The sequence below is a fragment of the Larus michahellis genome, chromosome 1 (genome assembly GCF_964199755.1).
Source record: "Larus michahellis chromosome 1, bLarMic1.1, whole genome shotgun sequence".
In the NCBI taxonomy this organism is placed as follows: Eukaryota; Metazoa; Chordata; class Aves; order Charadriiformes; family Laridae; genus Larus; species Larus michahellis.
The window spans coordinates 60,379,521-60,451,166 of record NC_133896.1 but is presented as its reverse complement, the minus strand read 5'-3'; the positions used below and the strand labels follow the sequence as shown (position 1 = coordinate 60,451,166).

General features: G+C 42.4%; 2 protein-coding genes across 8 annotated transcripts in view; one reads left to right on the top strand and one right to left on the bottom strand.

The window, feature by feature from the left end:
- The window catches only part of APPL2 (adaptor protein, phosphotyrosine interacting with PH domain and leucine zipper 2), a 37,168-nt gene extending 15,133 nt beyond the window's left edge, over positions 1–22,035 (bottom strand). Inside the window, exons 1-8 of the mRNA XM_074581122.1 lie at positions 21,764–22,035; positions 16,659–16,757; positions 6,427–6,486; positions 5,866–5,937; positions 3,855–3,942; positions 1,762–1,803; positions 1,584–1,642; positions 481–627 (exon numbers count right to left, since the gene is read on the bottom strand). Of these exons, the coding sequence (XP_074437223.1) occupies positions 481–627; positions 1,584–1,642; positions 1,762–1,803; positions 3,855–3,942; positions 5,866–5,937; positions 6,427–6,486; positions 16,659–16,757; positions 21,764–21,817 (621 nt within the window). The 5' untranslated portion in view covers positions 21,818–22,035. The remainder of the gene's footprint in view (positions 1–480; positions 628–1,583; positions 1,643–1,761; positions 1,804–3,854; positions 3,943–5,865; positions 5,938–6,426; positions 6,487–16,658; positions 16,758–21,763) is intronic.
- Positions 22,036–38,363: 16,328 nt separating this feature from the next.
- On the top strand, positions 38,364–64,808 carry C1H12orf75 (chromosome 1 C12orf75 homolog). Of its 7 annotated transcripts, XR_012586282.1 has the most exons (8): positions 38,377–38,536; positions 45,838–45,862; positions 52,110–52,145; positions 53,299–53,378; positions 54,169–54,209; positions 55,641–56,047; positions 57,762–57,831; positions 59,435–64,808. XR_012586282.1 is itself a non-coding variant. In XM_074581091.1 (7 exons), the coding sequence occupies exons 2-6, from the start codon at positions 43,734–43,736 to the stop codon at positions 54,171–54,173; spliced, it is 177 nt and encodes a 58-aa protein (XP_074437192.1). In that variant the 5' UTR covers positions 38,364–38,536; positions 43,660–43,733; the 3' UTR covers positions 54,174–54,209; positions 55,641–56,740. The 7 variants fall into 7 exon arrangements, 4 of the variants coding, with proteins under 4 accessions (XP_074437192.1, XP_074437177.1, XP_074437170.1 ...); XM_074581091.1 differs by lacking the exons at positions 57,762–57,831; positions 59,435–64,808 and adding an exon at positions 43,660–43,764 and having other exon boundaries at positions 38,364–38,536; positions 55,641–56,740; XR_012586275.1 differs by lacking the exons at positions 54,169–54,209; positions 57,762–57,831; positions 59,435–64,808 and adding exons at positions 43,660–43,764; positions 54,262–54,547 and having other exon boundaries at positions 38,483–38,536; positions 55,641–56,740.
- The last annotated feature ends 6,838 nt before the right edge of the window (positions 64,809–71,646 follow it).

Here is a 71,646-nt window from a genome sequence, read left to right as displayed (position 1 = left end):
AAATTGCTGGCAGAATAAAGATTAGAAAGAGGATTTGCCAGCCTTATGCTCAATCCACTCTACTGTTCTGTCCTTCCAGTTCTCCAGTGTATGCTCTGTTCCCTATCGTGTACACTCCTCATCAGTATGCTGAACATTATGTGCCAGGAAGGGAACTGCTACATAGAAGAGTTTGTGCAGACAGAGTAAACAGTGGAAGTAAATGCTGCCACATTGATATCTTATCCATGAAAAATTAACCCCAAGCTGATTCTGTATGTAAGTGTATTGGATTATTTTTTTTCATTGATGTTTTTCCTGACTATCTAAACATTCAATTATCTGCCACAAACAAAATCAGTTGTTAGAATCAGGCAAAATGAATAAAAGTTTTTTCGCCCCTCTGTTATCATTTGTTAGTTCTCAAAAAAAACCAGAGCCACGATGTTTTACTTTTCTCAGGGACATGTCTAAGTGATATAGACACTTCACTGTCCATACCTGTCCTCGTGTATATCCTAGCATAGGTTCCATCATTGCCACTCTCTTCCTGTACTGCAGAGCATTCAGGGCACAGTAATATTGCAGAGATGAAAGGTGCTGCTTTCTTCTTGCATTTGCCACTTCTTTTGCCACTTCTGCCTTAAGCTGAATAAGAATTGATAAAAAGGTTGACAAAGTGTTACTGTGCATATGGATACATTTACTGCTTATTTTCCAGTTATCTTGAAACAACTCTCATTACAGAGCTTCTCCACGTTAAAATGAAGGATGAGAAACTAAGAAAGCCAATTCAAAACCCAAAGCAAGTACTTCAACAAGCCCTTCTCTGGCAAGATACTTAAGCATTGGGGAGCCCCTGTGACTATAAACTACATAACTACCACAACTAAAATTCTGGTCCTGATTTCAGTGCAAGAAATTTATTTGCATCCAAGATCACAACACAAGCCTGCAGGTGCAGAATTCAGATATGAATAATTCACAATAGGCTATATCAAGTTCTGTTCTGTACTACATTTCCTTTAAAGGACCATCCTGTAGAACTGATGTACTCTTAGGATAGGGCCAATCACGTTTTTTGGCACACGGGGATATATTTTGGAATACTGGGCAAAGAAGAAGAAATGTAAAACAATCCCACCAACACAGTTGCATGTACTATAAGTGGAATGACAATCCATACAGAGAAATTCAGCTGGAAGGTAGACGCCAAAAAATGGAATGCTTTATAAACAGCAGACACGAGGCTTCACGACAGTTCACAATGAACTGTACCCAGTGATACAGCATCACCACATCAGCTGTACAACAGTAGGCCTATACAAATCTATCTACAGCCATTTGGACTGCTTCTGTCTGAGGAGCTCCCCTGGATCTGAAGGGCTCTAGTTCAGCACAATACTTGATCACTTGTCTAACTTGGAGAAAACAGGTATAACTTTGCTGAACTGATGTTTAAAACCTTTGTGTCTGCTTGGAAACGAAATCACAAGTACTCTTGAGCTACTGTGAATTTAACTGATGAACTCTTCAAAGTTCTATCTGCATCATTGTTCACTTACGAACAGCTGATGAAAACTTTTCCCTTTCACGTTTGTTACCTTTTCATTTTCTTTCCTTTTCGGTAACCTGCTATACTTTGCCATGGACACGTCATGTTCTGTAGACAAGGAATATTATTTTTTTAGAAATGTGATGTGTGTGCGCGCAGATTAAAAAATGTCTTCTGTGATATAACAGGTGCACACCATTAGAAACAAACAAAACAGGGAAACATACCATTGCTAGCAAGGCCAAAAAGATCCTTCAGTGTGCTTACTTCTGAAAAAGAGAATTCAAATATTCAGAGTAAAAACAGCTGTCAACACTTCGTTCAACTGAGACCATTTATGGCACATTCAATGCCTAAGTCACTCCAATACTTTCAAAGCAGAGATGCATAAGTTGTGCCTGTCTTGAAAATGATGAACCAGATGAGAAATGAACAGGCAGACGGCACATTACGTCAAGTGAGTTTACTTGACTGAGCAAGTTATCACTGTGAAAAAGATTCCTTATCTGCCAGTGTCATTTACCCAAAGAGGCACCATTTCAGTACACTTATTATGACAAAAGGCCCACCACTACCATAAATGATCGGCAGTTCTGAATAACTTCCTGAAAATGCTTATCTGATATGGAGAAATCTAAGTCCCAGAAACATACGAACTAAGCCCCCTTCCTGTACCTGAATCTTCATCAACGTTCCTCTGTGAAAAGAAACACATCTGAGTGCTGGCTATGATGCTCACATAACAAACACTGGCCATGAGTTTCTGATGTGGGTAGAAGGAAGAGAAGGAAGAGAAAGTAAACAGGCGACTCAACTTTCACAAGTGTTTGGCACAAGCTACTCTCAGTGTCCATACCAACGTATGCTGCAACTGGCAAAACCCTTCTCAAAAAGCGACAGAGAAAGCACATTCACAAGAACAGACATTATGCAACTGTGAAAAAACAAAGGGAAATTGTACGATGTCATCATGGTCTCTGATTATTTGTAACAACCTACATATTAATCAGCTTCATGCCACCTTTTTCTCCCCAGACCACTACTTCGTGACTCTAATGCAGAAAGACAGAAATTCTTCCCAGGTGTGACTAACTTGTACCCAGAGGTTTCTACAGTATTCAATACATACACATAACAAGATTAGAAGTAAAAACAAGAACACAGTTAATCTTCCTTGCTTAATCCTATGGTGAAATTTCAATATGGCCAGGCCTCTACTAAAAATGCTGCTGTACAGACTGTGTTAGAGAAAAATGGAATTTGTGATGGATAGAACAAAAAAAGATTCTGACAACCAGAGAAGCTGAAGAAACTTTTGGGTTTTGTCATGAAGCAGTTGAGGCTTTGGTTGCAAGCTTCACTTGTATTTTGGGGGGATTTTTTATGTCTTCTTTTATGAACCAGGAGGCAGAATCACTGTATCAGTGAAGGCACATTAAAGAGGTGGGAAAGTGTTTATAGAACCAAGATCTTACCATCCAAATACTGCTTTATATTTGACATTATATTATAAACAAGACAACCATTGATGCCTTCACAATTTCAAATGAGATGTTATGATATAAGGAACCTTAACTAGTCACTATTTTACTGTAGTTGTATTGTCTCCCATTAAAATGATGTCTTTAGAAAGTACATAAGCACAACTGAGCTTAGTGAGTTGAGAAGTGGGCTTTTAAAAAAAAAAAAAAAAAGCAAGCACTGCAGTAAAATCTCATGTTTCTTTTGCATGAGTAGGTTAGAGTGTCCTTGACCTTGAATATGAACTTCTTTCTTTTGAAATTACACCAAATATTTGCATTATTGCTCTGCTGTTTAAGTAATGAATTTCCAAGTTTGTGCAATCAGGTTACTTGCATCTACCCTTGGATGGCAAGGATTTAAAGCAGACCGAATCGTTAAAAGAGAGAGAATATACTATACTCTGAAGTTAAAAAAGCATGTGCTTTTCAAACAAGCCCAAACTTCTGAAGTGGGATAAATACTGCTTGCAAGCCATTTTCCTTCTTTAGGCCACTATAACATCAATGATTTCAGTAAAATTACACTAATGTAAAAGCAGGGTGACCCAACAAAGAAGAAAGCTGTGTATTAACTTGTACCATATGCTGTATGAAATGTTATGTGGTGAACTTGCACTATTTAAATCTGAGTAAAAGCATGCACCTGTCAATGAAATTCTGTAGTAGAAAAAATAACACAAAAAACTTTTCTGTGAATCAGCAAAGAAGAAACTATTACATGACATTATGTCTCTGTTTATTATGAAATAAGCAAAAGGAACACATGAGGAAAATTAAAACATAAAAATACAATTTACCTGTGAGATCCTTTTCCCGAAATTGTATTATTGGTAGAACCATTGTATCTGCAAGCTGTTTCGCCAGTTCAGAATGAAGAATATTGAGCTGAAACAGAGAGGAGAGGAATGCCCTAAGACACAATGTAAATAAATTAAAAATAAAAATAACAGCACTTTACAGTTGTACAAGAAGCAGACCTGTCATCTGTGCCCAGCAGACAAAAAAAGCATATAATGTACTTCAGTGTACTTCACTGCTTACAACACATTTCTCAAGATACTTGAGACACATGGGGATTTCCCCCTAAATGCTTAATTCCTGCCCGCTGTTTTCCAAGGATCCAAGAACTTTACAGTTCCCACACACCGTATTAGGGCAGTTCATTTGACCATTAATGCTAATGCTTAACACAACAGGATTTAATCTGTAATTAGCCTTTATTAACCAGTTTTTGTTAGTCTCTACACCACAGGGTTACAGTCCCACCGCCATGACTAGAATCTCTTTCCATTCATAAGGGTTACCCGGGACACAATCACAACAGGGGGCAAACACAATGAAAGGTCCCATTCAAATATTTTACCTTCAGAGCAGTTTCCCATTCCTGTTTTTGTAAGCGTTTCTCTAAAATCCGGCACATCAAGACATATTTCAATGCACTTGTGTGATGCTGTTTAGGATGAAGGCAAGGCTCTCATGTCAGCAGTGGCATGCTAGGAATATTAGATGGGTTCAGGTAGCACAACTATCAATCACACTGCTGGAGTGCCTGATACTACAGACTAGGAGGGCACCACACGCTGACGTGATATACTGCCTACTTGCCCACTGGGCCCTGGAGGCCTCTAGCCAGAGTTATGCAGGTGAGGATGAAGTCAAGATTTCCCACTAGACAATACAAAACTAAACCAGGACAACTCATTGCCTGTAGAACACAGAGCTGAGAAACAGGTACAGGGGGTAGCTAACACACGGAAAAGGAGGCTGAGGAATGGAGTAAGTTCTTGTGAGTGGAAAATGTGACAGAGAGAACTGAACAGAGCTCTTAGCTTTCTGCTCCCAAATGGGATGGTTTTGTTGTACCCAGGAAGGAGAAAGTTCTTGTTTTGATTTATTCGTAATTCACATAGACAAGTACAAGACTTGTGAGAATAAATGCTCCTTTCAAGTATCCCCTTAGAGCAGCTGTGCAGCAGGAGATGCGGAAGGGAAAAGTTAACCTTTGGGATTCCTCTCACTATATTGTTAGAATTATCCACGGGCTCTAAAAATTTTAACTTATTTTTTGCCCCACAACCCTCCTATCTCCTCTCCTCTCCTCTCCAAAAAAGTAGACCTCACTATAGCCATTTGCCTTCTTAATGGAAGTTGAAAGTAGACTAACAGGAAGAACTACACTTTTCTGATGGCACAGCCCTGCTGACAAGAGAAAGAGTGATGCGACAAATGATATTTAAGCAATAAGGACCTAGATACTAAGATTATATAGAAACATTATATGGGCAGGTCTAACAAAAGCCTACAGAGAGTAGAAGCGTTCAGCACACGCAGCTGTAGTACCTAACCTGCCTTCAGCAGGCATTTCTGCAGCCACCTCCCAACGCCTCTGGATTCTGCGTGACCCCACAGCAACTAAACTGCAACCTTACTAATTCACAGCTGCCCTGCATCCATCCCTGGCAGGTTTTGGCTCAAATTGCAGCGCTTAGAGCTTAAAAATGTAAATGTCATTTTTTAACTTAATTCCATTTAAGATGGCCCCAGCCTAGATGAAATGTCCTGTTTCAGTCTCTTTTCTAATTCCCCTATTTAGGAAGTTCAGCTTTGCTCTGAGGACAGCATGTGGGACAAAGTTACAGAAACAGCTCTGACAATTACAAAAGGGTGATATTATACTTCCCCCCAGTTAAATGACTAAAAACCCCAGGCACAATCAGTGGAAAGGCTGAGAATCAAAAGGACAGTGACCAAAAGAAAAACCACCAGTATTCTATATTGTAAAAATAGACTATTGTAAATTCAAATTACCTCATCCACAACTTTTGAAAAGTAATGAAGGGTGGATATCACTTCTTCATCTCCTTTACCTAAGGCAAAATGCTGAAAATAGAAACACACATTTGGTCCGTAAATCAATAAAGGTAAGTATAAAATACAGCATGTGTTTTACTACAAATGTAATGAATACTCCTAGAAAATGCAATAAACAATAAAACTAAATGGAAAAACAATAAATCACTAACACATACTCTTTTACCTTGCTCCCCCTGTTTTAAATGAATGGATTTTGAGCAACATATAATTAATGCTCATTTTAAAGTCACAGTCATACAATAGGAACAAACTGGTTTGCATCTTCATAAATTTATTACCTCACATTTTGCCCCCCCCCCTTTTTTTTCTTTTTAAGATTCTCAGAAGTGACCTAACTCCGTTGAACACTATGGGGAATTTTACAACAGCCTTCACATGATACCAAATGAAGCCAATGCCCTAAGCACTTCTGGAAACCACACTATTTAGACAGACTTCTTCCCAAATGCTGAGGCTGAAAAAAAAATAAAAATCAAAGGCATATGTTGAACATACCTGCTTTTCATAGGCAAGGAGCTGCTTCGAAAGCTGTTGTGTGGCAAGACACATTTCATTCTACAAACAAAAGTGACATGTTAATAGAAATAATGAAAGGTCTTTAACTCTACTGTTTCTAGTACTTTGTTACCAGCTTCTTGACTGAATCTGCAACTACTTAACTGAAACATTCAGTTGTATGTAAATAACCAGTCCCAAAATACCTGCATAGAGAGGCAGAAAGAAAGCACATTTCAGACTTAACCAACACACATTTTGCTTAACTACTTCGAATACAGGTAGGATTTGGGGTTTAGCTTTGAGTTTGGCGACCCTCCCCAAATAACAAAACTGGAACAACCTCAAACACGTAAGCTGTCATACCAGCATAAGAATGTTTCATACTGGTTAATCATCTTTCCTCATATTCTACAGCAATAGAGAGAACCAGTAGATGTGTCTTTATATAACGCATTCACGCTCAGGGAATGTGGTGAGATAATTACAGCGCTTTAAGTTGATACAGGAGCACATAATCCTGTATTCTCATGGCTAAACTGGCCAATGAAAGTACACACATCCTTAAGACATGCTTACTCAAAGCAAGACTTGTAAGGACGTTGTATAATTTTGCTTGACAGCTGAAAAAAAAAACCACAACAGACAACCGTTTGGATATGTCAGTCTTTACTCAGTGTATTCCTAACAATAGTATATCAACTCCTCTGTTCCTGATGTGTTAACAATGACTTAAAACTGGAATAAAAGAAAAAGCGGAAGCGGGGAACTAGGATCTGCATTAACCCCTGTCAAATCCTTCTCTTCCTCAGTAATGCATAAAACCAAATCACTTCTCATTTAATTTCATTTTAAACCTTAACATAATCTATGCCTCTCTCCAAATACATAACACCATAGGGAGTTTGTAAAACTCAGAGGAATCTCTGAACTGCTTTAATAGCACCCTTTATGCTGGGGCTGGTACAGAAAACCATTAGAACTGGGCCAGAGTTTGTGTGCTTTCTTGTTCTCCCTTGTCGTCCTGAGCACACAGAGCACGGCACAGCTAACTATCTGGGCCAGAGATTCTGAAACACTCTTTACTTTGGCCTGATGCCATCTCCGACACACTGCATTACAGCCCGGTGCTTCTGCACCACTTTGGCATGCCAGGAAAGAGGGCTAATATGGACAGCAAGGCCCTAACACTTAGCCAGTCTTAAGTACGCCCGAGTGCTCAGAAAGAACAAAGAGACATAGCCACAGCCAAGGTGACAGCAGCTGAATGTGAACACGTGGCAGAAAAAGATGGGTGGACAGCTTAAAACACTGGTGGGTGGAGATGGGAGAGCAGAGGTCTTCCAAGGTGCAAACGACGGCTCAGCATTAAGTTAATCTGGGTCCGAACTCACATCATGTGCACTCTATGACTATTCTCACCTCACAGTGATGGATTACTCTTGTTTCTTGTCTCAGACAAACTAGCAATGAGAATTACGCTTTCATACAATAATAATGCCAAGGACTCACCTAAGACTTGCAGGTCGGTTATTGAGACTGCATAGTTTTTAACATGAAAAAGCCTTACACAAACACTTGGCATTTAAGTATTTCCCAAGCCAGTGGATGAAAAGGATGTTGTGCTTTACAATAAATTAATAAACCTTGTTAAGGGCTCAGGCAAGGATAGGAATGAGCCTCAACCATCTTCCCCCAGGCTGTAAGAACAACTGAGAGACTTTGCCACCTTCAAATTGGGAGCTAGCAATCAATGACAGGAAGGATGAGACTCCTGCGCAGACTGATGACGCTAGAAGGGTTGGTTGGTTGGTTTGTATGCACGTGGGCCGAGTCAGAAGATGAATTTTAAGACTGCAAAAAGAAGCAGGCATTCTCAGACCCAGGATCTTTTTCATAAACATAACCTCAAAGATAGAGCTGAGTAAGAACTGCAAGAAGACTAAGTCCTCACACAGCAACTGTGATGCCATCTGTCACTGGTACAGTTGGGTCAGGGTAAGAGAAATCTTTTGAAATAAACTGACTGTTAGAAACTTGCCTCTTTTTTTTTTTTTCCTTTTTGTTTCAGTTCACTTATTCCTGCAAAGTCTGCAGCTGTGTGGTCTGTTCTGAATTTGGAAAATAAATGCTTCTGGCTTAAACTTGCTAACACCAAAAGAAGCTTCAGAATAATGGGCTGACACCAAAGGCACCCTATTCCTTTGTGTTAGCCATCCTCAAAGCTTCCACCAGTTTGTTTTTTAAAGACTACCAGATCCCCAATTTCCTCACCCAATATCCAATGAGTAACAAAGAGCATCATTACTCATCTATGCAGGACAGTTTGAGGACGGGCAATGCAAAGAGGTGTGTGGAAGAAGCATCTTCCAGTGATCATCACCGCTCAAGAGCCGCCCCTAGTATGTGACAGGATAATGGGGGAACACATAAACTCTGAGGGTCTCAAAGGGGGTGTAAGTTAACATCATATCACGTATATGAACAGGTGACAACAGTCACATATAGACCCCAAGCAGACATTCATGGCACGCTACTCCAGGTACAGAAGAGATTGATGGAAATGCCTGACATAAAATTTACTTTGTGATTTTGGGCTGATTTTGGGACAACAGTTCCATGCATCACTGATGTCCCATTGATGCCAGCAAGTCACATTTTTCATTTATAGGCTCGGTTCTTCGTGTCAGAACACCACAAACAAACTTGTAACTCGCTCCCTGAACACATGGACGCGTTAATCCTGAGTCCTTCATCCTCCCTCCCAACCTCTGACAGACTTTGTTCCCATTAGAGGTACAAAATCATTCATTATATCACTGGGAAAAAAAGGCCAATGACCAAACACCCCCCCTCCCCAAACAGCTGTAAACAAATCAAATTAAGCCAGCAAACTGAAACACAGTCACATTACATAAGGAACAGGAAGCAGCCAAAGTGCTCTGCTGACCTAGTGGTAATACTGCATTGCTAAACACGCTAATCTGGGAAAGTTTGGTTTAATCCTCCTCCCATTTCTTCCTAATCAGCCTTCTTCCCCCCGTTCTCCCGGTACTAATCACTCTCAAGACTTAAAAGTTATTTGCATTACTTCAATTGACATATCCACTAAATCCAGGCAAATTATTTTAACAGGTTTTAATCTGTTTCCAAGACATTTTCCCATGGAATACAGCAACATGCACTTCTTTCACCCTGAAGTGACTAAAATTCAGTATACTACAGCAAAAGAAAAGCTACTACAGGGTCACTGCCTGCCCACATCTCTTCCACATTACTCAGACACTTCAGAATTCATCAAGCATTTCTGGAGTGGGAGAGCTATTGATGAGATGATGAATCAGGCAGAAACACAATAAAATCCCGAACAGAAATCAAAGTATTCTAAATGAAGGCAAAATTACCCAGTACTAGGCCTTGCATTTCATTCATTTTCATTAGATTATTTTACTTAGCAGGTAAAACATCATTGCAGCATTAATGTAAAAAAGTATACTCGAGGGAAAGAAGAAAGGCCTGTAGGCAAATAGGTACCAAGCAATCAGTTATGACTACAGATGTGCTCACTTTTGTTCTGTTTTGGTTTTTTTTTAATCTTGGTTGGCATGCTAGGGCATGCTAGCCCTAGGAAAAGATTTTTATAAAGTTCACGAACACCAGTTCACATAGATAATGTAATGGAAGTGGTGTCTTGCATCAAGCATTAATCTACCAGAAATGACAAAACAACAGATTAAACCCCATTGTTTAATTCTCAAGTTATTTCAGTACCTCATTTTGCCTTCAAATAAGTCAGCAAGAAAATATCCAACTGTTATTTCTGATCCAGTGCCAAAGCAAAGGCATGTGATTTTTCTGGGTTGCTTCCACCTTCTTTATTATCACCTTTATTGACCAAGCTGTTCATATCATCAGAAGAGAGTATGATTTTTCTGTAACCCACTTGTAATAAAATCTCCATGCCGTTAACTATTTACCACTAGTGATGCAGTCCATCCCCTTTTATTTAGGATCTCTTTTTGTATTTTTCCAAAAATAAACTGTGAAGGCTAATAAACTGAAGTCATAAGATACCTCTATAGACAGTCGTCTAACAGACTCCAATTTGAGGGCATGTAAAGGATTAAGTTGAGCTATAAATTAACTTCTAAACACAGAGAGCTATTCCAGCACGTCCAATTCCAATCCCAATATAATGAAGCCTTCTGCAAAGCTACTTTCCTACTTCAGCTAAAGCTGGCATTTTTAAAAATCTGCAAGCAACCAGCACTCAGAACTACCAAAGGCTTCTTCATGTAAACAAGCAAGATACTGGTAAAGGTATTGATTCACGCACCCTGTACGTGCAGAATGACACGTAATAAAATTTGGCTTACATCTGGGAAAGCTTAATGCCTCATAAAGGAGAAAAAAAACCAAACAGGTAAGCGGTTGAAGGAGGAGGTCTATGAGCAGTTGCAGCCTTCTCATCTTTACATAACGAGGGAACACATTTACCTTCAAAACCAGACGCAGCACAGAAAGAACTGGGTCTTGATACGACAGTTTTATGCTGCTCTGTCTACATCTGCATGTCATCTTCGTACAAAATAGAGTTCTCCAGCAATCTAGTAAATGTTACAGGCTTAGGTTTGCATATTAAATAGCTCGGAAACCTGAAGCCAAGGGTGAGAGAAGCTAAGCCTCACCAGGGTGCTCAGGCTGCCCAGCACTTTACAAGATGAGGCTAACATATGGCTTGCCCTGCTGCTGATTCACAGCACGGCATTCAGTCCTCACAAACACAAATGGTTCAGCAAAGGATCATCTAATAGCTTCAAGAAATGGAAGACACTAGTCAAAACTCTGCTGTAAAACAGCAAAAGCAGGCACAGTAGGATGGCTAGTTCAATAGGGAAAGAATCTCTTCAGTTTCTTGCAAAACAATTACTATCAGCAGGGCATCCATACATTTCTGCCTCCTTGTAGTACTCAAATGTCCAGATGCTGCTTAGTGCAATGTTAACTTGCTTCTGGGCATGGTGACAGCTCCAACTTCACAGGCAGTATTAAAAACAACACCCATGACTTTGTAAATACATTAGTTCTCATGTGATAATGCTCTGTTTACCTCTGTTAGCAACATATGGTGAATTTGCCTCAGGAAGTGCATAGATATATGATGCAAACTTACAATGAATATGGAACAATAATATATAGGGTATTTCACAGAAGTCACTGTTGACAACTGTAATTTATTGCAATTGCTTGTCCTATCTATTGATAGGACATCCAATGTCCAATGTCCGCTATCCAATCCTATCCTATCCTATTGAAGCGACCATATGTGGAACTGAAAGTTTACAAAACACTAACTTAAACTTCATTATTTCAAAAGGTTTTGGGGAAAAAAGCCTTATCATCTGAAAAGGCAATGCAATTGTTCCCTCAAACATGAAAAGAAAGCAATTAAAAGAAAAACCGTTATCAGTGCTTACTTGTTAGTTTAGTAAGAAATAGTTTAAGAATTCTGAACACTTGGGGTTATCTATGCAACATAATAAATATGAAAATCTATGCATACCCTAGAGAGCTTCATACCTATCTACTGAGTTATGGCCTAGTGAAGTCAATACACAGGGAGATGAAACAAGCAGCACTGTTGAAAAATGTAGACACAAGCTGTCATGAATCTGGGGAGAGAAATAACACTGGTATAAAGCACTACCTAAACAGGCCCGGACAGATATGAGCTGTCCCAATACCTATGAATGTGGTACATATAACCCAAGACTATTCCATAATTGTCAAGAGTTTCCTTGAGAGTCTGGACATAAAAAGGCAGTGAGCCCCAGGGTCGCTGCTGCTTAGCCCATGTGGCTCTGGAATCACAGGACAACTGCTCAGAGACACTGATGCTAAACAGAATTACACTTCACAATTCCCATGCTGTTCTCTCTCTGGATATACTGATAAAGGCAACATGGGTTTCTTTTTATTCCTCTTCTGCCATCCCTGCTCTTAGTATCTAGACAGATTTGTCAGGAATAATGTGATGAAACCTCTTTCCAATGAAACCTCTTTCCAATGCATCTTACTTTCCCCTAACCTGCTTGACTGTTTGTCCCTTCTAATAGCGAGTAGAGACATAACAGTCTCCTGAGTTTCTAAATAGCTTGTTGTTTCAAGTGAAGATCCCAGCTAAGGCATTTCTATAGTATGATGAAGAACTGGAGATGATAGTAAAGCTCTGAAAATAATTTACTATGGCAGTGAGAAGTCAGGAATATAAACTGGGCACACTTTGCTCATACACCATTGCAAGAGCCTCAGCACGCAACTGAAGTAAATGAAGTTTTCTAACTTCTAATGCTTGCTGCATTACATATTGCTCAGGTAATAAAATGTCCAGAATGATGAACACAAAATTCACAGAAATCAGACAGCAGTAATGCCAGATGCATCACCAGAGCTTGCTTGCAAAGAGGAAGAACTATGAGAACAAATTCTGTAAGGAAAATTTCCTCTATAAGACCACTAACATGATAACTACTTCAGGGTATCACAGCACAGATGGGAGAACTACAGTAGGAAGTACAATATGTACTCACCGGGATGTGGTTTATTCAATGAAGAAATATAAAAATGCTTCACTATATTTACCCACGTGGGCTTGCCAGATCAACCAAACCTCACTCCTCAAGCACAGCTCACACATTTGGTTCCTGTGACTTCTCCTTGATCACGGCATCACACACTGCAACTGCCTTGTAGCATCACCACCTCTTTTTCACTGAAGAAATCCACGTGCGAAATAGTCACCACCCCATTACATCTGGTGTGGGTGCCCAAAGAGGTGAGAGCACTGTCCTGATGCTGCACAGCAACCAGGGGCTTGTCGCGCATTAAGGCCTTGCACCCAAAGGCAATCTGCTAGCGGTACATCACCCAGCTGCAGCCTAGTGTCACAGGCCCTTCTGCACCAAGTGGCTCCAGGTGCCTAAGACACGTATCCACTGCAACACCCTGCAACGCCTCCACCCTGCGACAGGATGCTGCAGACCCATCCTTCCACTCTTGGGACAAAAGCAGTTTCAGGTCATTTCAAAGGTCTGTCTGCATTCTTTACTGGGTGCATTCATTGGGATGGGCTTCATCCCAACAACCACCCTACTGTCATTAGGAAAGTTAAAGGCATGCAAGAAGTTCTGCTTGAATACGTGGAAGTCTGAAAAGTCAGGTACCCAGCACCTAGCCAAAATCTGTATCTTAATAGAAAAAAAAACAAACGAGTGTCAAAAGGATTCCTACTTTTCTAAGTTTAAAAAAAAAAAAAAACCCTGGGCAAATATTTCTACTTTTTTCACATTCTTTTCAAATGCACTGATGCAAGTGTTTAAAGCAGCTTGAGCTGTCAATTTACAAACTTACTGCTGCTCTGCACACAAAGCAGTGTTTTGGGACAAATATATGCATATATCCACATGGATAATTAACAGCTTGCAGTTGGTACTAATTGCTACTCCCCTGAGACTTTGCACTGCATCCATTCAGAACCACCAACTATTGTTATTTGATCACAAGCTACAGTGGTTTGAATTATGTGAAAATCTGAGTTTTCATCACAAGAAACAACAAATTTGTAGTAAACTTCTCCAGAAAATTTTGAAAATATGGTTGACACACATCTGGGAAATTTTAAAGTTCAGAACGTAGTTAGGAAGAAAGCAAGATTTACATTTTTAAAACTGTCCTAACTCTTTTGAGGGGGCATAAAACCTGATTTTTCAATACTGTGGACTGGTACAACCCACTGCTGTTTTGTCTGACTGCCATGGCTGTGATTCCAGACATTTTTATGGCTGTGCAAACAGAACTTGTGTCATTGCTTCAAAGTAGGTCAGTAACTGTAATTCCCATTTTACAGGTAAGGAAATCAGAGCAGGGGATGGCAATGACTTTGCAAAGACAAAATTTAAGTCAGGAAAATAAAATTCAGAACCTGGCTTCTCACTACTCTCCATTTTACACTCTACTAAATCCCATTCCCTCTCAAAATGAAAAGGGTTGGTAGCACTTCCTAGTATGCTGCCAGTGAGGTCCAGACAATGCATCTAATGACACATCAGCACAAGTTGATTTTTCTCTCAAGTTAGGCAGCAAAGAAATATTACACACAGATTTTTCTTAACTGTTCATTCATGTTTAGCAGGCAATTCAGCATTACACTTCTCTTTCTGTGGCAACTGCAATCATAAAGTTTTGCAATAAGGGGTATGCCCCTCAGAAATTGAGGGTGAGTTCAGTCAGAACGCATGTCTCTGAAATATTCAGGAGCGGTTCCTTAAAAGGATATATTGACATTTGCAAAGCTTAGTAAAACTAGTCACAGAAATCAATGTTAGCCTATAAAACACTAACGATGTCTTGGGAACTAACCACCATATAGGGCTGAATTAATTATTTCCATTAATTTTTATTTAAAAAACAAAATTTTGCCCCAATTTTAGTGTGTTCTTTCAGGCATCATGCAAAAACATGAAGAATTTTTAAAGCGCACATAGAATAAAAACCACAAAAAGTTTCAGTTTTCTTTTCCACTTACATAATGACTATGATCTACTTATGCTTTCTTGTTACTGCAATGTCATTTTTTTGCCACTACTAGACCCCGAAAACACAAACCCAACTAAATCAACTAAAGCAGGAAGCGTGAAGGAAGAAAGTGGCCAAGAGGTGCTGGGAAAATGAAGTAGATTCAGGAGTACTGCAAAGTACAGATGGGTAAATGCGCTGAGACAGTGAGAAGAAAGAGGAAATGTCATAATTGTGGGGCAACAGAAACGGAGAAGGCTAAAAACTGAGATGGAAAGGAAGAGGCAAACAAAAGCAGACAAAGCATTTTTTCATGAATCACAGGCCAGAGTAACTGCTTCCTAAAATGGCATCAGCCAGGCAAAGTGACACGTAGTCCACAAGCTGAACATTTAATAATCAAGCCATATTTATCCTCTGCCTTCTTTCACCTATTTCAATCCTACCTGCTCTTTGGTCTCAGATTTCTACCATCCGACGTGCCCACGCTCTTGCTACTCTTAAAAGCTCAGTGACTCCACCAAAACGCCCATCACTGACTTTCAGTGCTGGTTTCGTGTCACCTCTCCAGCCTGTGGCTATGTGCTATATTGTTTTCCAAGTACGTGAGCTGTGCTGTAAGGCTCTGATCGCTCTGGATTTGCACAGGATCCAAGACAAGTCTCCAAAGCTGGATCTTCCAGGTGTAGGTAGCTACATCCTAGGCAGATGGCTCTTTCCTCCAAGTCATACTATCAGTCACCCAAAAAGAGCAATCCCATCAAAGAGACATACACTTGCAGTAGTTTTATAGTTGAACTGATTCCTGATAACATAAGAATCAGGCACTCAGTCTTACAGTAAATTCAGAATACCCTCATTCTCCTCATCGCTCTGTGTCCTCTGATTTACTGGTCTGAGAACAGAAAAGCTGTTGTTTCTTAGGAACTTAGATATCTAACCTACACAAATACTTGCCAATGTTCCATGAGATACTGTGTATGTCTTTAAAGACCTAGATACAGTATTTTGAAATATCTAGTTTTATGCACATGGGAATCCCAGCTTCACTGAAAATCCCTCAGATTTATAATAATATTTTCCAAAGCACTGGATATGATTTACCTTACAAATTTTTCTTCCAAAGGGATTTAGTCATCTAGATCACGTAAGTGCTTCAGAAAGTGTTATTTTTTTTCTGCTCCTGCTCCCATATTTTTCACACTAACCACTTTAGGTACTCAACTTCAGTATGACTCAAAGTGTACATTCTCTCTAATCAATGGACACAGATAGTTCCTTCCAAATGGTGAGTCACAGCATCTAAGTTAGATGCCTAAAGTCAGCATGAATACCTATCTGTGTATTGTGTCTATGTTTAGGCAAGCAATTTTGTCAAGGCTGGCCTTCCAATGTACCACAAAGTAAGGACATACCACAATTTTTCTTTTATTTATTGTTTGGAGACAGACAAAGCAGGTAAGTTTTTTTTCATGCATATGACTCTTCTCAACATCAAAGATGGGAAGGGACTGAGATATCAGATGGAAAACATCCACAACTCCTCTTAAACCACAAGAGGTGCAGGTATTTGGCAACTTTCATGTAAATAACAGCATCATAATAGCAATTTATTTTCTACTGCACATTACACAAAAGAAACACAAATGAAAAATTACCTGAGCACCATAGACTCGTTGCATTGCCTGAAGCAACTGGTTTGTATATTCAGTGAGGGTTCCTGCATCTTCTTCAAATACACTGAGCAAAGACCGAGTCTTCAATAAAAGAAAAAAAGCAAATGGTTTCAGTTCAGAGTGAAAATATTAAAAGGAATCATAAATGACTGTAAATAGATGGTAGCAAAAAATATAAATCAATCAGAAATAATAAGCCCTTAACTTTGCATGATTCTTTTATTCAGAATCTCCAAACATGTAGAAATTGGTCCTATTATGGATAGGTAAACTGAGGCATAAGGAAGTAAAGTGATATGCAAATATGCAAAATGCTATGGCCAAATCCTCACTCCCAGTCTCTTGCTCTAACTAACAGACATTCCTTCCAACATAATCAGGAATGTAAAAAATCCTGAATATCTGCCTGCTGACTACAGTAATCCAAACCACGCTAAGGACTCTGGGTCAAACACCACTGCTTGCTCACTTTACTTCTCCGATGTCAGACTGTATTGAAAGCACCCCTTTCCATGAGATAATTTACAGACTATTCACTCTCAACTATCTTAAGCAACTCTTAAAGGGCCACTGCCAAAACTAGCTGACGTAATGGGACCAAACAACTGAGTGTTCATCTACAACAACAGGCAGAGAAGTATACACCCACTCAGAGATACCCCGTACTTTCTCCATTCTGCTAGCTCATCCTTGTCAGCAAACAGGGGGAAAAAAGCGCAAAATTACTTGTGTTATCTTAAACACATGAATTCGCTTGGTTTGTTTTGATGGAATCATCGGGAACAAAGAATTATGTTGCTGACACAGCTCCTGAGATAGGAAACAATGATATCTCAGAATAATGCCAAGCTCCAGGATTTGCTAGATCAAGACAATAATGAAAGAGGGAAGGCTGTCCCTTTAACAAAGTCATGATCCATCCTTAGTCTCAACTTCGTAAATCCAATCTATTTGATGCTAACTGGCAATGTCTTTCCATCTGTGCAGCTAATGTATATGACATTAATTAGTTTCACCTGCTTACATGTGTTGCACGTATAAACTCCAGTACTTTCGTAATCACATCAGCCCTGTAACAGAGGAAGTGCTTTATCTTCTATCCTCCTATTACAGGAATCTCTAATGTACCTGAAGTATCCCGGTTCAAATCTGGGAAATGTATTTCAAAGATTTAAGATAGTTTTAAGTTGCTCCACTATTTTAACAGAAGGCACATGTACTTCCCCAAGGCATTTATTCTTCTCTTGCAGAACTCTCTGCCCAGACTTTATGTTTGTCCTGAAAAACTCAAAATCAGCACCCTTCAAGAACCCTGGCCTAAGATTAACTATCATTTCATCTCTGCCAAGAAGTACCTAAGCCAGAAATTAGTTTTGCTCAGCAGTTAAGGTACATGACTTGGGAGTCAGTGCTTGGGTTCTGTTCTAGATGTTGCACGGGAGTACTTCCATGCTTTGAGCAACTCTAAAGCTCTCAACATTTCAGTCTGCTAATGTGCCAAGCTGCTACCTTAGAGACACTCCTACCTTTGAGGCACTGGCAGTCAATGCATTTGGGAAACTCACTTGAGACCTTAGCATGTAAGGAGATCCGAACTACAAAATACTGTTTTCAAATAAAGAGAACATAAAAACCAAAGAATGGAGAGAAGGCCAAGTCAATGAAATGGATACCAAGAATCCAAACTTATAAAGGACCTTTGTGCTGAACTTCCCTAGAAGGACAGGGGCATGATTTTGAGAGTTTTCCACACTCAGCTATTATTTCAGTAATTGAAAACACGTTGCTTTTCAAAAATATCTGGTTTTAAATGTTTTATCTTCAATGATACATTAAAATAAGCAAAACTAATGTCAGCAGTCTTCTATCTATACAGTGCTCATCTTCCTTGTTCTGTGTTACAACATCACATGAAATACACAGGGTATGAAGATAGTTAAAAAATAAATCTAGGGAAGGCAGAAGTGATAAAACTTGACACAGTGTTTATCAAGACAAATCTCAAGCCAAGACTAAGTTGTTGTAAAGAAATTGCCTGAAGTAGGCTACAAATCACACATTTCTGCACGCTGGAAAAGGTTTGCAAACACAGGAATGTCAGCTACATTCCTAAATCTTACTGAATTTTTGCAGGTTCAGTTTTTCAGATGTCTAAATATGGATTGAGGTAGAACAGCTCTGGGAAATAATTTCTAAAAGTCTTGGCCTCAGTTATTAGCACATTGTTCAAAAATAATAAAAACAATAAATGATTCAAGCAGTTTGGAAGTTATTCTTGGAAACCATTATATTTAAGAACACCATTTTAAATCACTGCAACAAAATACCAGCATGTGTATATTTTCGTTGTTGCCGTTTTGACAAATTCTGGAATAGCAGCTAATGCTGCTGAAATAAACCAGTAGTCCAAATATTAAGCTAACATTGACAAGGCCTCATTAAAAGCACCATTATCGCGGCTTTCTGCAAAACATCGAAAAAAAATTTCTACTTTTCTGTAAGTACTTCCCCTGGTTTCAGCATGACTGCTTACGTACATTTCTCTCCTATTTTGAGGCCAAACACTTAAAAATTAAGACACTTCTTATGGCCTTTTTCAGCCAGTGCTTGGAGACAAATGAAAACAAAAGTACTACATTGTTGGGGAAAGAGAGGTCAAGTTTCAGAAAACTGATGAAGGACTAACTTTAGCCTAATTCTCTTCTGCGTTGTCCATAGTTTACATACTTCACACAATTCATACAAAGTGAGGTTATATCCTCCTTTTACCATCCCTTTGCATTGCTGTACGTGACTCCACTGGGCAGAGGAGAATCAGGTCACTTTACACAGAAGTAAATGATCCCATCAGCTGCTATGCTGTACATTCTGTGGGACAAGACTGCCTTTTTGATTTGATTTTGCAGCACCCAGCTCACAGAGGGACCCTGTTGCACTGTGAATCTAAAGCTCTCCCCAAGAAAAGTAATAAAAATACAAAAGACTGAATCCTTCCGCTCCCATTTTCTTGCATGAAAGAATATATTTTAGCAACACTGTGCCATTATAAAAATTAAACAATGTCCTCTCCTCCCAAAGTTTTGAGACTTGAACAAAAAGTAATGACCGAATAAAGCCAAAACATCCTGCAAATACTTGGGTTTATGCACAGCCTGGTATTTCCAGTAATTACAAAGGAGATGTTAACAGCCTTTATTTCAGGTCAGAAGAAAGATGAAGACCTCCAAATTCAATTCGGTGCATTGTTCAGCTGCTTTCAGTCACTGTTACATTTCCAATCATTGAAGGAAGTGTTGACTGAAGAGGTAAATGAGTTCACCTGTACTGCATGTCAAGTTCTTCAGCTCCAGAATGCAGTGGGGAGGTTAATACTAAAAACGTCAATAACTGCTCATAATAAATCTAGCACATGTTGGTAAACTGGAACACACAAGAGTTCGGGCTGGCAAGAAACTCTGCATGTCACCTTGTCCAAACTCCTGCTGAAGCCAAGGCCGACTCTGACACTACATCAGGTTACTCAACACTTTTCCCAGTTGAGTTTTGAAAATCTCCAAGGATTCCACAAACACCATATCAAACAGATGATGAAAATATTTCTTACTAGGATGGGATTTCATGGAATCACAGAAAAACAGGACAAGAAGAGGTGATCAAGATGAGCCCCGAGACTCATTAAGTCCTCACAGGTGCATGTTGAATCTTTCCTTTAAAACATCTCACGACAGACTCCGTAACACCTTTCAGCAATCTGCTCCACAGCTTACCTGTTCTTTCCTCCTCCTGATCCATCAGCAGATGAGTTAGGATTACAACACAGGGCTACTTGGGAGAAGGATTCATGGTGATCCACCTTGCCCTCCCCTCTTTCCCTGCTTCACCAATTACTTTTGTATCTCTGCATCAAGCTTTGTCTTCAAGTGCATCTTCCCCGCCCTTCTGTGAAATTGCCATTTTCCCCTTACTTCACCCAAACTTCCCTCCTTCCATCCTCCTTTCCCAGCTCTCGAGGCCTCACACCCCTCTGCCCCCCAAAAATATCATGACATGGCGTGTTCTTCACTGTGGGGTGTCCACGGTCCTCAGGGGTGACTTCTGCAGCTGTGTCGCATTGTGGTTCCCAGCAGTGGGGCACAGGGTGCTACGCGGGGCTGGGCGTAGCACAGGGGTGAGGGGAGAAGCGTTCTCCCCTGCCTGCAGGGGTTGGGAAGGCAGCAACCGCCTGTCCTTGTTTCTCAGACTCCTTCAGCAGAAGGTCATCTTTGGTGGGATCCACGTCACCTCCTTGATCTTCGTGGGAAGCCCCTGTACCTGAACTACCACCCTTGGGATTCCTCACCAGGAGCGGGGAGGAGCAGGCACGCTGCCCCTGACATTCCTTCAGCCCACTCCTCTCACCGCGGCCAGGTGACTCACAGCACCTAAGTCCGCCTTGCCCTCGGGGACCTCGAAGGAAGCCAGGGCACCCACCCATGTCCACCCAGCCTTCCCCGACGCACCTCACCTCTCCGGGGCGACCCTTACGGCCACCCAGCGCACACCCCCTATAGGGCTGCGTGAGGGAAAACCCGAAGGAAGGGTCACTCTGAGAAAGGCCTCTGTGCCCCAGCCCCCTCACACCCTACACTGGGCTGCCACCCTCTTCTCCAGACACCCCCCAGGAGCAGACACAGCCTGGTTTTCCCTGACAAGACGCCCCGTTGGAGGCCAAAGCCTCCCCTCGACGCCACACAGACGGGCGCCGTTCACCCGCTTCAGAGCATCCCCGCCGCCCGACGGCCCCCACCGGCCAACTCGCCCTGACCCACTTCTCCGCCCGCCGGCGGCCCGCCCCGCCGCCCTGACCTCCTGCACCGCCCGCCAACACCCCTCTCGCCGCCGCGGGACGGCGGCTCCCCGCACCTCCCGAGGTGTCAACCCCCCCGCGCCGCCCCGGCCGGACCCAGCGGGCTGCCCGCCGGCACCACCGCCTCAGGTGCGTCACACCGGCGGGCGGCCGGGCGGGCTCTCCCCCGGGCAGCGGCCGCGGCGCGGCTGTGCCCCCCCTCACCCCCGCCCCAGCTTCGCCCCTGGCAGCGGGCCGCTACCTGCGGGCTGTCCTGCAAAGCCTCTTCCAGGAGGAGTTTATCGACGGCGGGCATGTTGGCGCGGCGGCCGGGCTGGGCGCAGGGAGCTGGGTGCGCGGTGGCGATGGACGCCCGCTGGCACGCCCCGGCGGCGGGGCTCGGCGGCGTCCCTCCCCGCGGGGGCGGCCGCGGCTCTCCGTGGGCAGCGGGGCACGGCGGCTGGGCGGGCGGGTTTGGCTCCGCTGGCGGGGTGGGGGCGGCAGCCCGGGGCTGCTCACTCCTCCCAGTTCCCGTCGGCCGGAGGAAGCGAGTCACGGGGAGGGCCGGCGGCAGGAGGGAGCGCGGCAGGCGGGGGGTGGCTTCCTGCCGCCATTAACTCCGTCGCCGCGGCGGCCTCGCCTGTGGGGACGAAGCCTCAGATGGGGGGCGCCTGTTCACCCGCGGGCGGCAGGGGCTGGAATGGCTTCCCACAGCCCCGCTCTTGGCTGCGTCCCCTGGACAGGAGGGTGGCGGGAAGGGGGGATGCAGCGGGGGCTGCGGGATCCCCCCGCAGCTGAGGGAGGCCTCCCTGGCTGTGAGGGTGCCGTGGGTGGGATGGAAACCAGGGGAAGATGGCATCCTCCAGCCTAGGCTTGTGGGGCTTGAGGACCTCTGGCTCTGGGTGAGGTCCTTCGGGGCGTCATGGCTCTCCTCAGGGGCTGGGGGCTGCCAGCAGGGTCGGCCCCCCTGACGGAGCCCCGGGTGGCTCAGAGAAGGACCCCTGGGCCTCATCCACCTAGGACCAGCGCAGCCGCTGGCTAAGATGGGCCTGTTTACAAATGGCCTCCTTTGTGGCATCTGCATTTGTTTTTGTTCATGGACGTTCTGCAAGCAAAACTATGTGCTCTAGGCAGGTCAATCCCCACTGTGCCATATCCCTACACCTGGGGGGTGAGAAGAGATTAATTGTAAGTTACTAGTCCTTCATGTGCAGAACCATGTTTTTATTTTTTTATTATTGTCTCACTGCTGTCGTAATTTGTTGGATAACTTCAGCATTTGGACATTAACTCGGATGCTTAGTTGAACAAAGCTAATGTTTTCAAAGTAAGCAGAGCCTTGCTTGACCCGTGAGTATTTCATTATGTTCATGTTTTTGAAGGGTGGCCACCGTTTTAGGATGCCTTGGTTTCTCCAAAAGTCCAGAGTTACAGATCTGCAGATCAGTTGCTTTGTGCTTGTCATCTGCAGCTTTGCTGCTCCAGTGTGGCTCAAGGCAAAACCAGAATCCCATTTAAGAAAAAAAACATTTCTAAAGAGTTGAGGAAGAAGCCTGCCAATTAAACAGAATACGCAAACAAAAATATTGGCTGTAAAATGATGAGATGTTATCGTCTTCAAAGAAATTTCACAGTCTTCAGATAACTCGCTGCCCTCTTTTAAAAGAAGAAAAATAATTTTTTTAACTGCAGCTTGAGTTGTAAAAGAACTCCAAACATTAGTATTGGCTGCTTTGCCATTATAACAAGTGCTTGCTCTTTGCATCTAAATCCCAGTGGATTTTTCCACTTCTATCATTCTTAAACAATAGCGAACACTTTACATGGCATGAAAGGTGATTGCTGATACAGATTTTTCTTGTTGATTAAAAGACTGTACACAAGCAGGTGGCCTTAGGACAATTTTTCAGATCAGCTGGATGATTGTTTGGTTTAATTATGGGAAATGATCATTGAACCCTGTAATTTTGGCTAAGATGACAATTTTGGCTGTGGGTCTGACATTGATTGGTATTGCTTCTGAAGCTTGTGACAGGACCTTTAACCTAATGTGCCAAGCCTGCCTTGGTCTTACTCTGCTCTACAGGTCCCAAAGCTGGGCTCCCTGTTCCAGGCCCTTGAGTAAGAACAGAGGTCTCACGTTCAGTCCACTTTTTCTGCCTGAATAAAGACACTGAGCCATAATAAAACTCACTGGCTAATACCAAAAATACCGAGTATGACAGTATGTATTTACATAATGAGAAAACAAAAATAGATACGGCTGTATCATAATAATGTTGTTTCAGAGAATTTTAGAATGGTGGAAAGAGGTCAGAGAATATTTTTTGCCTACGGAATATGAAGTAAGGCAGTAGCTAGGCATTAGACTTAAGAATTCATGACTGCTTCTGAGCCAATTTTGTTGGTCTGCATTAAAGTCTTATTTTTCTTTCATCAGAAGTTTTGAAAATGTTATTTGAAATTCACTGAGGAAGAGAAGACCATGCTTTAATCAGATTTTCTGTATCTGTTAAAGTAGCTTCAGGGCATTTTTTAATCTTTCCCAAATACTTCTCTTACAACTCTGCCCTTTCCTTTCTCCCTCCAGTCTTGAAATAGTTCAACAACAGTTCTTCCGTATTGGGTTGAGGTATTTCCTTCACCAAGAAAACATCGTCATGGTTTGTGTTTTTATTTCACATTGTCTTCCCTCCCAAGTGCTATAAGCCTTAAGGTCTTTTCTTGTTCCTCTTGATGGCTTTTAGTCTAAGGTTCAAGTGTGGAAGCCTGTTGTCATTCTGAAATTGAGGATAGCTATTTCCAGAACAGGTTCTACTAGTTTTATTTAAATAAAACAAAAACCACTTCAGTAACTACTGAAGGGTCACACTTTTATTGTATGTCATTCTTTTTTGCAGCATTCCTTACACAGCTATAATCTTGGTGGATTCCTTATTTATAGTGATGAAAAATTTTGTATTGAGCTTTCCCAATACAGTCCAGGTGGTGTTGAATTTAAAAAAAAATAATCTTGCCTACTAATAATTGAAATTATCTTTTCCTTGTATTACTGATAATTGCAATTAATTTCCCAGTCACCTAGTTTTATTAAGTCTGAAGAATTATTTTTCAGCCTTGGTAACTCCAAATAATGTTTCTAAAATAATTAAAATAACCCATAGTACTACCACCAAACATTTCAACAATTTGTTTATACAACAGTAGTGATATCATACAAAAAATTAAGTACCTTTGTGTATAGGAAGACCTTTGGATATGGGGTGTCTAAGCCTTTGACACAAGAAGACGCTGTCTCTGGGTTTCATGGGTTTCTGGCCAGGTTGGCTCCAGGTGGCATGCTTCTGGGGCACTCTGTGGTACCTATGCTGCGTCTGGTACCCAAGGAGGCTTCTTCAGAGCTGTCTCGGTAGCTTTACATTGCACAGTATTTTATCCCTGTCTGGAAGAGAAGTGGCATGGCATTTATCCTGTCGTGTGGTCCACGAGCTGCTCACTGCACTGGGCAGTGCTAGCAGCAAACTAACAACATTGTCTTCTAAATTGAGGTATTGAATGCAATACTTGGTTACTACAAAAAGTCTTGCTAATGAAAAGCACTCTCCTAGCTATTCTTCAAAGTCAGATTTAATGCGAACATTGTACATACGGAAAGAGAACAGGGAAACAGCGGACACAGTACCTAGAATCAATCACCTGAATGTTCAAAAAACCTGTCACGGCAGTATGAGCTGAGCTGGAGAACATTTCCAGTAAGCAGCCCAATTAATTTTTATGTGCGTATTCTGTAATCTATAGATTACTTGGTTATGTTAAGATAAATGCTTCTTAGAATGTGAAAACTTAAGGTAAAAACCCTGGAATGGCCAAAATGAAATAGATACATACTGCTTATAAAACTACTAAGAATTAATAGTATCAAATAAAATCAATAAATAATTGAGTGTTGCATATGAAGTAATTCTTTATGTGGACTAATTGTACTGTTTCTAAGAAAAGATGGTGCTTCTTTCCAGCAAAAGCATGTATATAGCCCAAAAATGTCATAGTTGAGAGAATGAACGATTTTAAAAGAAAAAGTTTGGATTGATCTGTAAGATTGAGATTCATCTGCTATATGCATCTCTTGGCAAAGTTATGTGAAATCTTCCAGTACTACTGCAGTTTTGCAGAAATTAGTGCATCTTCAAACCTGAATTTGGGGTTTTACATGTGACAGTCTTGTTCCTGTTTGAGGCTGGTCAGGAATATCCCTTGGTAACCAGCCAGTCAAGTATGGTCCTGTGCAGACTGCCTTTACTGCTGTGACAGAAGGGGCCACAGCGTGAGATGACAGCTGGGGACTGTGCCTTCTGCGGGACTGGAGGGTCTCGGTGCCATGCTGCCGGGTTTGCCCAAGTGCTTTTCCACCTAACAGCCCAGCATCAGCTCAGGGCTGGAAGGAGGAACGCTGAACCTGGACGGTGCTGTGCGTGAGTTAATAAGCCCTGCCAACTTTAATTGGCCTGTTTGGAAACAAGGCAGCTGTTGTGCATCCTTAGCACAATTTATTTCCAAATTTGATAATCCACCCAGTATTAATGGAGAGCTGACTGTAATTATTTTTTCTGGTTAGACTAGTTACAGGGTAAGTCATATTGCATTGTGTTTTCTTTCTCATATGTTCCATTATAACTTTAAAGAACATATTGCGTTATACTTCCTTTTTGGCTTCATACCTTATACTTTACAAGAAATTTCTGAGCAGTAGTGTGCTAGTCACATGTTTGCTAGGTCAGCAGAGTCTATTTATGCATTTAACACAGTGTCTTAATATTCTTATTCTTCTTCGTGCTCAGTAAGAAAGAAATCTTTGAACTACAGATGACTTTTAGAGGTTTAATAATTTACCCTAGGTGTGCAGGTGTCCTGCATAAATATAGAGTATATTAATACCTATTTTATTAATACCTATATTAATAGGTATATTAAATGATAGTAGCAATAAATTGCTTCAAATGAATTCTTTACAAGTGAACAATTTGAAAAAGACTGTCACTACTCTCACTACGAGAAACATCCCAAAATAATTTTTTAATAGTATCTGAATAAATTACTGGTTAAATAACAGGGCATCTAATGTACAGGAGGACTCTTGGACATGTAGAAAAGGTGTATCTTGTGATTTTGTGTATGACCCACAAGATAATACCAGGTTGAAATAAAATTCCATTGAAATTATTAATTGCCATGTAGCCAAGATCTCATGCTCTGTTTTAACGTAAAACACATGGCTTTGTTTATTTCCATTAAACACATTAGTAATATGCCAAAATGGATATGTACAGATGTACTGGCTAGTGGGATGGATCGAATTAAAATCTCTTTGAAGGTGAAGAGTGTAACTGCCATCTTTAATTCCATGTAATTTAAGGTCAATTAAGTTCCCTCATGTAACCCGGTACAGCAGCAGCCTCCATCCAGATCCAGAATAAGAATATGGTTTCAAAAGCCGGAGTCTCTGGTGACAATACTGGCTAGAGGTGTTGCCACCATTTCTGCCACCGCTTCTGCCCTGTGGTGCCTGACCTCCGCTGGCATTGGCACAACCCTTTGTTTGGGAGCCTGCCGGATGAAGGGCATCTGATTTAACAGTTTCCACTCGCTTTGCAAGCAGAGATGGGTGGTTCGTTGGCAGGAAGAAGTACTGAAATATTTTAACCTAATATTACTACTTTTTGTCCGCAGTTTTTGCAGTGCTTGGGCAAATGCTAAGATACAGGCTTCTTTCTCCTTTTAGCTGTGCTTTTCGTAATGTATGTTGCTCCCTAACCTAGCAGATGCTTCTCCTGTTTCACGTGATGGTCCAATGGATTGCAGCGGTACCTGAGGTATAGTGAAAAATTTCACTCTGAAATACAAGTGACAGAAAGAAAATACAAGTGCTTCATAAAAGAAATGCATGTGTGGTATGATTCTGTAGATTAAAATAGGAGCCATCTAACGCCTGGCATATAATTGTTTTATGAAATGCTAATAAGTAACCTGTTAGGTGTAAACGTTACCAAAGGTCAGAATACCGTGTTGCAAATGCAGGTTGTGTCTGCAGGTAGGACTGTCAGTTTAGTGTCAGAGGGAATGCTGGCTCAGAGCCCTTCTTTTGTAGTATTTAAAATACAAGATTAATACAAATATCAGAAGCAAATGCACTTAAGGTTGTCACTGTGTCTGAAGCCAGTTTTTAGCCTAATTTTTTTATCATGAGGTCACCTGAACCAACCAGGCCCTGTACTGTTGTGTTTCCTTCTGAGCCACAGAACTGAAAAGTTGATGTTGTCTTAACTCTGATCACTCCCTTTGATTTACCTTCCCTTGGCATCTTTCTATAGCTGCTTGAGCTAAAAAAGATGAATGTTAAAGTCATAACACTTACATACAGTAGAACATATCCTAAGGCCTATTAGAAGTCCACAAAAGTCTCCTAGCGTTACTATATCCCTTTGGGGCTCTTGTTCTACGGACATGGTGTAGCACAAGGGGGTTCTGGTCCTTAACTGAGGCTACTACAGGCTACAGAGGCCCCCCATGCCTCTCCTGGTTGCTGGCCCCTAGAGCAGAGCTGCCTGAGCTGCCCCAGACAAAAGCAGAGCAGGACCCGGTGGTGCAACAGAGTGTCAGTTTGTGTTTTTAGAGAAACAGCAGGAAAAAACGGGATGAGGCAGAAAGCAATAAGGAAATTCTAGGCAGTGCCCAAGTGGGCATTGATATCACAATCTCTTTGTTTCCTGAAGGTGAGTGAGTGACTCTTCCAGGCGGGCTGCCAAGGCAGCGTCACCAGCATGCGTACACAGGCAAGGGCTGGCATACCAGGAAAATGTGCTGCGCAGGCAGAAGGTTTGGGCACCCCCAATCTAGCTCAGCAGGAACCATCTCACTGAGCTCTGTGTTCCTCCACAGTGCTCAGATGTTTCCAGCTTCGTGAGATCAGACGTTTCCAATTTTTCATCCCGTGACAGCCACTTAGAAGTTCTTCTGCTGTCTGGCGAAAGCCAAATGCTGGAAACCCTTTCCTATCATATGACTGGACCTGCTGTTGCAATTGCAGGGCTTGTCAAACAGCCAGAATTGCGCAGTGTGTGCACTGAGACCGCGTCCAGCATTGCTGCTGGTGGCAGGATCATCCCCAGGGCGTGCTGGTGGCTTGCTTTCGTGGGGGCCAGTCAGGAGTACAAGGGCAGCAGAGTTGAATGATTATAGTGGAGGATGCAAACCTCGTGTTGTTATTACCTTTCATAGCGTTGTAGCTCTTGGAGTGTCTTGTCAGAGATGCGCTGGTCTTACAATGTGGGCAAGAGCATGGCCCCCAGGAAGGCTTGGCAGCAGGGCCAGATTGATGCTGTTATCAAAGTAATTCTTCCAGTCGGCAAACCTCTCTTTGTTTTTTTCCCAGGATAAAGGGCACTGTAAGCAAGATACAAGCAAGATGAATTATCTCACCGGGCCGAGGGCAGCTTGCTGGCTATAAACTGCCCACCTCATGTGACTGACTGAGCACCTCACACAAACTTCTCCAGAGTTTGTGTTGCAGCGGAGAAGCTGTCCTGCCCTTTGCTTTCAACCATGAGATCTGCCGTGCAGGCAGGTGTTTTGTAGCAATGCCATGTGTTACCTGTGCACTTGACTACCTGGCTCCAGCCCTGCAAACATGGAAACTTGTGTTTAGCCTGTCAAATTCCTGGAGATTAATCAGGTGGTTAAATGTTGTCTGGATCAGTAAGTAGTTTTCCAGTTCTTTCAAATTCATTTAAGGTAACACATTGCTTATCTTTGTTTTTCTTTCACTTTTTAAAAACATTTTAAAACCAGAACATTTAGTTCAAGGGTCACATGCAGTCATTATCTTTAAATACTCTGTAAACATAAGTGCTGACAAGATCCTAGGTCAGCAAGCATCTGTCTTTGTCAAATGTTCAGACAACATGTACAGCAGACGGAGTCAGTAGGACCTAATAAAATACATCAGTTTTTCTTAGATGGGACCAATGGTTCCTAATTAGTTTTTCATCCTCTCATATCCAACCTGTATGAAATCGCAAAAAGAAAAAAGCCCCAATCAGAACAGCAATGCGTACCCATGACTGGGAGAACATGAATAATAATGCAATGGAAAATGTTCTCGTCAGCATCTAAACCAACTTAACTGCTTTAAAAGGAATCTAAGACAAAATAAAAGTCTGCAGAGTTTTTCAGCCCTTGCCTGAACAGAACTGCTTGTGCATACGGTACTTCGGAGGTCTTGTTACATTTGATTTACACCGTGTCGTAGCATTGCCAAGTGGAGCAGTGTTTAGTACTTTGAAAAGTAAATCGAGAAAGAGGGGCTTGGTTTCAAATAAGCGCTCTGGTTGTTGCTGGGTTTGAGTCCGGATCTCTTCTTGTTTACACTATTGTACATTTGGCTTTGTGCTGCTGGCACACATGGTTTCACCGTGTCGCAGCCTTCTGCGGCAGGTTTGCTGCGAGGGGCTACCGGGGCTGTCATCTCCCCGTCAGCACCTCCCCGAGCGACGTGTGCTTCTTCATAGGAGATGAGAGAGATTTTAGGTTTGCTGGAAAAGGAATAGGGTGCTATCATTGTGGAGGAAAGAGCAAATGCAAGTCCTCAAAACCTAAATGTTCGGTGATCAGAAATCAGGGAAGTAAATCTTCACAGCAATTATTTTAGGCTAAGTTCATAATTTTTATGCAATTCCATGCATTTTAAGAGCCACAAGTCATGATTTTTGGACACATTTACAGATGCAAATACTAGTAAACAAAATACTAGTGTTCTGGGAGTAATTCCAAGGATATATTGAGGAACAGCTGGTCTTGGGTTCTGGTGTGTTGCCTCCATTATGCTGTTAAACCTGGAATGAATGAAACTAGATGAAGTGTTTAATGTAGAGATTCCCAAAGTCCATCCGTTTCTGTGTCTCTCTCTCCCCTTTGCCTCTATTTGTGGATCCAGAAGCTGACTCCATGTTAGAACAAGGGTGAATTGCTTCATCTTTATTAATATAAGTGAGAGGAGATTGTCACCTTTATACAGGTGCTAAAAGGATGTCTCCTATGAGAACATCACGTAACTCCACATACTGATTGCTTACAGTTTGTTTTATTTCATGCATACAAATACTCTGCTCTTAAAAATATTTCAAATTATCTATACAAAAGCCTTCTTTAAGCTCTAAAAAATTACTAGTATTTTATCTGTCAAAAATCACATTCTGATTAAAATTCAGTGTTAAAAACACACTTTTGCTCTTTGTCAGTCAATGCAAAATAATATAATTGACATGCGTGGGTGTCTTTTTTGAATAACCTAACACACGCTGCTTCCATGTTGCTAATTGTATGAACAACTTCTTTTTACCGTATGCCTAATATGACAGAAGTTTCAATTAATCAAAATGATTAGCATCCTCTTGTATTAAACGCATGTTTAGATAAAGAGGTGCTGTTTTGATGGATATAGGATTTTTTCTCTTTTTAACCTAGCTGGTATTTGCTGAAGCAGAATTCCATTTTTTCAATAAAATGGCACATGAAGGTTACGAAAGTCCCACCCAGAGTGAATTATATATAGCCTATCTCTGTTTTCAAAAGATAAGGTGTTAAATAATCAGGTACACAGGTCTGATACAGATATTTTTTGTCATGAGGATGTGTCGCCTGTTTCTACAATCTGCAGGTACTCTGCACACAAAAGCAAGGCAGTGACTGAGCTATTTGGCTTCGTTACCAGTATAAGGCAAAAACAATTACTATGTGTGGAAAACTGTAATGAGAATCTCTATCAACAATAGAGGAAGAATTTGCATCTGACAAAGTGGATGAAAATGAAAAGAAAATAAAGCAGGGACGCCACCTTCCCATGAGCGAACAAGAGCCCTGAGTGCAGAAGAGCCTCTCAAAATGAAAGTGTGGGGCTCCCTAAGGCAGAGCAGGCTGTTGCGCAGAGCACCGGCTCCTGAGGGGCGTGCCTTTGCTCATACACATTTTTGAGGCAAGGAGAGTTTTCTCTCGGGCATCTAGATGAGGTTGTCTTACACCACTTGAGTACTGGTTTAGGCTTATCAAATAGTGCAAGTGAGTGTTAAGTACACATCAGTGGGATTAAGCACATGCCTGAAGTGAAGGTCATGCTTTGTTTCGAAGGGATGCACTGCTGCACCGGCACCTCAGTGACATCTCAGTATAAAGGTCCTTCCTCTAGCATTTTGCCATTTTTTAAATCTTTTCATTTTTATGAGCCCTTCTTTGTTTGTAAAAGCTGATTTAGCCGCGTCTTGACAATTAATTTATGTAGTGAGAGACAGGGGAAAGAGATTACTCTGTCTGCATAGCATATTAAAAGAAGAGAGTAAGATGCTTTTCTCCTCCAGAACAGAGCTTCGGGAGACTGTTTGTTATCAGTGATAGTAAAATGAAGGTTGAGTGACCTCAGAGGTAGAAATTGCTGTTACGAATCTCCTGTATTTTTATAAGACCTTTAATAGAAGGATCTAATACAGCGTATAGTCAACCTTTTGGGCACAGAAAGGATTCTAACCTGTTTCTGAGTATACAGTGTAAGCATTTAGCCATTTTCAAAGGCACCTACCTTGGATTGTAGCAGCAAATGCAACAACACGAAGCCAAGAATCTTTTTGAAATGGTAGGGGAATTAAGAAAAATGTGCCCATGAATTTAGAATTTTATTACCTAAAAGTCACAGAGGTCCTCTATTTGTATTTGTATTGGAAAGGGAAAAGGCGAGGTAGTTACCTAACTGATTCTGAAGAAATAAGACATGGGAGGTCAGAATTTGCATTCGGGTAAAAATCTCCAGGGAGGTTTTCTTTTTTTCCTCTGCCTTTCCCAGGGAGGACTCTGATGTCTGAAATGTAACCATTTATTGAAAGCTGGTAAGTCACTCTCCTGGGCCTGAATGTGCTGCAGATGTTGGAACAGTATTTCACTGGCACTGATGTGAATGCAGCTGTTTAAGGACACTGATAAAATATACCTTCTGAATCAGCTTTGGGGTTGATATAGTGATCCTCACTCAGACAGGGATCCCGTGAGCTTGGAGAATATTTGGTTTCACGGCCCGAAACTGAATCATCCTTATGGCTCTGAAAGAAAAATCTCACAGGGAGTGGATAATAACTGAGCTCAGGAGCAAATTCTTCAAAAGCTTTGTGCAGGTCTGTGTGCTAAAATCTAGATGTTTTTAGGAACAGGCGTGACATTGATGTGAATATGCTAGTGTTGAATTATGACTTATTTCTTCCCCATGAACTTACCTTTGAAATTTTTACTCCTGAACTCCATTTGTACCTTGTGAATCAGCTAAGAATCATATGCCCTGGACTGTTAGCTTTTAAAAACAAAAGGGATTTTCATGACTATGCACAATAATCACATTCAGAAAGAATTATTGCAAAATTAATTACTGTTCATTCTGTCAGAGATTTGGGGGGGATTTTTTGTAAAGCTGGCATATTTGCTAACCAAATAGTCACACTTGTTCGACATGTATTGGTCCTCCACTTAGTGATAAGCTTGCATTTCTCCTTGGCTGGCCAGTGTGTTCCTTGTTCATTTCTTGCCAGGTGTTTTAGGGAATGCTGCAGTTTCATGGATGTGATTGATTTTGTCCCGGTCCATGTCTGACTTGGCCCAATAAAGGGAATTTTATTTGGGACTTCTATGAAAGCAGGAACAGATAGATGTATGAAAATGTTCTTGCCTTAAGAAGAAAAAAAAACCTTGTTCTTGACAAATACTCTTTTCTCTAAAGTGAAAAGTTTAAATGTTTGAGGTTTTTTTTAAGCTAGCTTCCACGGACCATTATAAAGGAATATGTTCTACTTGATTTTGTGTTTGAAATAGAAGGAGTCATCATCTTGATTTAAAAGAAATCCTCACGTCTCATTCTCCACTATCACTGCAAGGAGAAAGGCAAATCACTTTACCTCCTCTTTTAAGTTCTTGTAGTTTGATTCTGTTCTCTGCTGTGTTGCCGTGATAAATAATGTCACGTGGGTGATTTAAGGCTAGCTGGTAGCTGGCCCACTTGTGGTCTGCTCAATTCAGTGGTGGGTTCAGGGTAAGGCAAGAACAGCTCAAGGGTCAGAGGAGAGTGGGGTTGGTGCCAAGAAGCTCCCACAGCGAGCGTGGGGCTCCCAGGCAGCCAGAGGAAGGAAGAAGGGGAGATCATATAGAAAGCTCTTTATCCACATTTTCTCATTGCTCACAAGGAGTGCAAGGGAGGGGACATTGCAAGGATTACAATAACTCTGTGATGGGCAAAGCAGTTTGGCTGCTGCCTCCATGCAGGATCCCTGCTCTGCTTCTTGTATAAGCTTGCTGTTACTAGTAGAATTTATTCTCTAGAATGTTTGGGGTTTGGCTTTGGTTTTTGTTTGTTTTTTTTTTTTTTTTTAATCCTTTCACAGAAAATCTCTTTCAAAGTATTTTAGCCACCTCTTGATACAGCTGCCAGGAAATGTCAGCTTACCGTCAGTGCTGCTAACTAAAGATTAGGATGGGGGTTATGGCATATTGATTCTTTGCTATTTATTCTACCTTGAAGAACAAAAATAATGAATAGTGTGGAGCGGGGGATTGATTCTTCAGCCTTTATCCTGATACAAGGAACAAACCATCAACAGCTGAAGTGGGCAGGAGCCAGGGTCAAAGCAAGCAAAAGGAGGTTCATCAGATCACACGTGGCTGAGAAGGGCAACGCAGGATGCTTTGGCTCCCAAGGGCTTGCATGGGTTCAAGGATGGGCAGGACAGGCTCGTAGAAGAGAAATGCTAAATATATAGCAACCATGTCTGTCTCAGCAAGACTGATCTGCAAATGCTAGAAGATGGGAGAATATTGGGGGAACATATCATGAGAGTTTCCTCTGTTCTTTCAGCTGCTGAGAGAGACAGGATCCTGAGCAAAATGGATCTTTGCTTTGACCTGATACAGCTTTTTTATGTTCTTTTTAAGCAAATTCATTTTTTAATAGTAAACCTACCCACTGCTTCCTATTTTGGCTTGTTTGCTGTCTCACACATCAGCTATTTCTTGTCTTTCTGACTGCCATTAAAGATGGAAATTCATTATATGTCCAAGTGATACCTTGCACAGCTGGGGCCAGATTGGTGTCATCATCAAGTGCTATCACAATATAAGCATTACTAAGAAATACTACAGAAACATGGGAGATTTTAGGTTGTTTTCTTTTTGGTGGCCTCTGGGTTTTGTTAGAATTGTCATTTGGCTTCTGTTCCCCAAATCAAATTTGTTAAAACTTTTTGTTAAGAATGCAACGGGTTTTCTGAAAATGTTCACAGCAGTGCAGAGATCTTCTCTGTATATAAAATTCTGAAGCATTTCCCACTGCCATATAGTGGGCACCTTCGACGGTTGTGGAATCATGATAGCTTTTACTAAGTAGTTCTTAATCTGTTTTTTTCCCCCATCTTCATATCAATGAAAATAGCTGAATATCTTGATACATTGGGCTTTGTTTACTGACATGTAAAAGCAAACAACCTCCAGTTGACCCAAGTGCTTTTGTCCGTGGTGGTCTGGCGCTTGGACTATTGAATTTTTCAAGCAGAATCATCCTTGCAGGTTTAGTGGGAAATTGGGGTGTAACCGGCTGACCTTTGGTGGCTAAATGATCACAAGCACCATCTGTGCAGCACCGTGATATTTGAACAAGTCAGTAAAAACTACTAGCCCAGGTTGCTAGCTATAAAACAACAGCACTGTAGCAAGACTGTAAAATTGTCCAGGCAGAAACATAGTACAGAGTAGCCTGAAAACACTGGAATTTGGACTTGAAAACACTGGAACTGAGAATCCATCATGAACAAGGTGGTTGTGTTGTTTAACTCCGACAGTGGATTTGTAGTGCAACTCTTAAAGTGGGAAATTTTTTGTCTAAATCGGATCCCTGTTGTAAATTTGATAAAGAAAAAATTAATCTCGGGATATAACTACTGCTGGAGAGCGGACATTTATTTTTCAGGACACTTGTGGTTTTGAGAACATCCATATTTAAAGACATTCTTCAAAAGAAAATACCCAGAAGATGGTAATTAGCACTATATGTTTTCTATACTTGCATAAGCTGAGATATAAGCCTTTGGAAGTAAGTGCTTTGTTAGAAAAAATCATGGGTGGATAGGGTTTCTATATGGATGCCTAGATAAAAAAGAATTTGGGAAAGTATACATTCATGTACAAATAAGGGCTGCTTCCTAATTCCCAGAAGTAATTATGGGATTTAAAAATCCTTCTCCATAGACCTGCGTACAAGCTTGACAGACAGATTGTTTGGATTTCAAACACTCAGGCTAGCCAAAATGTCCAAAAAGAGAAAATCATTGGAATTTCAGATTTGGATAATCCTATTAACTAACCTGCTTTCCCAGCTGGGTAAATTTTAGGTTGATTTAGGGAAAGAATAACAAAGTCCTTTCTCACTACACCTTCTGAAATACTTACAGAAGCTCATATCCATACATCTCCCAGTTTTCCTCAGAGAAGATGGAGTACGTGACAGCAGTCGCGGAAAGTTCTTTGACGCAGGGAACATACTGCTCTGAGGACTCCATTCCTTTAATGTAAAGCATTTGTTTAATTAACTTGCTTATGTGACTGTATTTTGCTACCAGTTATTTTCAGTAATAAAGTGAAAAGCTCAGTTTGTGTAGAACACAGGTAAAGTTGAAACTAAACTTGTCTTCTCCTTTGAAATAGGAGGCACCTACAATACAGCTGCCAAGAAAGTTTGCCTTGGGGCCCTTCTTTTAAAAGGTTCAGGAGGGGCTGACTCATTCCAATCCCAGGCAGCGTATAGAGGAATATATCACATTCCCTTTGTCCTAAGTCCCCTGGAACTGCTACTAGCTCCAGCTTTGGATGGGTGTGCTGGAAGTGTCTTGCATTATTGAACTCAGTGCAGCCCTTCGTTTGTGCACAGAGGGCACTCAGCATGTGTACTTACACTGAATTCGTACGATGAGTGAGAGCACTAGGAAGGAAGTGACAGCATCCTTTTGTTATCCTTAATACTACTGCAGGTTTTTGGACCAACCTCATATCTTTTCCTTGCGGCCAGGGTAGTGGCTCGGTGTGAAGGCGTCTCCAGGGGATTTTTGCCTCCCAGCTGCCTCTTCTAATACGTGAGGAGATCGCTCGGTTTCTGTGCTCACCACAACCGCTTCCTCCCAGGTAAATGATGTACTAAAACCATATTCATAGATTATTCCACAGTGTGGCAGGTCTATGGTCAGTGTGGGTTACTGGGATTTTTTGTTTGGTTTTGTATTAAAAAACCATACAGGATTTTATGCAGCATGTCTTGCTGCACGCCTTGCTTTCATAGCACCCCGTCTTCCTTCGTAACTCTGCTATTAAAAATTTGCTTTGGGATGATGCTTGGCACTTGAAAGCTCAGCCTAAGCATTTACTTTTCTATATGCGATTTTCAGAAAATTGGTCATCCAAAAATTGTGTCTGTGAACCTTTGTGAGATTTTTTTCTGAAGCAAAATGCACGCAATCGCACTGCCTGCGTTACCGGGGGGCTGGTGGTGGTGAAGGAGGAGTGTAGCCATGCCTGTGTGCCTGATAGCCCTGCCTTATTAAATTTTGAACCAGTTGTTCAGGTTCAGGCAATTTGTCAGGAAGGTATAGGCAAAGACCCTGAAAATACTGACTTTCTATAAATGTCATGAAAATAGGTGGCCAGCCACAGGAGGCAGACCCTACCCATGCCCACGCTGCTGTGAGGTGGGCTCACTGGTGGTTAGACATCAGTGAGGCCGTGCAGGTGTGCCTCCCCAGGGCATAAATCCATAGGAGACTGGACATTGCTGACTCCGCTGCTTATGGAGCTGCTTGTTTTTAATATGTGCTTTTGGGGAAGTCTGTAAGAGAACTCTGCTGTCTTTCTTTCCCTTCTCTGAATAGACTGAAAGATCAGGCAGATCAGGCAGCAGCATTTTGTATCTGATCCTTTTGTGGTAAAGAAAGACAGTTGTCAGTCATATGCAACGGTGATGCTGGTACTGGTGTTTATATGACACCCCTGAAACATCTTTCTGAGCCCTTAAACGGATTTGTTGTTAACAGTAATATCTAGCTAGAGTATTTCGGGTTGTGTCTGGTTGTATCCATTAGGTTTTGGCTCCCTGGTCATTTGAGAGGACTGAGCAAGAGGAAGGTTTGAAAGTCTTTTACTTCTTTGTGTGGAAGAAAGGTTTGGGTTAGAAGAAAATAAGTCAAATTATTTTGAGGGAATGGTCCAAGTTATGAATAAAAAAAAGGTTGCTTGCAGGCTTTGCAAACTCATCTTGCCCATTTCTCAGTGCTGTTGACGTTAATTGGGGAAAGCGAACCTGCAGCTCTTATCAACTCAGTGGGTTTCACCATCATGTTTCTATAAGAACAGAAATACTGAAAGCAGCCAATAAATACTTGCTTAAAATAGTGAACTGGGTGTTCTTGGTAGCAGGTGTAGGGGTCGCAGCCTGGACCTGTGGTGACACCCCTTTCCCCCGCGGGGATGTCCCAAAGCTGCCGTGAAACAAGGGGCATCTGCTCTGCCCGGGGGGGCTCTGCGCTTGCTGCCCTCCTGAGAGGGTCGTTCAGGGTCCTGCAGGTTTATGCCTGTGTGGAGCCTTATCTCCGGCTTAACTGTCCCCGAGGGGACTAGGGGAAAGCCCGGGAAGGTAGGGGGTGGCTTTCCTTGGGGATGGACGGGCGCTGCAGTGAGGGGCCGAGGCTGGTGCCGGGCGGCGGCGCTCGGGGCCGGCGGTTTCCCGGGCGATGGGTGGGGAGAGGGGGAGGAGGAGGAGGAGGAGGAGGAGGGGTCCCCGCGGCTTTATCTCCCACCGGGCTCCGCCTGCCGCCGGCTGCTTCCCGTCGCCGCTCCGCACCGCCGGGCTCCGCACCGCCGGGCAGGGCAGCGCCCATGGGCTGCGGCAACTCCACGGCCGGCGGCGCGGGCGGGAGAGGTAGGGCGGCGGCGGCGGCGGCGGGCGGTGCGGGATCGGGCCAGGGGGGAATGAGTGAGCATCCCCACGGGCAGCCCTGCCGGGGGGCTGCGGGTCGGGGAGAGGCGAAGGACACGCAGCCACCCATCCCTGGCGGGGCTGCATCCCCCCAGCCCCACCCCGGTTTGGGGGATGCCGGCGGGGGTCGCTGCCCGCGCTCCCGCAAGAGCATCTTCCTTTCCCGAGGCTGATGCGCTTGCCCAGGGGAGAGAGAGAGGGTGATGTGGCCCGCTGGGGGCGGCGCCGGCGGTGTTCTGGTGCCCGGGTTGTGGCTGGGGTCACCACCTCCAACAGTAGCCCTCCAAGGCACGGTGAGCTCAGGCCAGGAGCTGGACGTAAGGATCCCGCCGGGGGTGTAAGTTCCATCCTCTTTGCTTCCCTATAAGGCCATGAATGCCACTTCTGAAATGAATTTGTGCCACTTCTTCTCCTCTGCTTGCCGGAGAAGTTGGAGGATATTCCAAGATTGAGGTTTCTTGCGTGTTACTGCGTACCGCTGGCTGGTGCGTTCAGCTGCCTCCCTTATTTGTTCATTGTTATTTTTCAAAACAGATAAGATCTGGGAAGATGGTGTTGGTTGTGCTCTTCCTCCCCCTAGCCCCCACAAAAAAGGAAAGTATATGGAAATTAGGATTAAGTGGACTTTCACCATATAGTTACAAATGCGAGAATTTCTCGATCATTTTTCATCCTAACTGCACTTGGCAAATATTGCCACCTGTTTCGGTACCTGCAGTAAGTCTTCCAGATACACTTGCTAGCTTCATAACCTCTTGAAAATATGCAGCAAAATAATGGCCAGACCAGTTAGAATTACTGGGTCTCCATCTGTTACCGTTTTGACTTACTTGATCCAGAGCTTCAGTGGTGCCTCAGGCGGTGCCAGTCCCGATTTGTGGAACTGGGCGTATCTTTGAATGTGAATGATGATGCCTTCTCCAAGTTGTGTGTACGTGTGTATGTTTGTGTGGTGTGTTGCTGGTTTCTCCCCTAAACCCTGCACTTCGCACTCATAGGAGTAGAGGAGGCTTTTCTGCCATTATTGCTTACTTGATTTCTGTTAAAATAATTATAAATTAGGTGTTAGGTATCACGTACCTCTCATCCATAAAGAATGCACTGTATGAATTTGCTTGATCTTCCAGCACTCTTATTAGAGCTGTCCTGTCTGCAGATTTTAATTCTCTCCCATTCTCTTATTAGAGCTGTCCTGTCTGCAGATTTTAATTCTCTCCCATTCTCTTATTAGAGCTGTCCTGTCTGCAGATTTTAATTCTCTCCCATTAGTTGACTCCTGCATTGCTGAGACTGGAAGTTGTTTCAGTGTATGACCAATGTAGCTTCATATTGCCGGGGTGATGCTTGTTCACATCCTGTTTCTGTTTGCTGGGTAAAGGCACCACAGCAAGTATCAGAGAACTTCAGAGGAAAATTTTGGGTTGATTATTAGTCCCTTTGTGGTAGCTTCACAATTAATGTTGATCTGGCTACCCTGTGGAACTTGTACCAGGGCACAAATGAGTAAATGAATGTCCAATAGACCAAGTCTGACAGCATTAGTATTTAGTGAATTGTGTTGAATTAGAAGTTTGTTAGTTTAAATAAGTGTGACCACTGTTGCATTAAAGGCAGCTGTTTGCAACAGGTTTTGGCTTGTAGATTCAATTAGTTTTACTGAAGGTACGGCCTCTTCAATATTGTTATCCATAATACAATTGAACTTGCATTTTGTGGAAGCCTTTTGCATACTTTTTAGAAATAGTCCACAGATCTCCAATGGCTTAGTGCAGGTAAAAACCAACAATGCCATGTAAAACACATAATAATTATAATGGAATTATTACTGTTGCCCTGATAAACCTTTCCAAAGTAAATACAGCTCTTAAAGGTCCAGTTCTTTTCTTACTTTCACCACTGTCAGTCAGGAATAACTATGCAGTCTATGGTGTGATAATAACCAACAACTGGTAATAAAAGTAAGAAGTCAGATGTCTGCTATTTAGTTTTTTCCATTTGGCATTCCTTACGAAGTGTGTCTAGTAAAAATAAAATTATTTTATGTTGAGGAAGGAGAAGATGGTTTTTAATCAGAATTCTAGAGCTCTTAAGGGAAGTGTAACTCTCAGTATTATCCCAAAAGACGCGAATACTGTGTATTCACAGTGTATACTGTGAATGCTGTGTAAATACAAATTAATTTTGTAGCTTGCACAGCATGACTACATCTTTAATGCTACAGTTATGACTATTCTGCAGTCAGTAATGTCAAAGCTAGAGGTACATAACATATAATTAACCTGTAACACTTTCTGTCATATTATATGACTAAGGATAAAATTGTAGCATGCTTTACAGAATACATTAGACGTGTTACGCTCGTCCCCATTTTCTTACTCTGGTAAAATTTCTATTGTAGCCTAACTTGATTTTTCCTAAGCAGATGTATACGTAATGATAGTTCAGCTAATGGTATTATCTTCTGTTGCATGGCTAGAATGACATCAGAGGAGCTATCAGCCCTATGGTCTGCAAGATCTAAACTAATAGATATGATCTAGAATAACATTTCTGTCTGTGGTGCAGAACTCCAGAACATCAATTTAACAGCGTTTAAATTTTCCTTCCGGAGCATCAGACACTGGCAAAAGGCTCCTCAGTTGAGAAATGGCAACTTCTGTTATCCAAGTAAAGTGATGTATACACATCCTTCTTAAATCACCTAGCCATTTAATGTTAAATATGGATTATACTTATTTTTTAAATTTCCCATCACCCATAGAAAGTTTTATTAACAAACTGCTATTTTCCTGATGTTTTGTTACCTCGCTTTACATATCCTTCTTTCATGTTATTTCCTGGTGTTTTAGAAGCTCCAAAATAGCTCTTCTTTTTTGGTCTTTTAAAAATACACCCTTAAACACTAATTTACTTTTTTTCTGAGTTAAGGCATTTCCCTTCATTCTAGAGTCGTTAGAATTGTTGTTACAATGTTACAAATGCCTCCTCCTTTCTGTATCAATTGTAGTAGCAATGACAGCACCTTAAATTATGGTACTTGGTGGAGGCTGGCAGTCTAGCCTTAATTTAAATATACAGAGAAGCTGTTAGTCTGTGTGGAGCTTCAAATTATGATGCAGGAGAACTTTCACACAAAGTTTAAACAGAACTATTAATTTCCAGTTTGGTGGAATGCCCAGGAAACCATCCTGCCATTCTACTTAAGATCCAACTAATTTTAAAAATTAGTGCTTGATCACGTCAAGTCTATGTACAGAACTGCCACCTGATGAGTTGAAGTAGTAATTGATTTGAAGTAAATGGATATGATTCTGTCCTCAGTTACACTGGGGTATAAACAGAATAAAGTCATTGATGTTGGACTTGCTTCCATATTGCTGTCTTTTGGAGCAAATCAGAAAGGAGCCGAGAATAGGAAATTCATTCGTAATCTTAACTGTTGCTTGCATGTATGCATAATTTTGAGGGTTTTATTTGCTTTTTGAAACTATTATTTGAAGTATTTGCAGGAAAATATTGTAGGAAAATAATAGGAAAATGTTTCATAATCTACTGTAATGTCAGATACTGGCATTTTTTGAATCCGTGTTTTTATTCGTGTAAGTGGTTGCCTCTCATCCTTTTGGATTTTTTCTGAAGTTTGTGTCTTCCACGTCCGCTTGTGATGTATTTCTCAGCGCAGAGGAATATTGTCTGTGGCTATCACTTTCTTTCAACCATCTCTTGCATTTGTCCTGCGTTTACCGAAATCCTGCAGAGCCACCACAACAAGCTGCTGTTGTTTTGAAAGTGCAAAACCCCCTCTTACTGAATGGAAGATCCTTTTTTGTTCTTTTTAATTTGTTTAGATGCTATAGGGTTGTTGTTTTTTTGAGGGATCACAGCTCCACTACTCTAGATGAAATGTTTTTCCTTCCGTAATCGGGCTCAGAGCAATGTATGGCTGAATAGGTCTCGTTTATTCTGCAGGCTGTACTCTTGCTTTTCCTCCTGCAGCTCTAAAATGCCAAAATGTGCCCATGGTCCTACTATGTAGATGGTGTCAGCAGAGAGCTCATTCAGGACAGCACAGTACTGCCTATTTTTTGTGGCTGCAGCTTCCCAGCTACCCCTGTTGCTGAGGTTAGGCAGGTTTTTGGAAAACCAAACCAACATGAGCCTATCGGGACTAGGGTTGTAGGGTCAAGTGCTGCCTTTTTTTAGGCCAAGCTGATAGAGTGGGAAAAAATGGACAAGCTCTCAAATATGCGATGCTTTTCTCAAGTCATATATCTAAAACATCACAGCTACAAGAGCACTAAGCCTTGCTGCTGTGGAACAGCTATGCACTGTTTGTGAACCAGTAGTAAACAAGATTCTTTGGCTGAACTTCTGGCAGGAGGAACTTGAGTAGCTATAAAATAACTCACTAAGTATTGCTCACTAAACATGGAAGAGTTAGAGAAATGTGTCATTGAAGTAACAGGGGTGAGGGTGAATGGATTGGACTTTAAAAACAAACATGTCTGTACAAACTGAGATGTTATTGGTTTCCTTGTGAAATAAAATCTATGTATAAGGAGTGTTCAGGCTCCCTAATGAAGAAAACTGTACAAGTTTTTACATAGAGATACTTATGGGTCACCTAGCTACAGTGATGTTCATTTGTAAGCTCAGAACTCTTCCAGGAAGAAAACTTGTTTGTGAAGTGGAAGTACTTTAGTGGTACTCAAGCGAATTTGGACCAAACTCCTGTTTCACTTTTGCTAGTGAAATTGAGGAATAACACCACTGAAATCAATGGAATCCCATCAGTGGAAGTGAGGATAACCTGGTTCTTTGGGCTTATAAAATCAATAGAAAGCAAACTGTTTGTTTGTTATATGTATTTATTTATTATAAATAGTAAAAATGATATCTTAAAAAGTGAATTTGTTTTCACCATATTTAGTTCTCAATGTTTTTGTGTGAGGTGCATTTCAAAGTGCAGTGATTTTTTTTCAGCAGTGGTATTGTCTCTAATATTCAAACGAAACAAGTGCTGCCAGGTGTGAACGCTAGTGGCACATCTCCGTTCTCAAATACAGGTTCATAGCTGTATAGCTCTACACGAAGCCCGAGCTGATGGGTCTGAGAGACAGCTCCTGTCCCCAGAGTGCGAATGCACGTGTACCGTAATGCACTGAAGACAGGTATGGCACTGAACATGGGCATGGCATTGACATATGCCTGGTGATTGAGTGGAACTTGAGTATCTCCACTGGGAGTTGTAGCAGTACTGTAGGCCCACAGTTCTTCTCCCTCAGCTGAGGTTTCAGTTTGTGTATTAAACACTTTTGGTATACTTCCTGTGAGGAAGGCATTAGTTTTTCAAGTGAGGATCCAAAGCGCTGAGACCTCAGCTCAGACTCAGAAAAGGCTCGGCAAAGGCCTCACAAAAGACCATGAACCTTTTTGGAGAAACTGAGTTTGTTTGCGGTGAGCTAAAGTTGAGAAAACGAGAAAGTCGTGGTTCTGGTGCAGAACAAGCACAGCACAGGAATAACAACTTCTGGAAGAAAAAATATATCTTGCTAGCAATGGAGCTGGGCTTTTCAAAACATATGTTGTCTGATGTCTTGCTGATGCCTAGGCTCTGTCTAGATGTGCAGGGTGGTGCCCTGAAGGTCCATAGCTGAGCTGACTCTGGATGAACCAGCCCCTGGGCAGCAGAAAATGTCTTCCTCCCTCAGCTGAGGTCAAGTTTGCATGCAGCGCTGCAATGCCAGCCTCCCATCTGGACACAATCAATTTGTGGGGTTTATATGTAGTACCATGTAGATGTGCCTATAGAGCCAAAAAGTCTCAGAAAGCTGCCAGGTAGAATAAAGTTTTAAAGCAAGGACCCGAGCTTATTGTGCATAGAAGTGCTCCCTGCAGCTTAATTAAGAGTTTCTGCTGATACACATAGCCATACAGAGATTTTGATGACTCTGGAAGCAATACTAGCAGAAGTAATGTGTGTAGTCTTATACAAGTCTAGTTTACGTTGTTGCTGGGAACAGGAGGGATAGTCAGGTTATAGGAATTGGGAGTGATATTATGTTCAAGAGTTAGCTGTAAAGAGAGATGTTGCCTGCCATCCATTCAGGTAGACAGTGCTGGAAGGCCTTGCAGGACTGTTTCTTCCTCTCTGCATTTGAAATAAAGTTGCGGAAGGCATATTCTTACATATCAGAGTGAGACAAAAGATGTTTTATATTTATGGATATTTTTCAGCAGCAAAAATAAAGTTTTTCAAGAATTGAAGTGCCATGGCTGGAAAAAAACAACCCAACCTACCTCCAAACCTGTAAATTTTCTTGGATTGACGACTGTGGTTTCTTCAGCGAGCTCAGATAACCTCTTCCAGCTAAGTACTGAGAGGAAGAGGAAAAGGAGAAGTGAAAGGTTTTCTAAAGTTTGCCCTAGCTTGTGTAATTAATAGACGGGATAATTTGCTGGTTACTCAGCTGAATGATATACCAGCAATAGCAACATGGCATTAATAACTTGGGAGGAACAGGAAAGAGTTTGTACTTGAGGGAATGTTCCTCTCCCAGCAAGAAGCATCTGAGTCACCAAAAAAAAAAAAACCAAACAAAACAATTGCTGAGATCAGGCAGCCAGGTGGTAGCTTTTGTCTTTTTGCTTTTTTGTTAAATAGCAAGATTAATTAAGGGGTGGTTGATCTTTTTAGATGTCTAGGGCTTTGGATGGATTGTGTCCCAATGTTTATATTAGTTCTGTCTAGTTGTTTTATAAAACTTTGTTTATCTGGCAGGAAGAATGGAGTAGCATTTTACACATGTAGTGCCAACAACAGAGTCAAATGGCAAAATAAACAGGCATTCAGGCGTAACTGCTTGGTTAGTTGTGGTGACTTTGTAGCAGACAAAACCAACAGAAGACTGAGCAAAGTGAAGCATATAGAATTCAAAAAGGTGATTTTTGTCTTATGTTGCTCTCATCCTGAGTGACTGCACCTGGGTCCACAGCAGCATCATTTTCACCCACTGAGAATCTGGCCCAAAGCTGTGTGTGATAGGCTTAAGGGACAATATAGATAATCATTAAGGATAAACTAGACAATCCTGAGAAACCTCTTCTCTGACAATAGAAGATTCCTGTTGCTATTTCTGCATTGTTTGGGACAGAAAGGCAGAAAAATGCTTACTGTACTGTCGGTTGGTTTAGAGGATTATGCCATTATCTTGTAAACATGCACTTCTTTTTTTTCATTCTAGGTGCCACAGGGACTACTAAAGATGTGTAAGTACTTAATCTACTCCCTCAAATATGTAACTGTGTACTTACCTTCAGTCCTACCAGCCTTATACTAGATTTAGTCATACATGATTCACCTGGCTCCTAACATATAATTAACACCACCAGATGTTTATTGTCTTTAGTGACAGCTTCCATCTCTACAAAACAACTTCATGTCTTGTTAACTTTTCTACAGATTCCTTCCCTTGTTATTTCTCTAATAGAAATGTCTTCTTTCTGCTTCTGTTGAGAGAGTCGTCTCCCAGACGTGGCTACGTTACTGCAGACTACTCTTCCCTGTCACGTACCAGTACACCTTTTCCTGAAGGCCATTTCATTATGTGAAACAACCACAGAAATTTCCACCAAAGCCTGTGAGGGATTTAAAGAGCCACTGAGGCAATTTTTCCCTCTTTGCAGGAGACCCAGTAACCCATCCAGACTTCCTTTTCAAAGTACCCACCTTCTCTAGATGTTCCCCGCATTGAAGATAGTATCTATCGGCTCCTCTGACACTGAGTAGCAGAGGGCAGCCCTACCCATCCTGTTTTTCTCTAAATGTGGAGGGTCTGAACCTCTATTGTCCTGTTGCCTCTTGCCAACTTCTGGTTTTCAGAAAAGCAGCAGCAAAAGATCAGCCTTGGCCCATTTTTCATTTGCTGATGCAGAAATGTGCAGGAACAGCTTTATTCAGACATAAATTTGTTTTCCTATCAAAGGAAACAGTAAAGAAGTTCTCCCGAGGTCTTGCCTTCTTCTAGTTCGTATAATTGGTATTTGCCAGTAGAGTTTGAGACTGAGGGACCTGGGAAAGATTTTCATGTTATGCAATAGGAACATTCTTCAGTTTTATTTACTTCATTTAGAGTAACTACTCTAATTAGATGGAGGAATCCTGGTGTAGAAATGAGGGCTGTCAAGTCAGATAAACAAGTGGAGAGAAGAGCTTAACAACAGGCTTGTCCTTGCTATTACAGAGCACAGCTGAGAACTGACGACAGGTCTCACTTGGCAGATGAATGCTGTTGTCACAGATACTCCCGAGATCTGTGTTACCCGAGTAGTCTGTTTTCTGGGTTTTCAGTGTCAGACAATAAATAAATTACAGAAGACAAGCTTATGAAGAACCTCTTCTTGATACAGCCTGCAGCATCCATGCCCTCAGCACTTTTATATATACAAAACCACTGTTTTTAATTTATATTAGGGCCTTTTTGTTCCGTGTAGATAACTTGACTGACTTAGAACTGCATCTCTCTCTTTGCCCTTTTGTAGTTTTAAACTTTGAAATTGCAAGCACTGTCACTGTTAACTTATTAATTTAGTAGGCATGTTTCTGTGCTTAAAGGTATGGATGGGTATATGTAGAATTGCGTTTATGTGTGTGTAAGCATTTGTAGGGCCAGGCTTTAGGAGTTAACTGGGAACATCCTATGTATTGGTGTTAGATCATCTGTCATGTTTCGAAAACGTATTGGGATAACTTAGAAAAAGCTAATTGCTAGTGCAGACTTCAACAAAGTGAAAGGGTCAATCCTGGAACCATTACTCATTCAGATAAGTATAGTGGAGCCAGCTGAACCACCTGTGTGATAATAGCATGGTTGAGCCTTCTCGTCAGACATTAGAAATGCAGATCTGTTAATGAGGAATGGCAGCGATGACCTGAAAAGTCCTAAATCAATCATCCTAATATTTAACAGCAGATTTTTTACGAAGGAAGTAAAATACCAAAAAAACTATTTTAGTTTTATGGAAGTTAACAGATTTGTATTAACTAACATTATAAATCCACACAAGCTTTTATTTTATACCTTTTCACTTTTACCAGTAAAGATTAAAAAACTTTTTTGAAAAACCCAGATTGGTTTTGTGGTCAAATTTCAGTCATATCAGTTCTGATCCAGGAAAGCATTTAGGTGTGTCCTTACTTAGAGCATGCTTTTTGATACAGAATCTGGTTATTCTAACTCAAGAGATTTCTCATTTCTTGACTGTGACTCATTGCCAAGGCACCAGCGTCTCACGGAGTGAGCAGCCGGGTGGAAGGTGGGACGGCTGGATCCTTCTCTGAGCCCTCCTGGCTGACCATGGGGAAGCTCCTTTGCCCTCTGGGCCTTGAGTTTCTCCACCAGTAAGATAGGGATGATGATATATATGATCTTCCTATGCAAAGTGCTGTGAGATGGAGGGCCGTGCGGCGACAAGAAGGACATATGATCTGGGAATGCAATCTCTCCCTGTGTGCTCCAGCTCTCAAATCAACAGTGAATCTGTCGACCAGCTTCACCCAACGCTCTAGCCCTCCTAAGAAAGAGAAGTACGTCACTGCTAACTGGAGAAGCTTAGATATAGGAGGGGTAAAGTATATGCTAGAAAATGATGCAATGCCTGTAATATTTGGAGCGTGGCTAAATTCAGAGGAAGATTGGTAACAGTAGGAAGGAAAGGACACAGCAGTTCAAGCCTGTTTCAAAATATTGTGAAGAAATCCATCTAATATAAATCACAGGCCCTTGTTCCCAAGAAACACTGGGAACCTGAGGAGAAGTCATCTGTCACTTGTGCAAAGTTTAGTGAATCATCTCTGGTGGTACAACTGGGCATGGCCAGAAAGAGTCTATATAATGCTTGGCATGAACAGAGTCTTAAAAGCTGAGGTAACAGAAATGTGGATGGAATGAATTAATGTGAATGCTTGTCATTTGATATTTAAAATATTATGAAAGATGGCAGCTTCTCTTACCATCAAATGGACGTAGGACTGATGGATGTAAAAACTGACAGTTGAAACAAGCATATTTTTCAGACTTAGGAGGGTGACTGGAAGCCTCTTGGGATAGGCAAATCCTTACCAAAAGAAACATTTATTCTAGCTGAAAATAGAATGCCGTTATGTGGATTTGCTATTAAATCCACCCACTGGCTACAGGACTCCACCTACACTACCTGCTGAAAAACGTGCTCTCGGTTCCTCTGCAGTAGATGTCAACAACATCTGAGGGAAGATGCAGTGACACGGCAGCGGATCAGTACAAAGCACATTGGACTGCTAAGTTCCTTTTGCTATCTGTTCCTGGTGCAGAAAAGGTTATCCTAGCTTGCTTTTCTTGGAGGACTCTGTAAATAGCAATATTTAAAGATTATTTTTTTTTAATGCTAGGTTCTTCTTTCATCCCTGACATAAGAAGCAGGTAAAGATGCATTGGAGGTAGAAAGAGAGAGAGAAAGGATGTGCTGGACTCCTGTATCCCCATATCTGTGAGTCTGGGAGATGTGGCAGTCAGAGTGCTGCCGAAACCAAAGGAGCTTCTTTCTGCTCTCATTTCCACGCGGTTGAGTGTTGCCATTGCACCCCTGCTCCCTGGAGCCACCCGTCTTCACTCAGCCTGGGCGCAGAAGCAGCATCTGATGCAGTGGCTCAGCTGCCACCTGGACATTTGAACTTGTGAAATTTGTGGTCACCTTTCAACATGGGGCTTTATACTACAGCGTGTGAAGGCAAGAGGTGTGTGAATATGCCGAATAAATCAACTGGAGCCACATTCCTTCCCGTGCTGCTTAGAAAGGAGTCCCCAGAAAGGGGTGGAAAATGGCTTCTTCCTTAGTGCCATCACCAGATACTCCCCCTCCCTCCCCCCACCCCGACGCTTCCACGTTCCTCCTGTCTCTGCTCACCTCCTCTTTCTTAGCAGGACTACAACAGATTGCACCCAGTCGTCACCCAGCCCAGGAGCTGTGGCCTGTACAATCCCAGATTGTATTTGCTATTGCGCACGTAAGGGAAAAGGCATGGCAAAACTAGACTTTGATTTGCAGCTATTAAGAGGAAAGGAAGAAAGCAAAATGTTTTTAAAAAATCTAGTCTGCTTAATCATAGACTGGATAATTTGTTTTGGTGTGAGAATGACAGTAACGGTCCAGTGCTGCCCCGTTACAAAACATTTCTAGAAGAGAAGAAAATAGCCCTGTTGCCTAGTAGAGGTTGGTTTTTGGTTTTGGTTTGTGGTTTTTTTTTTTTTTTTTAACATTGACATTAATTTCCTGTTGGACAATATTGATTATTATTCTTACAACTCCGTTTTAGAGGCTTTGAGCTGCGGATGAAGTTGTCGGTGCTTTTAAAGGATTCTTTTCTGTGGATAATGGTTAATCTGGATTATAGAAAATGTTTCCAGTTGTTTGAGAAAATCAATCCTGTGACACATTCAATTGGTTCAACAGAAATGATTGTTTGTGATCTCTTGGCACCCAAAGTCCCTTTCTTAAAGCGTTGTCATTTTTCTTGCTAAAAATACAGGGCTTATTTGTACTGACTGATATACACAGGTTTTCCACTTTCTTCAGCTGGAATTCACCCCCAGTAGGACAGAGCAACTTCACAGTCCTCAAGGAAAGTTGTCTCTGCATTTTTCAGGTCACGTCCGTGAGGACTGCAAGGTGGATTAGGCTACATGGGGTCAGAGGAGGTGGGAGATGTCTTCTGAAATGGCACTAGCTCCTCCGGGGAGGAGTGGCAGGAGGGCCATAGAAAGAGGCGTTTGTTGCTCTGTCTCTCTTCAGTGGTAAGATGTAGGCAAAGACAGCTGATAGGAGGCTCACCCCACTCAGGGCTATGCCCTGCGTGAATATCACTTCGCAAAACTGCAGCATACTTAAATTCACCCCAAGCCTCTACAATTAAAAGGACCTGTGTACCCACATTCACTGTGGTGATGCAGAAAGGATAGTGCGCAATGTTCTGCCACTTAGAAACAAGGTAAGCGTAAGATAATTTCCAACTTGTAGCAGTATTTTTAAGGCATTTGCTACCCTTCCAGGAGAGTTCTGGATGAGGTTTAAGGGGCTTTTTTTTGCATTTTAGGCTGCGTCTTGCTACGAGCTTTCTGCACTTTGGAACAAAATGCCATTGACTTCAGGGCACACAGCCCTGAAGATTAAACAGTAGGCATATCTACCTCTTAGAATAAATAAATTACAATAAGAAATGCCATATATTATTGTTAAATATCATAGTTCAGAAATGCCTTTCAAGGCTACAGAATGGATTTAGCCCTAACACTGGGTAAAGGCCAGCTCTCAGTTTTTTCACCTAGGGAGCAGATCAGAAATTCATGGATCAGCTCAAGATGAGAAGTATCTTAACATTTCTCCCATAGTCCAACTGGACCTTAAGGTGAGGATGTCTGGGTGAACAGCCTGTGCATGAGCGTTTCTACAGCGGAGCCCTTCTTGGGTTGTGGTGCCCCCTTTGCTGTTGGCAGCCTTCCCTGGGCACCTCCATGGCCATGTCTCACGGCTCCCTGAGCAGCCACGGTGCAGGACTCCTTCTCGGGCAGTTGTCACAGTTGCCCCCCAGAGAAGGGATGAAGGATGTCTGTGGATTTAACAGCACTGAAGTTATCTTGCCTCTATTTTTTTACTGCTAGTTCGGTAGGTTCCAGATCAAGCTAAAATGCAGCTGCTGCCCTGGTCCCTGCCCATCCATGCCAGCAGAGCTCAAAGTCCAAATATTTAGTCAAAGGTGGGCAAGTTGTTTGTATGAAGACTGATGCTGGGGCACAGACTGAGACTGCAGCACAGGTGCTATAGCCTCAGGGAGTAAAAATAAATTTTTTATCTTTTCCATACTACATTTGCCTTCACATTGATGCTGATTACTTTACCCCCTGCCCTGTCAAAAGGTAAAAGAGAAGCGATTGTCCATTTATAAAGGATTAGTAACAGTTATTTGGTTTGCAAACAACTCTGACTTCAGGAATTGCAGTACCTCATTTTACGGAGAGGTTCTGTAACATCTTTTTGCACAGCTGCTGTGAAAATTTATCTGTCTTCATCCTCATTCCCATGCTAGCATGGATGTCCGGTCCCTTCCAGTCCTCTTTTGGTGGAATAGCAGCCCAGGCTCGTTCATATTATACGCGGAGCCTTTATGTTTCATGTTATGTGTGGAATAGTGTGGGGACTCACTCAGGAAAAGTGTTAATTTACCTGTTTCAGGCATCACTCGTGGGGGTCATGAAAACTAAGCTGCATCTATTCTCAATGCTTTTATTTCTTCTGTATGTTAGATTGGAAAATTGTCACTTTTTGTGCCTGTGTGAATACTTCATTGAGTTGTGGATGACCTGAATTAAACTGGGATCAGTAATAATCCCCTTCTTCCCTTGCTCCTGAATCTACCCAGGTGGTGATGGAGTATCTGAAAGAAACAATGTGCTAATGTGCTTTATATCTTTTGATGTTACAGAGCAGAAGAATCTGTATCGGATGATGACAAAAGGAGGTAGGTCCTCTACTGGGACTGGCTTTATTTGCAATAGGCTGCAGTGAGTTCTGCCACCAGATGTACATCCTTCCTTTCCTCCTCCTAATTCCCACCAATGCCACCAAAGCAGAGCGGGGGAAAAAAACCCCAAAACTCTCACGGAGCCCAGTATTGATGAATCCAGTCACTCCCATTAGTGAGTTGGGGAGAGGGGAACTTTGTGGCAAGAAGAGCACATTATCTCACAGCTGTAGGTGATGTGCTTGACAAGGGCTAGTGACCTCTGCCGTTACACCAGGCCCACCACAGAAGATGGCATTAGCACTTGTGGGAGATCTCTGCTGGGCTGGAAATCAAAGGAAGTGTGACTCTCTCATCAAACAAATCAGAAATCAGTCAGAGCCCTGAGGGCTGGAGGAGGTGTGATTAATTTGGCACTGAATGGGACAGAGCAGGGTAATGGGACTCTCTGCAAGTAGCTCCAGGCACAGCAGAGGCTCATAAGGACCCAGTTTTTCACCTCCTTGCATCAGTCCCTGCTTTTCATACATGCCTTGAAGCAAGAAAATACGGTCTGCAGGGCCATGAAAGGGAGAGGATTGGGCTATGAAGGTACCTAACACCCTCGTGCTCCTTCCTACTAACAGTTTTCTCCAGGCGTGGCCCTAAGCAGGGGGATGCAGGTCTTATTTATTTGCAAGCCGAGGTGAAAGTGCTGCTTAATTGGTGTGGGCTGTTTGAAGTGAGGTGCTTTGGTGGTCCCAGTGTTGAACATTACGATCGGATTGGCTCTGTCCTCAGTTGGATATACTCGATGTCTAGAAGAAGCTGGTCCAGTGGGGTTTATTGTCACAACAATTTGGGATTTAATGAAAAATATTAGGAACTTGAGCAACAATAGCTCCTTTCACAGGCTTGGGTCCCACTTAAGAGTTACAGCTAGCCTCAAGTTTTTTTTTTGCCTGGCACCATGTTAGCAAGCACCTGGCACTTAATGTGCACGTTTTTGCATAGCCATGGGAACGGAGGGCTCCTCTGAGGATGCTTGTGCAGAGGTACCCTCCTCTCTGACCAGCCATGGTCTTTGTAATGCTGCTGCGTGATGTTAACATTGTAGGGAGAAGTGTTACAGTTAAGCTCTGATGTCTCTTTAATTGTTTCTTTAAATCAGGAACTATGGTGGCGTGTATGTTGGCCTGCCGTCGGATGCGGCTGCCATGGTTTCCAGTCAGACGAAAGCTGCACCGAAAGGTATTGGAAGGTTGCGTATTGCATTTCTCCTCTTTTCTCAGTTTAATTTTATCTAGTAGGATGTATTTCCTTTAAAAATCAATTATTATTTCAGACAGACTGGCTAGCCTTGGAGCCTCTTAAGGCAGTGGGGCTATTTATAATCGTTAACATGATTGTTCCCATTTATTTAAATTTTAACACACTTACTTTTGCAGAAGGATCCTAGAGCAGATGCTGACAATGTGGTACATTGTCTTCTGAACAACTTCTCCACGCTCTGAGCGCTCTGTGAATTCAAAGAAAACAAAACCCTGTTAGGACTAAGAGGCTGTCATAGATGCACTTGCAGAGCCTCAGAGCTATTTTTAGTTTTGAAGGTGTTTACTTGCATTGTGGTGAATTCCAGTAATAACAGTTAGTAAGTGCTTGCTTTCAGGTTTATTTCCGTTCTTACGTGAAAGCCAGTGGAAACTGTTTCTTTTCCATGTGATATTTTTGAACAGTGGGAAAAAGCATTACACTTAATAGGCAAGTCATAAACATGTATTTATGAAATCATGTAATATTGCTTAGTTTTAATATAGCAAAATGCTGCTGTTACATACGTACAGCACAATTTAGTCACTGGCGGTGCCTCCAAAATTTGCTGCAAAGCAAAAAGATGAAGAAAAATAACACTCAACCAAAATAATAGTAGCTGGTTTTGGAACAGTAGTACCTTTTATTGCATGTCTTTCTTAAACGGTGTTCTAAATTAGTGATATGTTGCAATGTTTTAACCATCTTTATCTTTTGTTTTCTAATTAAGATTAGAAGGAAATAAACCCATCAAGATGCAAACAGCTGGAGGTACAGTATGTCTTAATTAACGTTATGTGCTTGGCATGTATTTGTTGAACAGAAGCCAGGTGGCAATGGCTCCCTGTGCTGCTCTCCGGCGGTCTGGGAATCACCCAGTTACTTCTCCAGCTGCAGCATAACTCTTCTAAAGGCTGGATCAGGGGCCAGATCTCAGTGGTGCAGACATAAATCAGAAAGTGGGTAAAGTTGTCATCTTGGTGAGAAGTGAGAAGCAAGGAAACTCTTTATTACTCCGTTTGGGAATGAATGGAAACGAAATGTCAGTGTATTCGTCTTCAGCCACACCACAGCTAATCCTGCAGCAGTACTAAAACCTCCCATGAGAGGTAAGGTGCATCAGCAGTGTGTAGACCAGCATCTGTAGAGACAAAGCTTTTCCAGAAATGAGTAGTTTGCAGTTAGAAAACATCCTCTCCATTTTGGGGAGGACCTTGAGGACCAAAGTGAGGCACCCACTAAGTAACATACTGGAGCTTTCCTCTTGCTATGGGAGAATCTGGGGGGCTTTGTTCTCCACCAGATGGAATAGGGCAGTGAAAATGTATAGCCTCTATTCCTGACTTAAGAGTTTCAACTAACTGACTAACTCAAAAAAAAAAAAAAAAAAAGTCCTTTACAAGTTCATGTCTGAAGATAAAGAAAGCAAGCTAAGTTTCCATTCAGAATTTGAAGTAAATAAACATTGACAACTTTTGAAAGGGAACTGTTTTGATGTCTAGCCAGTGGAGAGGGGGAAATTACAAAGCTGCCAACAATTTCCGTAGGAAGCAGAACCCTTTCCTAATTCAGGTGAAGAGCAAGAAACAGTTCTGTCTGGTCCCGCTGCTGGATGCAGGTCGAGTAGAGCAGAACATGCATATACTGATTATCTTTACTCATGTCAATGGTTAAAGCTCCGTGGACTTTGCTAGGAACACTCATATATGGTGAGACCTTCATGTGGTCATCACACCTGATTTCAGTAAGCTGGCTGAGATGTAAGTTAGGAACACCGTCACCCTTGACCCTGGGCAAGACCGAAGCAACTTCTTGAGGTTGCAGCTTTCCATCTGTGGCTGATGAATAGAGCCTGGGTTGATTAGGTCCACGTCTAGGTGCTTTAGTTAGATGCCTGAGGTTGGGTAGAATCAATCACTTGACATTTTTTGCTATTCAGAGTAGTTGAAAGTGCATTTTGCCTTCATTGGTGCAAGATCAGGGCTTGGCTGCTGACTCAGGCTAAAAAAGACTTACACAGATGAGCACCTTTAAATCTGCAAAGGGTCCTCTTAGCTCCACGAGTTTATGTGCATCTGCAGGTCATAGGCTACAAATCTCTCAGCTTCTAATGACAGCCTAGTTCTCTGGTTTATGCATAGTGTTACTGTATTGCTTTACCAGTCTATCTAAAGCTGTTTGTCCCTTTCTTTTTTTGAACAGTCTTCTACCAAGACCAGTTGCCAGTGCTTTAGAGAGAGCTGTCTTTGTGCTGAAGATTTTTATACTTACGTAGCCTTCCGGAGAGCAAAAGAGATCAGAGCACCAAAAAAATCTAAACTGTTGCAAGTTCCAACTACGGGTAAAGCTTAAAGTACAGCGTTGAATCAGTTTCCTATGATGATTGCATTATGGAAACCTCCTGCTGTTCTCCAGTGAAAAATGAAATTAGTGAACTCATGGTGGATGTTTCTGCACAAGAGCTAACTTTGATGATCTGCAACTTATTTCTCTGTGGCCATATTGCAGATTTCATCAGCTATCAGCTACGCTTCGTATATTTTCTCCAACAATTTTTGATAGATTTTATATAGAAAACCATTACTACTGTCCACTTAATAGTTCCTATGGTAGGTTCCTACAAATTAATTGTTAATTTACTTCAGAGTAATATATTTGACAGGTTTGCATCTTTTTGGTAATATTGCAAATTTTAATATTTTTGCTGTGAAAACTTAAGAATAGGATGAAATAAGCATAAGACCATCGGGTTCTTTATAATTACTACCATCACTTTTATACAGTGAGACAAATATTAGTCTTCAATTTTCACCTTTTAAGAAAATATTGCTCAAGGAAATTTATTTAAATAAGAACAATGTACTTCATCATAATAACTACATGTCTGTTTTTATTTTCTTCAGCTTTATCTCTTTTATAAAGCATTACATGAAAAAAAAATACTAATGAACCAAACTGTTATGTTATATCTTCCATTCTGTTTAATATTATAATGACATTTCCTTGCATAAGGATGAAGTGATAGTATTTTCGGAGGTGGCGTGACTGAACTCCAGTGCTGTATCCTCCTGAACTGTAGAGGATTTTTGATCACTATTAGAGTTTTATATCCCATCTCTAAGTATCTCCAGTATGGCAAACTGTAACAGAATGAGTGTTGTTATTATTTTAGCAAACTGTTGTATTAAATAATGGATGGGAGGTTTTAAAATTCATTAAATTTATAGCAACTGTAGGTTTCCCAGATTGTACATTTCCATATGGTTGAACAAGTATTTAAATTATTAAAGCCTTTTGCATAATTCTTTAGTCAAACTTTTTTTAGTAGGACACGATATGCCATCCACTTTAAACAAACAAAGAAACCAAAAAACCCCAACCCACACCACATTAATGTATTACTGTAGATTAATGACCACTTTACATGAAGAAGTGAAACACTGTGAACCATGAAATTACTGCCCGTTTCACTGATACCTATTGAGACGAATGAACAGCCATTGACTATGATTTCCAGAAACTTGCAGCTCTTGCTTTAAAATTAGTAGTAGTTTGTTTGGTGTGAGGCCTGTTAAAAGAGGTATTTAAAACTATTCCTTGCTTGTCCTCTTTTAAGTATTTGTGACATTATTTACTGCTGTTCTCTGGAAATCTGCCACTTGGGTTATCAATGATTTCAGGCTTCCAGCTCCTGAAGACAAATATACATCTCATGCTTGACCCCTCCAACCCTGAACCCAGATGAAATAAGCTTGAAGATTATGAGGTGGTGTTAGAATATCTCAGTATGAATGAATGAATGTAGATGACATCTGCAGAGTGTTGTTCTTGCATGGCAAGCTGCAGAGAACGCAAGTAATGCTGGGTAATAAACACACAGGTTTGCTTCCCACCTGCTTCCCATAGCATAAGCATATAGTTTCCACATCACATGTTCCATAAACGGTTTGCACAGTACCAGTTTATTTAGTACAAAGCAATTAGGCCTATGTCTGGCCTGATAACATTACCTTTCCCAAAGCAGAAAAAACACCAGTCGTCCTAGGATACATCATAGTGCTTGAAAAGCGGACAACAGATGCCAGTTATCTCGCCAGTTATTCATCCACTTCTATCATTCAGTTGCTGGGAAGAGTCATCAAAAGAGTGGACAGGGCTAAATGCAAACATCACTTGTTCTGCTACTGATACCTGAACCCCTGTGTGTGGGCTGAGGAGAGAGAGAGGTGATCTTTATTGAATAGCTCCTAGCAGTTGGTGGTGGGACAGTTGCAAAGGGTACTCTTTCTTGTTTTATGTCACTGCTTAATTTTTCTTGTGCAGATCTGCAGAGAAGTGTGGAGCATTTTGCAGAATTGGCCTCTTAACGAGTCATCCTCTGAATGTGTGGGAGGTATGGTGGTTTCTTAATATTTTTGTTCCTCTGCATCTTTTAATTTCAAAAGCTTACTGATCAACTGACAAATGTTCCAGTGTCATGGACTGGAGCCTCAGCAATAGATACACATTCTATTATGCCATGCAGCCCTCTACCCATCAGACTGCCCAGGGTGCTCTGGGCCTGTCTTAGATTTGCAGACTCTTGTCTTTTGTTTTCCCAAGGACCCACAGAGGGGGTCTGTGAGGCAGGACACTGTATTCTGTCTAGGCCAAATTCCACTTAGGGAACTGAGTTTCTGATCATCAAAATTCCTCTACGGTGAGCAGCATTTCTTAAGCCTTTGTTGATAAAAGCACATGACATTTCATGGAGAAACAAGTATATCTGCTCTTTCAAAACTTACAATTTATGGATATTTCTGTTAGGAAGACGAACACAAAAGAAGCCCTATAAGCCAGCTGCCAGCTGTGCATTTGATGGCATCCTTGAAGGATATTTAGGCACTCAAATGATGGTTCAATGGGAGAATTGAGAACAGAACACAAGGAGCCATTGAATGGCAGAGTTATTATTAAGGAATATACTTTGGTTTTGTTAAAACATCTTGAATTACCATTTGTAAAGAAGAAACGTTTAAATGTTGGGGCTGTAATACCATTTCCTTTGCAGTTGTCACTCTTTCTCCAGCCAGAGCTAAGGAGCCAGTGAAAATAGTTTAGCAAAGACAGTGGATTCAGGCTTTATAATCTTAGACGCTCCCATTTGGGATTCTTTGACAGCCCAGAAATATTATGCTTGAATTCACATAACAGACAACTGAATCTTGAGAAATTCTGGAGTATCAAAGCATAGGATTGTAATGACAGTTTGTGATTAGCTGAAAAACAATCCAGGTATCTTGTTGGATTGTGAATTTTGGTCTAGTAGTACAAACTACTTCACCTCGAAGACTGCTGCTCCTTTGAATTACGCTGATGAGACAGTGCATTTATTTTGCTTTCTTCTTAATGCAGAACCTGGAGCTTAGTTGTAAGGACCTGGTTCCGTGGTATCTGGGTAGTCCAGGTAGAGATACTGCCCATCTCACGTGTCCATCCACATCACAGTGTAGTTCAGGGGATGTGACATTGCTTTAAAACTTTGTGTCACTCAAGGGTTAAATCTGTCACTAATTGGGTTGCAGAAGACCTGGTAAAGCCCATTGTAAGGTCAGTTAGGACTTCATTCACTAGAAGTGAAATCCTCTCATAGCAAAGAGTCCACACAAGGCTGAAGCTGCAGAAAAACCTAAAGGTGAAATTTGTCTCTAACGAACGCAGAGGCAAAGTACTAAATTACTTGTTTTCATCCTGCATGTCTAGCACAGGAGTCTCTGCTGTATCGGGCTATGGTTGAACTGGCATCACTAGTGTATTGTTCCTTGTCACCCACACAAGTCTAGTGATTCTCAATAGTCATGCTTCCCAAGCACTCAGTGAGTCACTGCTGATCTGTTTTCTGCAAAGTAGACTGCTGTTTGGTTCCCATGGTGATCAGAAGTGACAATTATTACAGACTGCTACTACAGTTCCTCAGTTGCATGTACCCACTAAAAGAACCTCTTATCTGGTTATAGTTCCTCGGAGTTTTGCAGTACATCCTCACCGCTTCCTATTGACAGCAATTTGAACACTTCAGGTGAATTGGCTTTGTGGAGAACACGCTGGAGGAGAATGATTTGTGGAGTATTTTTGTTTTGCAACGTATTTAGAAAAAGACCAAGAAAATAACAGCTCTCTCGACTTTCCATAGAGCAATGGCGTGCCAGTGTTGCAGGAAATGTTTTGAGGCTGGGCTAAATGATTCAACTCTTGTTTTAGCAACAAACACGTGCAGAAGTTAGATTTATCATAATAGGAGTGATTTCATTTTACATGATCTGACAATTTTTACTGTAGCCCCGGGGTCTTCAAAGATTGGAGTATTTCCCAGACAGCAGAAACCTGCTTGTGGGTGCTTAGAGCGGCTATCACCCATGTTGCGGGAACTTCTGTGTCGTGGGTACTTACCTGGTCATTATTAAAATACCTATAAGCTGAAGATAGGACCCTGCTTGTGAAACAGATCATTCCGTGAAGTGCAGTGAAACTCTCATTAGTTCAACTGTACTGAGAAAAGAATTAGAAAGATACCATGGGATGGAGCCTGGATGAAGGGGATTTTGTGTGCCAGAAAGGAGGAAATAAGTAGGAGAATGAGGATTATAATATCATGCAGTGAAGACAGATGCAGAAGGAGGTTACGAACAGAAGATGACGTAAAAAAGGAAATAGTTTAATTAAGTATCTACTCCATTTCTCTGTGATTCTAATCTCTTGAAAACAGAGCAAGTAGACGACTGCTGCCAAATCGTTCTAAGACTGAAGAGAAATGGAATTTGGCTTATCGGTTCATTCCAGCCCTCAGATGTCTGAGATTGGGAAACAACTTATCTCATTTTTATTTGCTTAATGCCCAGTGTAATGAGCCTATGAACCTTATATGTCCTTTTGGGTGTTACCAGGATATGTAAATATCCTGCCTTCTCTTTCAAAATTTGCGTTAGTGTTCTTTTTGTTTATGTCTCTCTATGCAGACCGAAACTTCTAATTACTTTGGAAGTTTGCATCACACTTGAAAAACCACTTAGTAGACTGAGAAAATATACAAGATGTAAAAATCATTAACAGGCTTAGCACAAGGAAAGATTATAGAATATGTGAAAAGGAAGTGAGAGCTTAATCGGAAAAACAGAGTAGAGTTAGAACCAAAGCTTTGGTTTAATTATGCCACCTATTTTGCATTTCTCATAACTAATGGATCACTGTGCAAATGATTAGTTTGGATCACAGCACCCTTATCGGTACTCTGGGAATTAGCAGTCCACTTACAGAGTTTTGTTTATGGTCTTTGATTCCTATGTTTTAATGAGAAATACTGAATTCCACCCTTAGCCTTCATTGCCCACTTTTTGTGTTGGCCAAACCTCAGTGTTGTCTGCAGGATGGCTTCAGCTCCATAAAAGCTGAGCTCACTGGATTCTTACTGTGAGGCTGTGATTCAGAGCAACATGCTAATTGGAGGCAGGTCATATTCAATAACTTTTGTGGGGGATACCAGACTGTAGGAAAATGTTAAGACTGTTTATTGGAGTTAGGGAGGTATTCAGACTTTGGAGAGAGTCCACATTGCGTCGCTACCAAACTCTACTTGACAGAATACAAACATAACACCATATGCATAAATAAATAAAATCAGGGAGGTAAGAACACTTTTCAGCTTATATCTAATATCATATTTATGTTTATCTGTTACTGGACACTGACCCATAACTTTGAGCTGTGAATATTTTCTATCAGATAGGTTTGCATTCCCCAAATAATATTGCTATAAGAAAAAAAACTTGGAAGGACTTCTGCTACCTGTGTTGTCCATAGGAGCCTTACATACTTTTGGGAAATCAACCAACAGATTTTCTTTAAAATTAAAAGATTTGATTAGATCTAAATATATAAATAGTATCAACTTGAGCAAACTCCAAGTATCTGGTTATTATAACAACGTACTTCATCTTTGAAGTCTCACAAGAAACCAGTTGCCTACTTGTTTTTCCTCTTCCAAATTGTGGGTTAGTTTAATAAATAAATGATTAAATTCTTTTACTGTTCTATCGAAGGAACTGCTTTGGATCATCAGATAAAAACAAAACATTTTTGGCAGGGAATTAATTTGTAGTAAGGAAACTCTGCCAGCCAGGGGAGATGGAGCTTCTATAAATTCCAAATTCTTTGTAATAGGATAAATAATGGTTGGAGAATTTACACAGCATTATTAAAGGGTCTTTGTTCAAGACATCATTGCTTGTATAAGCATTGCTTCTTGAGAAATCCAAGACATCCAGTGAAAAGAACCCTGAAATCAGTATATGGAAAATAATTTTTGATTTCTGATAATAATTTGCCAAGAGCAGCATTATATTTTTCCCTTCGAAATTCAAGAGGAAGTCAAATTCTCATCTGAACCAGTAAACAATCAACCTCTCCTTGCCTGCAAACAATTGCAAGCAATTCTCATTCAGAGCTACAGGAAAAAAGATAAAGAGTATTGACTAGCTCTATGATAGAGACATATATGTTGAAACTAATCCAAATCTTTAACAAATTAGACTAGATTAGACTAGATTTCATGTTTCCTCCTTTCAGGTATTTTTATTGAAACATGATATTTTTCCTTCATTTTCTCCTGTTGGCTGAAATAATCCCTGGCACAACATTTCCTCTGTATTTGTTGTACGAATGTGTACTTCATGCAATTTTCAAAACTTTGTGCACTATTTGCCATTTTTATCTCAAATATACCCTCTGGCATAAAACCTTGCCACAGACTAGATTTTACCCAAAGGGTTAGGCTCACGCCTTTGCTGAGGTGAGCACTCCAAGTGGGTGCCACTGAAGAACATCTTATCCTGAACGCTTTGCTACTCAGTTGTTTTTTTCAGCTTCAGTTGAAAAGTGGGTAATGTTGCCTGATTCTTCTCTAGGAGGAGCATTTACTGCACACGTGACTGTATCATCTTGGGATTTGGACTGACATGGTTGTAGGAGTCTTCCATTCCTCAGTGTAGGGTCTTGAAACCTCATCTTACCTCCTGCATGACACCTCCTTCAGATATGTCTGTGGAAGGCACAAAATGGTGCGAAAGTGTCTCCATTGCATTCCAGTTTGAGCAGTGATGTGCAAAAGAAGAGTAAACGTTACTGGTAACTTAGCTGGAGAGATGACTTTGCAACATTGTGTGGTCTCTTTGGAGCGGCTTGAAATGATGACAAAAGGAACAAGATCATAAGGACTTGGGTCCTGTGATTCAATATCATAAATACCTGTATTAGACACTACGAATTATAGCAGTATCCCTTGTACTGTTATTGCGGTTGCCACAAAGTAGTTGCAGTCCGCAACACCTGCACATGTCCGTAGGTAGTAAGGGAAATTACTTCCAGTTGGCAGAGGCTGACCATTTGACCCGTAGGTTTTCTTGCCTAGGTCATGGGGTGTAGCTGAGGTGCACAGAGTGTAGCTCATCATAATCTGAAAACTCCCACTTTGCAGCCTGCTGGTTTGGCCACTGTGCAGTGCACCTTCATGGTGTCTACCCGTGTAAATAGTCAAAGTGGTTTGAAGAACCAGCTGGTAGACTGCTGGGGCAGAAGGACACCTCTATGACATACTATCTCTGTTGATCCCACTGTCTCTTTGGTGCTCTGGGTAAGGTATGGTGGCTTCACACCCACTGAGGGACCAGCCATATATTGCCAGCGGTTCTCCCCAGGCCAGTTGTACCATGCCATACCCACACCGTGACAGCAGACCAGAACAAACAACACCACTGTGCTGGAGAGGCTGGCCTTGTCTTCGACTGGCTGAAGTCTTAAATAGTGCTGGGATTTGTTTTTCTGCTTCCCTCGCTCTCTTAGCAGCAAAACCCAAGTGACTGCACTGAGTTGCCTTTTATGTGCCTCCTGAACAAGCCTTATGTTCAGAGCCGTGCTGGTGACAATCAAATTAATCACTATCTCATCGGCAGCTGCACATCGGGCTTTCCCGGCAGCCTCAGAGGAGGCGGGCTGTAGCCTTGGATGTCGGAATAAATCCTTGTCCAAAGTAGGTCAGCAAACCATGCCCAGCCTCCAGAAATGGCTTTGTTCAGAGACAGCAAATTTCTTGGTATTGCTGGGGATCGTTTTCTTCAAATGTTTTTCGTGGGAAATAATCCTGCAGACCTGGATGGCGATGATGGTTCCCTGGAGCCTGAACCCTCTGGCAGAACTTAATAGAAAAGATGTTCTGAAGGGAGAGAACCCCAAAGGCTTCTTAAAAAAAAAACCCTAAAAAATGCAGAAGGAAATCGTTGTAAGGAGCCTTGCTACACCTCTGCTGCTCTCATGTTCGTAATGTTCAATTGATTTATCCTTAAAACCTGCAAATGTCTTCAGTTTTGATTTCACAGTATCTATACATATAATTTTAGTAGTTAAAACCTTACCTTTTTTGAAACACTTATTTCAAGTTTTGAAAATAGGTACTCTGTGTGTATTATTTTGGTTTCCAGGAAATTGCCCCAATTAATTAACCATTTCTACAGCTCGTGTTTTTTTATTTTTCACTTTAGGGATTAGTTTTAATATGTGGACTCAAATGCTGGTATTAAAATGGAGAGTTATCTCATTTTACAAAATATTTAGCAATGACAGTGCTAACAGCACTGCTTGTCACTTTGCCACTGCCTGTGGCAAAGTTATAGTTTATGGACATAATTTAAAAATCAAGTTATTTTAAATAACTTTGCTTCTTATGGAGCTTTTAGGCCAAGTCTGAAAGATAATGGAGTCTATAAAAACATCATCTCTGGGCTACTTCAGATTGTCCTCTAAGCCATAAAAATATGTCTCTGACGTTTTTTCTATAATGAAATCCATGCTGTTGTCCAGTTTCAAGGTGATCCATATCTCTGTTCTAGCTTCTCTACAGATGCTACTATTATTCCGCGATAAAAAAAGGCAACCGACCATTTCTGTGTGCTCTGTAAAGTCTTAAAAGCAAGATAGCTTAAAATAAATGTTTGCATCCTGCTGTGTTTTTCTGACCTCCAATGCACTTTGGGCACTACTAAACTATAAATAACATCAAAAGATTCACTCTCTCACTCTCTCATGCTCAAAACCCTAAAATAATCAAACATTAAAAAATTAAAGAATGACAAAATTAAGTTTCTTGGTACATTTGTATTATGACGCATTTTTTGACAATGTAACAAAATATTTTTTTCACAGGATACATGCTAAAATAGATTAATCTAATTAGATATGGATGAAAACATATATTTTCCCTTGAAATTTTGCAAATACTTGTTTATTCATTTTATCATTGTTTTATCATTGATCCGGGCCAATTTGTTGCCAAGGAATATGTTACTGCCTGTGCAAGTTCGAGAATAAAAATATAATTTTTTCTCTCTTTCAAGGTAAGCACTTGTTTTTGAACTACTGAAAGCTGGTTCTTGGTTACCACAATAAAGGTGGTCTTATTACCGAGGGCAACATCTGCTAAGGGTTGTCAGTTGCCATCTAATATTCAGAATAAAAATGTCAAGCTTCCAGCGTGATGAATCTCAAATTATTTTGGTTAGCATTTACTGTAATTTACTGGGAACTCAGACATTTCCATCATGCTGGTTAAAATATGGGTTAAGTATGGAAATGGGTTAAGATAAACTTAAAAAGAACAAGCAGGCCAGTAGCCTTACTGCTTCACAAAAGCAAGCGTAGGTACGTCAAGGGGTAAGAGGCATCCGAAAAGTGAGCCCAGCACCTGCCTTTGGGTGGGCAGAGATGTAAAAACATGCAGTTTTCCTAACCACCCAGATGACAAGCCTGTAAAAACAGTTAATCACTCATTTATTTTCTCTGTGTCTTTTAATTTTGTGTTGTTGTTGTTGTTGTCGTCGTGACTAAAGGCTAGTTACCTGTGGAAGAAAGCCAAAAGTACACAACCGCGATTTTCCAGCAGGTTTTCTGTTTGCCTGGTTGGTTTTGATTTTTATTATTTATCTGATTTCAGAGCTAAAAATAGACACGAGGGGCTGGGAATCAGAAACTCCAGCCTTCCTTATGCCACAGGCTTGTTAGTCTTGGCTCAACCACTTAGGTGGAATCCTTCAAAACAGTTTTTAGACTTGAATACCCAAAGCAAAGGGCTTTTGTTCTAACAACACCCCGGCACTCCTCCAGGGAGAGCCGAGAGGAGTTTGTAGCAGCGAGCGTGTTTCTGAAGGCTCTTGGGACCACCGGCGAGGCTGGCTGATGCAGTGCGGAGCCCACACATCGCCAGCCATCATTCCAGCGAGGGGCTGGATCTCCCACTCTGTCCGCTCCCTCCTTCCTGCTGCCTCACTACATCCACGGCAGCGCCTGAGAGACGCAGCCCCAGCGTGTTTTACAGCAGCCGGAGAATAAGGATTTAGCACCTCTGGTGTGTGTGGTACAAGAAGGCGAAGGAAGGGGGTTCGGAGGTGAGCGGAAAAGCAAGAGCGTGTTAGTGATGCTGATGAATTGCTGTTTGTCGAAATGCTGCTCCCTGCACTTCTTCAGGGGAAATTACTCTTTTCTAGACAGAGAAACAATCAGTAGCTTAACTTCATTACACATGCCGAAAAACATTACTCATGTTAGCAAAACAGCTTTTAGTTCTGTCTTTTTTTCCCCTTTAAAAGCCTCAGAACCTGTTACTGTTTGCAGCAATAGCTCAGAAATGAGATTATTTATCTGTTTTAAGTAGGGAAAAAAAATAATCCTTGATTTCATTCCCTGCTCAAATGCAATGGTATGGATCCTCCCATGAATTCTCCCACCACGTTCGCAGCTCAGCTGGGGTTGGAGCAGCGGGCACGGCAAACCGCGCAAGCTGCCCCCGCAGCTCTGTGTGTGTGCAGGAGCTCCAAGTTGCCGTCAGGGTTTTTTTGGCTTGGGGGAATTTCTGTGTCTGTGTTTCTTTTCATTCGCCAGCCTTACTTCCAACGGTGACCACTTGCTGGGTTGAACAGCCGCCAGCCCACCTGTGCAGAAAGCCCTGGCAGCAGCAGGCTGGCGTGGTTTCTCTGTGGCTTTTAGCGAAAATCCAAACATTGCAAGGACCCGCAGTGAGTTTTTCACACACTGAGATCTGCTGAGTAAACAGCTAGTTTTTATCTCGTTTGAGAGCGTCACTTTTCCCCATATTACCATCCCTGGAGGTTTTTAAAAGACAGGTAGACATAGCGCTTAGAGATGTAGTTTAGTGATGGTTTTTGTCAGAGTTGGGTTGATGGTTGGACTAGATGATCTGAAAGGTCCCTTCCAACCCAGGCAATTCTATGATTCTATTTCCCAGTGACACAGGAGTCTCTTCTGACACTACAGGCAAGTGTTAAACTCGACACTGCTCACACGCTGTTTGGACAGACCAGACAGCTCCGCAGAGGTCCAGCCTGAGAAAAGAGCTCCAGTGTCACAAAAATCTAGTTTTAACCTTGTTTTGCCTGAGAACATGGGTGAGGTCTGTGACCAGCTTTTGTTCAGAAGAAAAGGTTTAATTTGGACAAAAGGCTTGTTTACTCTCCACTGTGACCGGGAAAAGGATCAATGGTAGAGGTAAGTAAGAGCTATTTCAGTGTTTCCCTTAGGTACAGCCTGGGATCAGTTTGCTCACCAGTTTGGCATTAGAGGTTTTCCTTCTTGCATTCACAACCTCCAGCTGATAGAATTGCAGGTGTCACTGCTGCAAGGGAGCCACCAGCACCTTGCTTGTCTCAGGGACCTGAAGATGCTTGAGGAGATGTTGGGGCTGGGCTTTCCCAGGGCACCGGGAGCAGTTCACTGCCCTACTGTGTGCAGCTGCAGCCTGGGGCAGGAGAAGAACTTTCACAGACGTAGCAAAGATAGGCGAGATCCCAGCATGTTCCCACACTGTGTTATGGTACCCAGCAGACTCCAGCGGGGGACCATGACATGCTGAACACCAGCTGAGCAGTAGGAGCCAAGAGGTATTCATGAAGTCACACGTGGTGACCGGCCCCAGTGATGCAATTACTGCCTGGAAAGATTCCCTTTCCTGAGGGACTTTAAAGGGGAAGATGTTGTGGCATTCCCCAAAGATGGGAGAGCTGGGGTCAGCAGGTGGCACATCAAAGACTGGAGAGAACAAAGCCTGCTCTCCCCTCCCCTCCACTCCCGAGGAGCCCCAGTAAGAAAGGTGGTGGGTTGTGGGTGAAAAGCACCACATGAGGAGGCAGAGAGCACGTGGAGGTAAAAAGGTGACAAACAAACACTGGAGAGCGTCAGGCGGTTTGAAGGTATGGGGCCGAGTTCACGGTCTGTGAGGGGAAATGGGAAAATCAGGGGCATACTATGGCCATGTGAGTTTGTAAAAGGGCACCAGAGACCTGCAGCAGGGCTTTAGGGGCAGATGCCAGGGAAGGGACGTGGGACAGACATTGCAGAAAAAACAATTTAAACATCAGTCGCCTCAGGACCTTGCAGGCTCTGCGACTTCTTCCTTTGATGCCGACCATTATCATCAAAATCCTGGACTCGATCTCTAGAGGGGACACATTTCAGGTGTATGGAGCAGCAGATTTAAGGGCTGACAGCCTGACGGAGGGTACAGGGGCAGAGTGGCTTTCTGGCCAGGGAAAGGGAAACAGACACAGGGAAGTGAGAGCTTTGTGCTGTAAAACCCCTCACTGCACGGGGAGTGGCTGCAGGCAGGTTTCCTGTGAGGAAACGTGAGGGTAAGAGGAAGAGTCACAAGACTCTTTCCATGAAGACACGAAAGTTTTACCTTGTGCAGTGCCTCATCCAGGGAATGGCTGGGAAAATGGGAAACACTCAGATCTCCAGGGGTACCTCCTGAAACCAGCAATTAGGAGAAAACAGAAGAGTTTTGCTGGGGTATGTAGAAATCATGAAAGGTTTGAGGTGCTTGAAAGGGAAACATCCTATTCAGTGACCAAATCCAAGTGTAACCGCATAACTGACAGCAAGTAATGGTGGACAGCCCTGAAGACCATTGTAGATGCTCAGGGCTGATGAGCAGCAGAGTCAGAAAGGCCTAAGGGGCTCCTGCCTCGCCTCAGGACACTACATAAATGCTAAAATGTTGCAAACCAAAGAGGTAGCGGGGGCAGTTGGAGAAGGTGGACCAAAGGCTGTCCAAATGGAGCAGAAATCCCCATCCCTGGAAACATTCAAGGTCAAGTTGGATGGGGCTCCGAGCAACCTGGACTAGTTGAAGATTACCCTGCTCATTGCAGGGGGCAGTTGGACTAGATGACCTTTAAAGGTCCCTTCCACCCCAGACTATTCCCTGGCTCCACAATTCCATGAAATCCAGCTGGGAGGACGCTAGAGACCTGGTCCTGCTTGTGATGGGAGCCAAGAGGGGACAAAGACTCTGGGAACAAGCGAACAAAGCCCTTGGGTCAAGAGAAGAGGGCTGGGCCGTTTGTCTCCCGTGTGTGTCTCTGTAAGGCAGGCAAAGCAGCAGCGCGTTGGGGCAATATTAAAGGGTGAATATTTCTACAGGGGGAAAACTGCTTTTGACCTCTCCTGCTGAGCACGCAATGGCTGGAAGGCGGCTCTGCGCGTACGTACGTCGGTGTGAACGCTCCCTATGCCCTTGCCTCCTGAGCACAAGCGTTGCTTGACTCGGTAAACGTAAAAGGGGGCTCGTCCCAGCCTGGGCACGCTGTTCTGACCAAGGGAACGAGAAAGCGGGGGCAGGCGGGAGCTGCGGCGGCAGAGGCGGCGGTTGCCCAGCAGAGCGCAGCGTTGCTCCAGCAGCGAGCGGGGCCTTGGCGCTGCCGGCGGCGGGACGCGGCTCCGGCGGCGCTGCGGGGCTGGTGGTCTGGGGGCTGCTGGTGGGGGAAAACGACCACACGGAGCATCGATCTTCTCAGGGCAGCCGAGGAACAGCAACCTTCAAAACACGCGCTGCACGGAGAGTATTTAATGGAAGAAAACCCAATCTACAGCTAAACGGAAAAGCTATCAGCCTGCGTGCAAGGGAGGTGCAATGTAAAGCAAACTTACTTGTGAAGGGCAGAGCTTCTTTTAGTCTAGGGTCACCCATAGCATGAGAAAGTTAGAGTTCATTATATCGCATGCTTCTAGCAGAAGATTTACTTCTGGTAGATCCTTCTGCCACTTTACAGGACTTTTAGTCCTGCAAGCAGTGTGAGGTACTGATTTCAATGCCTAACGCAAGGCACTTGGGCCTGACCATCAGCGGTGCAGGTCACCTGCAAATGTCATTGAGCCCAGCTGGGGTCTGGGCCACTGATACTAGCATCATCTGCTGCCTCCAATTAAGGCTCCTAATGGAGGTAACCTGACAAAAGGGAGTGCTATTTAAAAGGCTGGCCAGGCAAAGTCTGTGAGAGCATGTGGTTAGTCAGGGGTGAGTCTGAACTGGACCTGATTTAAGCCAGCTGCTGATCCCACATGCTGTGAACTGGCAAAGTTACTTCTCCCAAGGGGCCAGTGAAGTATGCTCAGTGTACAGTCAAAATTTCCTTTACAGCCCATGCTTCCCTCTCGTCCAGGAGCTGAAATGTCAGGCAGAGTCCATTTTTTGCTGTGGAGAGCAAGCAAGAATTGTCTCCCTAGGGCAGGACCGGTCCCTTTGAAGCAGCTCCGCTACTGCCCGAGGGTGGCCAGCCTGAAGGGCTGTACAACTGCTTTTCTGCTCCCATGGCCCCCTGGTGAGACATGCACTAGAGCCCAGTTAGCCACTGCAGTCAGAAGCAGCAATGCAGAGGACTTGAGGGGGCCCTGAGGGCACTAATGGGTCTTAATGGCCCTGCCTGGCTCCACCTGGGCCCCTCACCCAGACCATGGGCTTGGGAGCCTATTTCAGGCCAGGCCAGGGCCCCAGCCTGGTTCTGAACTGGGTTGTTACTGGGCCTGTCTCCAGCCCTCTCTTTTGCTGCAGCCTCGGATCTCAAATTTCATTTCTGAAATCTCTGCGCCGATACCTGCGGAATTACGAACTTTCTGCCAGTGGGGAAGGGACGCAGATGATGTTGTTCTCTCCTTCTTGAGCACGGACCTGAGTGCCGATTAGGAATCGGTCCGATTCCAAAGTGGCACCTTCAGTTTTGGGCTCTGCAGTTACAAGCCAGCGATGAGTTGGGCTGTAGTGTTTTGGATGGGTGCTAGGAGTTTTGTTGCTCTGTCTCACCTTGTAGTAGCACTTGCTTAGGAAATGTCCTGGCACACCGGAACTGGCGGGTTCATTGATCAGGCCAGCAGCAAGGTAGCAGAGCACTGAGAAAACCAGATGTGCTCGTGAGCGCGGTGTTTTTTGCGGCAGAGCCCTTTTTGCCTGCTGGAAGACAGAGAGGTTACAAGTCAAGGTAAGCTGCCATGTGCTTGTTGCTGTAGACACCTCTCTGGTATTAGCCAGCATGCGTTGCCCGTTCGTTTCTCGTGGACAGTCACTTAAGGCTCATTCTTCACTGGGGCTAGATTTGAAATGGCATCTTGAAGCAAAAAAATGACAGCCTTGGCTCTCTGACCACACTCAGCTCTCCTTGGTAGCCCAAGGAGCGTTCCTCCTCCCCACACTTCCCATCCCCTTGGACATCTCCTCTCTTAAAGAAGCTGGGTTCTTTCAGTCAGTTTTCAGTATGTATTTAGTGGTATTAGGAAAAATAAATGGATCAGCAGGAGAGTTCCGCACTCTGAAACAGAAAAAGAATGGACATAAATACTTGGGGTGGTACTTTCATAGTAATAAAGAAAGAATTCCAGAAAATGATTCCTTCTGCATCAGCAGAGATTAAGTGCAAAGTACATCATTTGTCTTGGTTGATTTTAAAGCTATTGCGAGGAATGGATGACCAGGCAGACAGGGCTTTGGCGCACGTGTTTCAGTGCAGGGAGAGCTGTGTCACTGCAAAGCCTTCCCGAGCACGTCAGATACGTTTCAGGATCATGCACTGCCAGTCACAGGCTTTACTCCAGTTGCTCTTAGGAATGATTTATGTGTACCGAGTGCTACGCGTCCCAGGGCACTTTAAAGAATTGCAATTACTCACTCGCGTCGCTCCATCAGTCGTCATCCTGTGCAGGGCTTGCCTTAAAGTGTGTTTCCAATGCATCAAGAAACCCAGAGGTGCAACACAAACAAACGTGCTCGAGGAAAAGGCTATGGACTCGTTTGTCCTGCTGGGCTGAGACAAAGAGAGGATAACAGATGCTGGCTGTGCTGCCC

Coding starts and splice junctions, on each gene's coding strand:
- C1H12orf75 (XM_074581060.1), top strand. CDS start 38,494: ATGGGCTGCGGCAACTCCACGGCCGGCGGCGCGGGCGGGAGAG. Junction 53,389..54,168: donor GCACCGAAAGGTATTGGAAG/GTTGCGTATTGC, acceptor TTTCTAATTAAG/ATTAGAAGGAAATAAACCCA. Junction 54,210..55,640: donor CAAGATGCAAACAGCTGGAG/GTACAGTATGTC, acceptor TTTTTTGAACAG/TCTTCTACCAAGACCAGTTG.